This window comes from Suncus etruscus, chromosome 5, assembly GCF_024139225.1.
Source record: "Suncus etruscus isolate mSunEtr1 chromosome 5, mSunEtr1.pri.cur, whole genome shotgun sequence".
In the NCBI taxonomy this organism is placed as follows: Eukaryota; Metazoa; Chordata; class Mammalia; order Eulipotyphla; family Soricidae; genus Suncus; species Suncus etruscus.
Window position 1 is genome coordinate 149457380 of NC_064852.1, and position 70940 is coordinate 149528319.

The 70940-nt window shown below is 46.4% G+C and overlaps 1 protein-coding gene and 3 non-coding genes across 5 annotated transcripts; 2 read left to right on the top strand and 2 right to left on the bottom strand.

Annotated features, from left to right (window-relative positions):
- Positions 1 to 4846: 4846 nt before the first annotated feature.
- Positions 4847 to 44138, top strand: AZIN1 (antizyme inhibitor 1). 2 transcript variants are annotated; one of them, XM_049773901.1, is made up of 12 exons: positions 4847 to 5115; positions 9364 to 9501; positions 23160 to 23356; positions 24412 to 24585; positions 27714 to 27886; positions 29758 to 29892; positions 32558 to 32639; positions 33167 to 33241; positions 35361 to 35523; positions 39623 to 39738; positions 41103 to 41317; positions 41823 to 44138. In XM_049773901.1, the coding sequence occupies exons 3-12, from the start codon at positions 23255 to 23257 to the stop codon at positions 41932 to 41934; spliced, it is 1347 nt and encodes a 448-aa protein (XP_049629858.1). In that variant the 5' UTR covers positions 4847 to 5115; positions 9364 to 9501; positions 23160 to 23254; the 3' UTR covers positions 41935 to 44138. The 2 variants fall into 2 exon arrangements, with proteins under 2 accessions (XP_049629858.1, XP_049629859.1); XM_049773902.1 differs by having other exon boundaries at positions 39626 to 39738.
- LOC126010390 (small nucleolar RNA U3) lies at positions 18375 to 18585 on the bottom strand. Its single transcript, XR_007496431.1, has one exon. It is a non-coding gene; the product is annotated as a small nucleolar RNA U3 (small nucleolar RNA).
- A 21618-nt stretch (positions 44139 to 65756) lies between the features above and the next one.
- Positions 65757 to 65861, top strand: LOC126009858 (U6 spliceosomal RNA). Its single transcript, XR_007496040.1, has one exon. It is a non-coding gene; the product is annotated as a U6 spliceosomal RNA (small nuclear RNA).
- A 4967-nt stretch (positions 65862 to 70828) lies between these two features.
- On the bottom strand, positions 70829 to 70901 carry TRNAR-CCU (transfer RNA arginine (anticodon CCU)). Its single transcript has one exon. It is a non-coding gene; the product is annotated as a tRNA-Arg (tRNA).
- Between the last annotated feature and the right edge of the window lie 39 nt (positions 70902 to 70940).

Consider the following 70940-nt stretch of genomic DNA (forward strand, 5'->3'; position numbering starts at 1 on the left):
GTTCGATCCCCCAGCATCCATATGGTCCCCCAAATCGGGAGCAATTTCTGAACACATAGCCAGAAGTAACCCTGTGCATCACCGGGTGTGGCCCTGTGGTAGCATAGTGGTAGGTTGTTTACCTTGCATGTGGCTGACCCACGATGAACCCCAGTCCGAATCCCAATATCCCATATGGTTCCCTAAGTCTGACAGAGCAATTTCTAACCACAGAGCCAGGAGTAACCCCTGATTGTCACTGGATGTGAGCAAAATCAAAAAAAAAAAAAAAAAAAAAAAAAGGAAGAATGTTGTCCAGCCTTTTAGGAAAATAATATGAACAATTTTCTCAGAAACTAGGAGTCCCATTCCTTAGAATATAATACCAAGAACCCAAAAACACAATGCAGAAAAGCCCTCTGCACTCCTATATTTATTTATTGCAGCCAGTATTCACAATAGTCTCAATCTGCAAACAACCCAAGTGTCCAAGATCAGATGAGTGGATAAAGAAACTATGTACAGGGCTGGAAAGATAGCATGTAGGTAAAGCGTTTGCCTTGCATGCAGAAGGTCAGTGGTTCAAATCCCAGCATTCCATATGGTTCCCCGAGCCTGCCAGGAGTGATTTCTGAGCATAGAGCCAGGAGGAACCCTTGAGCGCTGCCAGGTGTGACCCAAAAACCAAAAAGAAAAAAAAGAAAGAAAGAAACTATGTACATCAACAGAGTAGAATACTACTTGGTCATTAAAAAAATAAAGTTGGGGGCCAGACAGATAGCATCAAGGTAAGGTGTTTGCCTTGCATGCAGAAGGATGGTGGTTCAAATCCCAGCATCCCATATGGTACCCCGACTCATCCAGGAGCAATTTCTGAGCAGAGAGCCAGGAGTAACCCCTGATCACTGCTAGGTGTGACCCAAAAACCAAGAATAATAAAAAAAAAAGATAAAGTTGAATTTATATTAAGTTCCTAACCTGCTGGGAAGTTTCTTTTCCTTTGCCTTTTTTTTTTTTGTTGTTGTTGTTGTTGGCTAAAGTGCCTGCCAGAGAGGCCGGAGGGCAGGAATGAAACAGGGGACATTGGTGAAGCCCAGTGTCACTGGCAAAGTAACTGATGTTAAAACGTTGAACAACTGAAACTTAATTATGAGTAACCTGGCACTTTGTAATTCATGGTGATTCAGCAACAAAAAATAATACTATAAAAATAAAAGAAAGAAAGGGGCCAGAGCGAGGCTAAGCAACCATTCAGCATAGGGTCTCTTGGGCACCATTAAGAGTGATTCTAGGGGACAGAGAGATAGCACAACGGTAGAGGCTTACACGAGGCCAACCCAGGACAAACGGTGATTCAATTCCTGGTATGCAATAGGTCCCCTGAGCCTGCCAGGAGTGATTTCTGAGCACAGAGCCAGGATACTTCTGAGAGATGTCCCTGGGTGTGACTCAAAAACCAAAACAAAAAACAAATAAATAGGGCCGGAGAGGTGGCACTAGTGGTAAGGCGTCTGTGTTGCAAGCGCTAACCTAGGATGGAACTCAGTTAGATGTCCTGGCGTCTCATATGGTCCCCCAAGCCAGGAGCATTTTCTGAGCTTATAGCCAGGAGTAACCCCTGAGCATCACCGGGTGTGGCCCCAAAGAAACAAACAAAACAAAACAAAAAAAGAGTGATTCCTGGGTGCAGAGCCAGAAGTAAGCCTTGAGCACAGCTGGATGTGACCCAAAGCCCCAACATAAATAAAAGAAAGGTCAACATTCACCCACATCCCTTCATCGGCTTCTAGCTCTAAGCTCTGCCACCTGTCTGCCCTCATCCCCACTGGAATTGTTCAGTTAAAGGTCACAGATAACTTCTTCCTGCCCCTTTCCCTCCTCCACCTCCAGGGATCACTGCCATCACTTCCCAGCCCTTCTCTTAGCCACATCTTCAGAATCCTTTCCCTGCAACCTCTACTTTCCTTTCCTTCTTTTGTTTCTGTTTTGTTTGGGGGCAATGCCAGGTATTCTTAGGGTCAATCCTGGTTCAGTGTTCAGAAATCACTTGGACTTGTCTTGGGCACATGCAAGGCAAACATCCTTGTTCTATCAATTAGGCCCCCACTTGCTCCTAGCAGACAATATACCCCTGCCTCCAGATAGGATACTTTAATTCTACCTCTGCTCATTATTCCAGTTTTCTCCTGCGGTTAGTTATCTTCAAATCATTTGATACCTTCTGATGAAACTTTCTGGGTATTACTATCTATATATTCAATATCTCATTACCCTCTCAACCATTTCAGTTCCTTTCTAAGTCTCCTCCATTGTTTCCCTCTTCCTAGACACACATCCCAACAAAGTAAAAGCTTTCATCTCTTCTTATTGACAGTTTTTTTTTTTTGTTTGTTTAGTTTTGGGATCACACCTGGCAGCGTTCAGGGGTTACTCCTGGCTCTATGCCCAGAAATCGCTCCTGACAGGTTCAGGGTACCATATGGGATGCCGGGATTCGAACCACCATCCTTCTGCATGCAAGGCAAACACCCTACCTCCATGCTATCTCTCCAGCCCTTTTGTTGTGGTTGTTGTTGGGCAGTTTTGTTTCATGGGGCCCTAGCAGGTGGTGCTTAAGGACCACTCCTGGATATGCTTGGGTGTGTGTGTGATGTGGTTCTGAGAAATGGAACTCAGGGTTTTTTTCTTTGTGCTCTCTTCCCTGCCCTGTCACCCCCTCTATACCTCACCCAAATTTACATTTCAGGTGGCACAGTGTGTAGAACAGGTCAAGTGCTTGCTCTGCACGTCACTGACCCAGGTTCAATCTGAGCCCACCAAGGAGAGATCCCTGAGTGCAGAGCCAGGAGTAAATGAAAGATGATAGAGAATAGATGAAAGGTATGCAGTGGCCAGTTGGGCAAAGGTCTGTCCTCATGTTCTGTGTCCCACCATCTAGGTGTGCACCTAAAACACAATTACCTTTTCCATCTCATTTGCAACCACTATGCCCCTATCTTTTTTTGTTGTTGTTTTTGGCTCATTTGCTCATTGGGGGGAGAGTGATCGTGCTCAGGGTTACTCCTGGCAGTGATTGGAGACCATGTGGGATTGAACCAGGGAGGGCAGCATGCAAGGCAAGTACCCTAGACCTGTGTTCGAGCTGCAGACCCAGTTTCTGTGCAGTTTCTCTTGCATTGGAATAGCAGCTCTCCAAAGCAAGAAATTCCCTTCCGTCCAATGCAGCCTTTCTGTCAGCCCACCGAGGTTCTTTCTTTCTTCGGCAAGGGTTACAGGCAACATCTTAGATTTAAGTATCAACCGTGCAGCTTACTTTGTGCGACTGTTTCCTTTCCCTGACTAGATGGTAAGCAAGATTACAAAGTAGCGCTCTTCGCTCTTCGTTTCCAGCCTCCTTGCCTCCTTCCCTCCGCCAGGGGCTCTAGTGAAAGTGCTGTGCTTTAGAAATGTTCTGAATCAAAAGGCTGAAAGAGCAGAGTGAACCTGTCCGTGGCAGGCAGAGCGCAGAATAACCCCTGTCAGCAGTAGCCCACAGCCTTCAGATCTCTCCCCCATCTCATCCCTCCCAACTGCTGATTTACTTACTAGTCAGCCACAAAGGCTGTTCACAGAGCAAGCAGAAAGTGGGGACACCCGGTCCCAGGCGCCGGGGGTGTGTGTGTGTGTGTGTGTGTGTGTGTGTCTTCATCTCAAAGATCCCAAATATTGGAGGAGCGAGCCTTAAGGAGGATTTCGTCGTTCCTAGCTCTGAATCTGAGTTATGAAACTGGGTCGGGTTTCTCAAGGGGAATGTTAAGACTCTGGGGGGGGGGGAGTGTTGGGGGGGGGAGAGAGAGAGACAGAGAGAGATGTCAGAGGGACAGAGAGAGACAGAGACAGAGAGACAGAGACAGAGACTAGGAAAGGTATGTAGGTCACCAGTTGAGCGAAGGTCTGTGTCGATGCAGTCAAAATCCAAATGCCTGGGACCAGAGAGATAGCATGGAGGCATGGAGGTGGGCGTTTGCTTTGCATGCAGAAGGACGGTGGAGGTTCGAATCCTGGCATCCCATGGGGTCGCCCGAGCCTGCCAGGAGCAATTTCTGAGCATAAAGCCAGGAGGAACCCCTGAGCGCTGCCGGTGTGACCCCAACCCCCCCCCCAAAAAAATCCAAGTGCCTCCACCAAGGAGAAAGACCTGGAGGCCTCCTACTCCCCGCGCCAGCCCTGCTCCCTCTACCCACCAAGGCTGGGGCACGGGCGCGACGATCTCAATGCCGGCAGCACCTTTTTTACCCCGTACCGTGCATGTCATGCCTTTCCCGGGTCTCCAGAACCCCCACGAGCACCCCGAGAACCCAACCCCGCCACACCCGGCGGCCAATGGCTTCTAGAAAGGAGCGAGTGACGCGTCCCGGGGTGGGGAGGGCCGCGGGAGGGCGGGAAGCAGCCGGCGGGGCAAAGTGGGCGGGGCAAAGACTAAGCCCCGCCCCGGACCCCGCCCGACCCCGCCCCTCGCGCTGGCGGCCCGCCCCGTGACGTCATTAGACCCCGCCCCCAGTATAAATACCGGCCGCGCCGGCGCCGCCTTCCCACACTCGGCAGTCGCCGCTGGGCCACGTCCGTCTTTCTCTTTCTCTCTCTTCTCTGCGGTGCGGCGATCCCCAGGCCACGCCCCTCCAGCGCCAGGCCCCGCCCCGTGGCGTCGGCAAGCCACGCCCCCGCCCATAAATACCGGCCGCGCCGGCGCCGCCTTCCCACACTCGCCAGTCGCCGTCGCGCTGCGTCCGTCTTCCGCCTCCTTCTCCGCCGCTCGCTCTTTTCTCCGTCTCTCGCTCCTTCTCCTGCCTGTGCTGCGGCGAGGCCTCGCTCCTCTCCACTGCCCCGGCACTCGCCTCGCCTCGCCTCGCCTCGCCTCCTCGGCTTCCCCCCCGCACCGTGCCGCCCATCTCGTCCCTCAGGGCCGCCGCCGCTCCCGCTGCTGCTGCTGCACAGCTGGTGTCGGCGCCGCGCTCGGCTCCCCGCGTCGCGGTGCTGCGCGCAGCCTATGGCCCGGGCCGCCTCGGGGCTTTCTGCTCACGGGAACCACCTCCCTCTTTAAACATTCCGCCGAAAAAGAGAAGACGCTTTACCCGACTCTTTGGGCCGTTATCTCACGTGAGTGGCGTGTGCGTGTGTGTGTGTCTGTGTGTGCGTGTGCGGGGCGCGAACATGGCGGCCGGCGGAGCGGCGTGCGGAGGCGCGTCCGCGCCGGGCCGAGTCTGCTCGGCCTCTGAGGGTCGTCGCGCGCCGCGCCGGCTCCCCGTGCCGCGCCTCGCCGCGCCAACTCCCGGCATGCCTTGCTGCTTCCGGGGTGGCCGCGCCGGCCCCGACCGGCCCCGACCGGCCTCAACCGGCCCCGCGCTGGTCGCGGGGGACACACTGCGCCTGCGCCGCCTCTGCTGCTTTGACAGCTGGCTGCCGGGCGGGCGGCGGGTGACGACGGGCCACGGAGGAGGAAGGGGATCCCCGAGAAAGCCTCGCCGGGCTCGGGCCACCGGGCCTTGGGCGGGGATCCCCCCTCGCGGGGCGAGGAAGGAAGCGAGCCGGGCTCGGCTCCGATCCGATCCGCCCCCGCCGCGCTCCTGATTGGGCCCCCGCGCCTTCACTCACTCGCTCGCTCGCTCACTCACTCACTCACTCACCCCGAGCCCAGACGAGCCGAGTTTGGGGTGCCCGGGCCTTCTACCCCACCCCGGGCTCGGCTCGGCTCGGCGTGGCTTGGCTTGGCTGGTGATGCCCCCTCGCAGATCTCAGATCCCCGCCCCTGCCACCTCGAGGTGCGGTGGAAATTTTGCTTTCTGGGCCCCAGGGTGTCTTGGCCCAGGCCAGGCCTTGGCACGCGCACACGCACAGACACACACACACACACACGCACACACACACACACACACGTGTCCCGGGGAGGGGGAGCCCGCGTGGCAGGAATCGGGCTCCCCCACCCCACCCCATGGCCTCGATCGTTCTCGGGGTGGCACGCGTTCCAGGGTTCCAGGGGTGGAGTGGGCAGCTACTGTAAGTGGGGTTCGGGGGCTAGAAATAATAGAGGGTTTTTTCCCCCCTCTAGCGCCTTCCCTTCCAGGCTTTCGGGGATGGTTTCTGGATTTCGAGGCAGTGTAACGCGAGAATTGCAACACACACACACACACACACACACACACACACACACACACACACAGATTCAGGGATGGTTTCTGAATTTCGAGCCGCTACAACGCGAGAATTACATTTCTCTCCCGCTCCCTCTCCCTTTCCCTCTTTCTCTCTCCGTCTCCCTCTCTGTCTCTCTCTCTCCCTCCTTCTCCCTTTCTCCCTCCCTCCTCCCTCCCCCCCCACTCTCTCTCTCTCTCTCTCTCTCTCTTTTCTCTCTCTCTCTCTCTCTCTCTCTCTCTCTCTCTCTCTCTCTCTCTCTCTCTCTCTCTCTCTCTCCCTCTCCCTCTCCCTCTCCCTCCCTCCCTCCCTCCCTCCCTCCCTCCCTCCTCGAAGGCAGCAAGCAGTTACAGCGTTCGATAAGTTGCAGTCCAGTAGATTTGTTAGCAGCGGTCGAGGGGTGCTGGGACACACATACCCGATGGTGTCTTGGCATTACTCCTACCTGGTGGTGTCGAGGGGATCTAACTGGATGGAGGGGGCCCCGAGGAGTAAAAATTGTAGCACATGTGTTCAGCGTGTCATGAGATGAGTTTTGAGGCCAAAGTACAGCAATGTAAATAAATCCACATCTGTCAGAATGTTAGCCGTCACCCGGAAAATTAGTTTGCCCTTCAGCTATTCTGCTATTTCTGGGCATAGTTTTGGGTTTTCCTTAACTCGAGATTGGTTTATCCTATCTAGAACGACTTCTTTAAGTGGGATTATTTCATGAGCGTTCTTTGATGTAAGGATTGCCTTTGAAGCATCTTTTTAATATTAATCCAAGACGCATTTATCCAGATTTTCATTGCTGAGTACATTTTAGGAACACTTTGCCTGGTGTTATTTTCAATACTATATTTTGAATAGTTTTAGATGATAGCAAAGTGGCTATACTCTGCCCGGTTTACTTTATTAATGCCTCGTTTTACAATATATATTACTATATTACGATAGTGTATTTGTTAAAGTAGGAGAATGACTGGCCACTTTGCTAGTAACCTTTTTTCCTTTTATTTCACCAGTGTTTTTCCTTTCATGTACTCTTTGTTCCAGGAACCACCGTCCTAAGGTATATCAGACTGCATTTGACCAGTAGTTTTTGCTAACCAATAGTTCTCTGCACTTAAATAGTTAGAAAGTATTGGCCAGATACCAAGTGTAGAATGACTCCCATTTTGGGTTTGTCATATATCCCAGGGAGCAACGTGGCAGCAGGGTTTGAACTCGATCCTGCAAAGAAATACACCCAGACTTCAGAACAGCAAAGCCCTTGAACAGTTGGATGAGTTGTATCTTTGTTTGCTCTTTGGTTTGTTGTTTGTTATGTTGTTTTGCTTTGGGGCCACAGCCATCACTTTTTTACCTACCCACTGAATTGTCACTCTTACCCCTCCTTAGTATTTTTGAAAGTGAAAAAAGTAAACTTGCATGTAGCCCAACCATGTTAGAGCCCCAGCACCACAGATGGTCCCTCTGAGCACTTCCAGGTGCACCCACACACACATCAGCCATCATCAGTAAAAGCGCGGAGAAGTTAAAGAAATACTAGCGATGCTGAAGTATTAAGTTTGGGGTGGTTGCTGTCAAGTTGATGGGAGGTTTTGTTTGCTGCTTCAACTGTTGTGCGTTAAGACTGGCTCAGTCCAATATAGTTCTCCCTTTGAAAGCAAGAGGGACCTCATTAAAAATTATTAGGGAACTTTATTGCAATGGTGTTCACATCCAACTGAGTTTCCTTATACCTACTTTTTCTTGTTGTCACTTGACCTCTTTGTGCTTTTATTATCTTATATTTTTACTTGCCCTCATGATTTTGACTGAGTAAACCTGACTTTTAGAGATGCCTTATTCTCTGTATCCCTTTTGCTACAGTTAGTGCTACAGTTGAATTTTAGGCTCTTCATTCCTAGCTAAGGGTTGAAAAAAAGAAAGAAAATGTTCTGCTGACAGACCTTTGTGGGCTGTATGCATCTTATAATTTTCTTGAAAGTCTGAAATTTAAACATTCCAACTTTCTTTTTTGTTTTGTTTTCTTTTTGTGCCACTTCTGGCAAGTTGCATATGGGCAGAGACCATAAGGGTGCCAACGATGGAACCCTAGTGGGCCTCATGCAAAAGCAAATGCTCTTCCGCTATACCATCATTTCACATGAACTCTGTATGAGGAAAGGTTAGAGTTAATGGCATCGTCATCCATGATTCCTTAGGATCAATGAGAATAAACCATCTGTGTCCCCAAGTGCGTTGAGTAATTTATCCTGGCTGGAGTGAATGAAAGCCTTTTTTTATGGTTGACAGTAATTGCACTCTTGTAGGGCTTATCACCAGCCTGTTGGTATTAGTAGTCCTGTTGTCAGTTTTTACAAGATGAAAATAACATTGTTTCATCACTTTGTTGCCGGTTCACCACTTTTCTAGGAAACATTGTAGCTTGTATTCATTTAAAATAGTAACTTAAAAAATTAAGAAGTATGGACCCGGAGAGATAGCACAGTGGCGTTTGCCTTGCAAGCAGCCGATCCAGGACCAAAGGTGGTTGGTTCGAATCCCGGTGTCCCATAGGGTCCCCCATGCCTGCCAGGAGCTATTTCTGAGCAGACAGCCAGGAGTAACTCCTGAGCACCGCCGGGTGTGGCCCAAAACTCCAAAAAAAAAAAAAAAAAACAAGAGTATCAGATGTTAGATGTGTCAGTTCATGCAGTCAAATACCAATAAAATGGATAATTTTTAATTCTAGGGCACATAAATTTAGGTTTTAAAGAACAAATAAAATTACATGTAGGTTATTAAGTTACTAATTAGGGAAACAACGTGGTAAAATAACCGTGGCATCGATTTCTTTGGATTATATAGTGTAGCAACTTGGAATTGCTTACAGTTAAAATTATTTGGTTGTTATGATAAACACTTGAACACATTTTTTGCCTGATTTGACTAAGGAAATGCTATTAAAATTCAAATTTAATCCCACCGTTTCTTTTGTTTTTGTTTGGGGGGGGTGTCACACCCAGCAGCGCTCAGGGGTTACTCCTGGCTCTTCGCAGGCTCAGGGGACCATATGAGATGCCAGGAATTGAACCCAGGTCCATCCCAGGTTGTCTGCGTGCAAGGCAAATGCTCAGCGCTGTGCTATCACTCTGCGCCCCTCCCCCATTCTTTTTAAATCAATTGAACGGGCTTGAAGTATGTAACCTTGCATTTTTTAACAGGATTATATGCTATTCCCTTTAGGGCGAACTTTCGGACCAAGTATACAACTACCCAGAGGGCCTAGGAGAAGTGCTGTATAGAGAGCAGTTCGACTTCAACGCGGAGCCACCTTGGGAACCTAGCTGATGATAGGGGGGTTCCATCTCCTAACTTGTCCATGTAAGTATTTCCGCAGCTTCACAGGGCTTCACAGGGCAGCTTGTTGGATTAAGGGAGAGAAGTGTGGAGAGGGTTTTGTTGTTTATTTGGGAACTACGCCTGGGTCAGTCCCGAGGGAACCCCTCCTGGCATGTTACCTCAAGGGTCTTTTTTTTTTTTTTGGTTTTTGGGTCACACCCAGCAGCGCTCAGGGGTTCATCCTGGCTCTACTCTCAGAAGTTGCTACTGGCAGGCTCGGGGAACCATGTGGGATGCCGGGATTCAAACCAACATCCTCCTGCATGCAAGGCAAACTCCTTACCTCCATGCTATCTCTCTGGCCCCATCCAGGGTCCTCCTTAATGGTGTTTTAGATTTGCTTCTGCTCTAGTTCTTTGAGCTTCTCTCTGGCCCTGCTGTTTTCATTTGAGATCACATTGATGTTTTGAAATGCTGAAACTTATTCTGTTCATTATACTTTCAACCTTGGAATGTGAAGGATGAATCTTCATTCTTAGGTGTGTGTTGTGTGTCATCTGTTGAGAGTGTATGCTTGCATGCACTTATACCTGTGCACACACACGGGGGCACATAATATAATCTAAGGATGCCACCCAGGATCTCTCCAACCCCTAAAGTTTGTGGGGTTTTTTTGTTTTTGGGCCACACCCGGCATTGCTCTGGGGTTACTCCTGGCTGTCTGCTCAGAAATAGCTCCTGGCAGGCACGGGGAACCATATGAGACGCTGGGCTGCTTGCAAGGCAAACACCGCTGTGCTATCTCTCTGGCCCCAAGTTTGTGTTTTTACTACTTTTTGACGATTGGTTTTCAACCTTTGTGCACACTTATCAGCACATAGAAGGGGGAAAAATGTTTAGAACAGAGGTTCTCGAATTTTTTTATGAGTCACCTGGAAAGATTTTAAAATTCCTATTGTCTTTCATAATTCTACTGTGGTTGAGGGCCAGACCACAACAGGATAAGTGTGTCAGCTGTGAGGGTGGGATCCTGATTTCTTTAGGTTTAGTCTGTTGTATTGTAGTAATTTCAATAAGAAGTCAGCATTAGACCGCGTTTTTTTTAGAGCAGCATTTCTCAACACACGGGCGGGTGCGTGCACTTGTGTTGAGAGATCCCCTGTGGTCCCTCATGATATTCGAGGTGGAGAGCACACCCTTGTAAATAAGGAACCGACTTGATCGGACATGTTAATAATAAGATCAGAAGTGGGTCACTTAGGAAAAGATTGAGAAACACTTTGAGAGGTCTAACAGCTGATAATGTCACTTAAGGACTGCCTCTGGACAGTATTTCAAGGATTATTTCACCATACTTGCTTTTTTGCTGTTGTTTTTGGGTCACACCTAGCCACTCCTGGGGTTACTCCTGGCTCTAAGCTTAGAAATCGCCCTTGGCAGGCACAGGGGACCATCTGGGATGCCGGGATTTGAACCACCATCCTTCTGCATGCAAGGCAAATGCCTTACCTCCATGTTATCTCTCCGGCCCTCATACTTGCTTTTTTAGTAGGTTTATTTCACTTTCTTTGGGCCATAGCTTGGCAGGCTTACTCAGGAATTAGTGATAATTGAGCCTGGGTTGGCTGCTGTGCCCTCCCTTCTTTTTTTTTTTTTTTTTTTTTTGGTTTTTGGGCCACACCCGGCGGTGCTCAGGGGTTACTCCTGGCTGTCTGCTCAGAAATAGCTCCTGGCAGGCACGGGGGACCCTATGGGACACCGGGATTCGAACCAACCACCTTTGGTCCTGGATCGGCTGCTTGCAAGTGCTATCTCTCCGGGCCCCTATGTGCCCTCCCTTCTGTACTATCTCTTGCTCTAGTTTTTTTTTTTTTTTAGCAACCCCACCCAAAACAGTGTTACACAGAGTACAGGAGCCCCTCCCAACAATTTTTAGCCAACCATGGCAATAGTTTCATGTCAGAGCTAGAAGATACCATGGTATTTGGGTCTTTTACACTGCTGGGAAGTTCCCAGACTACCCCAGCAATGTGGTGGCAGGGAGGGGGTCCTTTATGGTGCTAGGGATCAAATGAGGATCAGTCACACAAAAGGTGTGTGCCTTAGTACTTGTACTGTCTTTCTAGACCCAAAATTTGGATATTGTTTAACTTGATCAGATGCTTTACTTGGAAGTAACGTTAGAAAATCTCTGGAAAGCTGGCAGTTTAGTTTACTTAAGTCTGATTGCCCCTCCTGCTCCCTTTTTTTGGGTGGGGGGGCATTCCAGGCAACACTTGAGCTACTCCTGGCTCTGCAATCAGTAAACACTTCTGGCTGGCACCTTACCACTGTGCTGCTATAGTTCTGGCTTCAAGTCTGATCTTGTTTAATGTAATATTTAGTAAAAAAATTTTTTGATCTATCTCAGAGTATGTTGAAACAAAATTAGGCCCCCAAATTTTTTAACTTTTTTGGGGGGCACCCACACACGATGGTGCTGGGGTCTTTCTTGCTCTTGGCTCTGTGCTCAGGGATCATTCTTAGTGGTCCTATTACTGGGGCCCCTAGAGTGGGTATTCAAAGTATATTCCCTTTGTATGTATAGAAGCCTCCCTCTTAAGAAGTGGCAGCAGGAATTTTGTAGACATACTGCCTAAGTGATTGTTCCTAGATAAGTGTAGGTTTGGAGGACATGGTACTTGGAGGTTTGAGTATGTTTAGAGTTTACTTGGAAGGACCTAAGGGATTTTAATTGTGAAATGTTTGCGATTTTTAAAGAATAGTTACCTGGAGCTAGAGTGATAGCACAGCAGTGAGGGTGTTTGCCTCACATGGTCAACCTAGGCTTGCTCTCCAGCATCCTGTATTGTCCTTAAGCCTGTCAGGAATAACCCTGAGCACACCGTATGTGCCCCCCACCCAAAAACAAAGAATGCTTGACCTGAAGTGATTAATTTAGCTATTTGACTCTATTCTCAAAAAATATTGACACTGAACTTAGCTTGGATTGTAACGGACTGTTGTGTAAAACTGATAAATTGTAAAATCTAGGTAAATAGTAAACTGTTATTCTAAGCTGGCCATTATTGAGACAAGCCTCAGAAGGCTGTTGCAAATGAAGAATTCTCGGGACTGGAAACATGTTTTGTCCTTTCACCTCCCTTCCAGGCTCATGCACGTACATTTGAGCAATTTGTCACAAACTTAGTAAAGAATTTGCCATCCTTTTTTATAATCCAGTGAGTAATATGAAAATAGAAAAAGATTTAGAAGCTTTCAGCTGCATACTGTGCTGCAAGGACATGCTGATAAAGTTTCAGTCTGCTTAAGCCAAAGCTAGCCCTTGAGGTCTTTAAATGCATGTGACTGACTTGCAAAAGAACAAACATGTTGAATGTTGTGCTGCACATTCGCCTTTACTTGGTTAATCTATACTAGATAAGCACATGTTTTAGTTCTCTTTATAGGACTCATTTACTGTGGAGTTTTATTAGCTTGTGTTCCTTTACTGTTCAGCTATGTAAAGTTTAATTTCTCTGAAAAGGAGATGGTAAGCCAAAAGTCTTTGGGAACCTCTGGCCTAGACTATTAGTAATTCAGCCTGCAGTCATCGAGATAACACACCCCCTCCCTTATTTTTATTGCACTAACTAGCAGGATTCCCAGAACTGTTTATTATGCTAACCATATATCCCAACACCACACTCATCACCAGAGTGCCATTTCAATTAGATAGCTTCTAAAGTAATGGAATGGGTAGGAACACATTTTGAAGACCACTGTTGGCGTAATGCTATTGGATATGTATCTATGTAAGTAGTAAAATAAAGGATGGAGTGCATTGGAGAGAGAGTACAAGTAGGGTGCTTGCCTTGCATGTCGAAAACCCAGGTTTAATAACCCAACACTAAGTTCACTCAGGACCTGCCAGGAGTATGATTGGACCCTTGGGTATGGTCCAAAACCTATATATGTATATAATATGCCATAATCCAGTTTAGGTAAGTGTGATATCTAGAGTAGAATATTATGTGGCAGTGACGATTAATAGATCTGTTCACATCTTGTTGCATAGATTGAATTGAAACTGAAATTGAGACTGAAGAAGGGTGCAGGAGGGTAAATCGTATACAGCCTTGTGGGCAGCCCTGGATTGATTCCACATAATAGTCCGTTGAGCAAGTGAGGGGTTACTTCTGAGTCTAGAACTAGGAATAGCCCCAGAATTAGCAGGTATTAGCTGGTCCACCGGGGGTGGGGGTGGGGGGGACGGGACTTGAGCAAAATGAGCAAATCATGATAGAAAAACAATGAATTGTTTCTGCTGTTCTAAAGCCAGTGTTTTAGAGGCACATTGAAGAAGACCACATGAGGGATTGAACCTACGTAGGCTCACACATCCTAGACATGTGCTGAGACACTTGAACGAGTTCCCTTGCATACTGGGCCTTGTTTATGGGCACCTGGAGCTTTTTTCTTAAGCTACTGTTAACTGCAATAATTATATGACCCGCGGGTTTTATAGGAAACACTTTGTTTGAAGGGTTATTTCCTATGCTGCATCAGGAAAACTAGAAAAGCAGTTATGCGCAATATTTCCTGTCCTTGTATTAACAGTAGTTATCTTCATGTCATCATATCTTAATTCCTGAAAATGCTTTTAAAGGATTTTATTACTTGTTTGCATTTTTCTGAATCAAATTTAAGGGACTCTGGTTGTGATTGTTCCTATACAGAAAGAAGTGCATTGCTCTAAAAGTAATGTCGATTTTCTCACTAGGTAGAGTAGATTCACCTATTTAGAATAAAATCACTGATGTTTTTAGATTATTGTGAGGATGTTTCTGTAAAAGTCCTTTATACAGGCATTTCAAATTTAGCTTGGTTTAGGCTTGTTTCCTTTATATCTCCCAATCCTCTGGGTATCTCCTTTGTGCTTATTCTTGTCTAGTTATTCAGTTTTATTTTGAGTCATCTTTTTCTAGAATTACTGAAAAGGAACAAGAATATGTAGGTTTTTTTTTCAACCTCATTGCCTGAAAAATATAGATACATTTAAGGGAGTGAGTTACCATTAACTTTCTCTTTCTGTTGACTGAAGCAAACCCTGGTATCCAATATCGTGTAGGCTGTGCTTCTCAGCCACTTTTTTTTTTTGGTTCAGTATGGCATGCTATATCGACTTGTTTCTGGTTTAATGCCTGGTGATCAAACCAGGGTTTTGCCAATGCTAGCCATATGCTATACCGCTGAGTCGCATCCACAGTTAAGTTTTATGCGATCTTAAGAGACGATTGAAACTTCATACCAATTTAGGCCTTATATCAATAGTAATAGCCATCCTTTAGTGATCAGTAGTTGCCCAAGGGTATTGTGTGTGGTAAGTAACACATTTCCATCGGAGAGCATTGCAACGGTGGATTCAGCTGCATTGTGGCTTTAAAGCTGTGAGCTTTGTCATTTTGTTTGTTTTGGAAACGACTTTAGGTTTCTCCAGAGTAAAACTATGAATCCCAACACCTTAAATTCTTACTTATAATGAGTAACGGTGCTTAAAAGAGAGTGGTTGCTACTGTAAGGCTGGGTTTCCTGCTTAGATGTCTCGGAAACAATCCTCTCAACTTTTCAGCTCTCCCTGTTCTACTTCCAGGGAGGTCTTCACTGCAGAAACCCAAGACTCATATCCATCCAGCTTGGTGTCAAGTGGGCTGTTGCTGCCAGGATAATCTTGTGATTATTTGGGAGATTTATCAGTTTCTTCTGAAGTACAGTCAACTGTAGAAGCCTTTGTAGCAGGTGTGGAACAAGGCAAGTGCCCAGCTGCTCAGCCACTACTCTTGGAGCTGCCTCTTGACGAACATGAGGATGCAACGGGCCTCCTGCACGCCCCAAGGAGCTGTGCAGTTCTTTGCAGCCTTTTGTTTCTTTGGCAGCTCTTCATGAAAATTAGAAAACACCGATATGAAGGTGTAAATTCAAAACATTAAACTCTTTTTCCCCAGCTATGATATACAAGAGGAAATTATTGTCTATAGCATAGTATTATATTTAGATCAATTGTATTAGTATAAAATGAGCTGAGCTTTCTTTCCCTCACCACAAATATTAATAAGGTATTTGTAAAACTTGCTTAAGGCTCTTGAACAGAGAACACTTTTAGTACTTAACTCTAAAGTCTATTAAAAATAAGCTTTAAGAAATAAAAATAAGCATGCTTTTAGATTCGGAAACATTTTGAAAAGGCTCTACAGTTTACTTAGGTTTGAATTTCTGAAGTTTAAATAATTCCAAGTCTAAAAGCAATAGTTGACCACAATGTGTGGACAGTAAAGCCATCTTGTCTCTAATGTATAAGCAAGCCATAAAAAGTAATGCGGTATGATTTGAGAATAGATTCCAGGATTAGAGAACATGGGGTTGGGTTTGGGTCTGTTTTGGTGGACTTCAGGGAGGGGTTTGGGGGCTGTACCTGGTGGTCCTCAGGCCACTTTCATCTCTGCAGAGGACCACCTGTGAGGGATCTAGCTGCCGTATCACCCCTAGCTTACCCCTATGCTATCTCCAGCCTTGAGTCTTTATTCTTTTTTTGTGTGTGTGTTTTTTGGGTCACACCCGGCAGTGCTCAGGGGTTATTTCTGGCTCCAGGCTCAGAAATTGCTCCTGGCAGGCACGGGGGACCATATGGGATGCCGCGATTCGAACCTATGACCTCCTGCATGAAAGGCAAACGCCTTACCTCCATGCTATCTCTCCGGCCCCGAGTCTTTATTCTTATTTATGTTTGTTTGTTTTGGGTCACACTGGGCAATGTTTAGGAGTCACTCCTAGCTCTGTACACAAGAATTACTTTTACTGGGCTCAGGGGACCTTATGGGATGCCAGGGATTGAAACCAGGCTGGCTATGTACAAGGCAAGTGCCTAACCCAATGTGCTCTATCACTCCAACCTCCAACCCTGAATCTCCATTTTCTCCCCCATCTCTCCCTTCCTTCCTTCCTTCCTTCCTTCCTTCCTTCCTTCCTTCCTTCCTTCCTTCCTTCCTTCCTTCCTTCCTTCCTTCCTTCCTTCCTTCCTTCCTTCCTTCTTTCCTTCTTTCTTTCGTTCGTTCTTTCTCTTTTTGGATTATACCTGGCAGGCATGGGGGACCATATGGAGGGCCAGATTCCATCCTTCTTACTCGGCTGTGTACAAGGCAAATGCCCTACTGCTGTGCTATCTCTTCAGCCCCACTCTCTTTTATTAATTTTGTTTTTGTTTTTGGGCTACAGCTGGCGGTGCTCAGGGGTTTTTCCTGGCTCTCTGCTTAGAAATTGCTCCTGGCAGGCATAGGGGGCCATATGGGATGCCAGGATTTGAACCATTGTTGGTCCTGGGTCGGCCACTTGCAAGGGAAACACCCTCCTGTTGTGCTATCTCTCTGGCCCCTCTTTTTGTTAATTTCTTTTAAACACTGTTGTTTATAGAATTGTTCACAATACAGCTATTTCTGGCATTTAGTATCCATTGCCATTGTAGTGTAACTTTGCCTTTACCCTGGTCATCAGTTTTCCAGCATCCCCTAAGCCTGCCCCTTGTCAGGTAGGAATAATTTACTTACTTGTGTATTCCTGCTGGGAAATCAGGGTTAAAACAGCTGGGGAGTCCTCATATTTTAGGATCTGCAGCGTTGGGCTGAAGTGGGTCTCCATTCTTAATGGAGAGGTTTCTGGTCATTCTCAGAAATTTAACAGGAATGTCATTTAAAATAGAGGTGAGAAGATTTCCTTGATGGATCCTGTGCACAACAAAAACTTGACTCTTCAAATGCACGCACAGACACACTCTTTGTCTGGCTACACCAAATGCCATACAAATTTGTTTGGTTTTTCATATTAAGGTCAACCTACCCTGGTCACCTATCAAAGTTTTTGATGAAAATAATGGTCTTATCAGTGACACTTTATTTGTTTGACCATGGGTTTGCTGGCTTAGCATGTGTCAGATAAGTGAGTGACTTCCACTTTTTCCTAAAGCCTGTGTTTTGCAGACTCTTGAAGGAAGAATTAGTTTTTTCCTGGGCATTGCCTTTCATTTTAACAACTGACAGTTGTGCATTTACATATGGGTCACTTGTGTATCTTAACTTTGGACTCATTTAAAAATTTTTATTTATTTATTTATTTGGTTTTGGGGTCACAACCAGCAGCACTTAGGGGTTACTCCTGGTTCTATGCTCAGAAATCGCTCCTGGCAGGCCTAGGGGACCATGTGGGATGCCGGGATTCGAACCACCGTCCTTCTGCGTGCAAGGCAAATGCTATCTCTCCAGCCCCCAACTTTGGACTCATTTTAACGATGAAAGTGATAGAATGGTTTTCAACACATTTGCAGGGAGTATGTTGGTATTACCAATGCATTTAAGCTTGCTTTCTCAGTTGTAGAGTCTTAGTCACCTGTTTCTTAGTACCTGTTCTACTGAGTTACGGGAACCCTAACATCTTCAGGAGCATCAAGATGACAAATTGAAGTTCCCACAGTTGTGTAAGGATTTTATTAGTAGTATTGGTGTTAATCAGTGTTCATTTCATTTCTCAGTATAATTAAGAAATCTATCTCTAGTGGTCTCAGGCACGCTAGGCACCTAATCACTTGGTGGACAGGTGAACTTTATTTTCTTTGAGGGCCAGAGAGATGGTACAGTAGGTAGGGCACATGTCTTGAACATGAGGGACCTGAGTTCCATCATGGCATCATGGAACAAATGGGTTCACAAGCACCTCCAGGAATATTCCTAGTGTCGAGCCAGGAGTACTCCCTGAGCATCATTAATTGTGGGGGCTCCCTCCAAAATTTTTTTTTTCTTTTTTTCAAATTTCATTAGGGTGCTTGAGTGATTCAGCCTCAGGATTGGTAAATTAGTTCTGGAGTGCAAGGTTGTTTTTTGTTTTTGTTTTACACTCAGACTGCATCCTCTCCCTCTAACCTTTCCAGAGGAAAGGGAGAATGGTCATCAATGGCCAAAGGCAGTCCCTGAAGCGACACCTAGAGCCGGCTTCACGCTCAGGAGAGGACGCTCTGGCTCCTCCTCCTCCTCATGGCTTCAGGTGCTCTACACGATCAGAGAAACTTCTCTAGTCATATACTATTCTTTGGAGTGCAAGTTTAGTGATAATAGTAAATCCTCGTCTACAAGCAGTGAATTACATCCTGTAGAGCATGTTTTTCAACCTTTTTGTGCAAAGATACTTTTCATGAAAAAAATCACAAGGCACACATACCACCATTAGAAAATGTTAAAAAAATTTAACTCTGTGCCTATATTGACTATATATAAAGTAATCTGATAGGAATCAAATAAACACAAAGGAATTATTTTATAATTGCTCTATTATGAAATAAGTATTTTGTAAGTGTTCATATTTCTATTTACTTACTCAGTGCAAAACACAAAGCTGATATTTCGGCAGGAATCAAAGAAAGACATACTCTGGCTCTTCATCAATAGCTCTTAGTCTCTCCCTGTCTTTAGTTTTTATAGTCCGTAACATGCGCTTCAGCTCACAGACCAATCATGCTGAAGCCGCATGTTACGGATGAAATAGGAATTTTTCCCATGGCACACCAGACATGGCACAGTGGTTGGCAAACGCTGCTGTAGAGCAGGTCATGCTTTCTCAACTTCTGTCATATTGGTAGTACCACTATTTGCCCACTGTTAGTTTACTAGGCAACCCAGGTAAATACTTCAACTAGAAATGCAGCTCAGGAGCAAAGCTCATGCCTCTCTTGTGTAAAGCTCTGGGTTCAGTCCCCAGCACCATTACAAAAAATCATCCTGCTTTAGTGAGGGGGAAGGAAATCAGCAGTTGCCTTAGGTAGATATAGGTAGTGGTGAGTATGCATGTCTTTGTGCATTTGTCAAAGTGGATGCACCCTACAGCATGCAAGCTTAACTTAGTTTTGTTTCCAACCTTGATGGTGCCAAGGGGCTAATTGCTCAAGCGGTGCTCAGGGTTTGCTCCCAGTACCAAAGTACTACTTAGGGAAATATTTAATCTACTACTAGTAGATTAAGTTGTAAGATTAGTAGGTAAGTTGGAAGTAAAACAAAAAGGTTAGATTTTTGCTTGTTTTTTTGAGGGGGGGGCACCTAGTGATGCTCAGGGGTTACTCCTGGCTCTACACAGGGTTCTGGTGGTGTTAGGGGGGATGTAATGGATGCTGGAGATCGAACACAGGTCAGCCATGTGTAAGGCAAACACCCTCCTACATAGTATGACTCCAACCCAAGTTTGGGCTTTATTTCGAGGATTAGAGAAAAGAGAGGGGATAAGAGGAGAAAAGGTTATGGTTAAGTTTATGAGTAAGGGGACGGGCGGTGGCGCTAGAGGTAAGGTGCCTGCCTTGCCAGCGCTAGCCTTGGACGGACCGCGGTTCGATCCCCCGGTGTCCCATATGGTCCCCCAAGCCAGGAGCGACTTCTGAGCGCATAGCCAGGAGTAACCCCTGAGCATCACTGGGTGTGGCCCAAAAACCAAAAACCAAAAACCAAAAAAAAAAAAAAAAAAAAGTTTATGAGTAAGCAAAAAATATATGTTCTAAAAATAGGGGGCAGTGAGAAAACAGGATTTTTTTTTTTTTTTTTTTTTTTGGGTTTTTGGGCCACACCCAGCGGTGCTCAGGGGTTACTCCTGGCTGTCTGCTCAGAAATAGCTCCTGGCAGGCACAGGGACCCTATGGGACACCGGGATTTGAACCAACCACCTTTGGTTCTGGATCGGCTGCTTGCAAGGCAAACGCCGCTGTGCTATCTCTCCGGGCCGAAAACAGGATTTTTATTTTTGTTTTAAGTATAATATGTCTCTGAGCTCAGTGGGGATAAACACCTAGTTTTGATTGATAGGATTTAGAGAATTAACACAGTAGAAAGTATTGAGAACAGTTCTTGTAAATCTATTAAAAGTAAATTTCCCATTGGTTTTAAGCTGGTTTGGTTATATTTGATTTTTATGGGCCATTGAAAATATTTTGTGGAATACTAAATAAAAAACTACGACATACACTGTAGATATGCATGAGCTTTACTAAACTAAAGTTTTTATTTTATTTTTTGGTTTTTGGGGCCACACCCGGTGATGCTCAGGGGTTACTCCTGGCTATGCGCTCAGAAATCGCTCCTGGCTTGGGGAGCGAGGGATCTAACCGCAGTCTGTCCTAGGTTAGCACACGCAAGGCAAATGCCCTACTACTTGTGCCACCGCTCCAGCCTTCAGTTTATTTTATAAACTAAATTTAAATAACTATATTTTTCATCACTAATAAATGAAGGCAACTTTTTGTCAAAAATATTTGTGATGCTGACCTTATCAGGAAGTTCTTGCCATAGTCTTGCTTATAGTGAAGTTAATTCCTTTGTTTAAATCAAAATGTTCTCAACTCAGTTTCTGCTATTATGAGAGAGATTGAGGAGCTGAACTGGAAGTAATTGGCTTCTTGAAACAAAGCCTGGTATGTTTTGTAATTAAAATCAAATGGTGTTTCCATTTAATGGACTTTGAGTGTTACTGTGGCTCATTGGTGCCTGTTATTAGTGTGCAGCCAAACAGTGTTACCAACTTGTCAGCCTGGAGGACTTACCTGAAGTAGTTTGAGATTAGTGAGTAAATTCCACTAAGAAAATTAACTTTCATGTGCTGCCTCCGGAGAGTAAGTGATCTCAAGGTGGGGGGCTTAGTGTTTAAATTGGAGAAGTGAAGTGGGTCAGTTGCTTGCCTTGCACATGGCCAAAATGAATTAGTACTCATGGACTGGTTTTCTCACAATTTCTTTGAGAAACTAAGCATTAAATGAAGTTTAGAGAAACCAACCTAGGGGCCGGAGAGATAGCATGGAGGTAAGGCATTTGCCTTTCATGCAAAAGGATGGTGATTCGAATCCTGGCATCCCATTTGGTCCCCTGAGCCTTCCAGGATCAATTTATGAGCATAGAGCCAGGAGTAAATCCTGAGCGCTGCCGGGTGTGACCCAAAAACAAAGAGAGAAAGCAACCTAGAGTTATAGTTCAGTGACATCACCAAACCATATGTTGCGACCCTTACTCCCATAATATAGGCAAGAGACTTGGCTTTGTTGCTTTTGTGGGTTTTTTTTAGTTTTTTTGTTTTTTTTCTTTAGTGTGTATTTGTTGTTTTTTTTTTTTTTTTTTTGGTGGGGGGGGGCATACCCGGTGATGCTCAGGGGTTACTCTTGGCTATACACTCAGAAATCGCTCCTGGCTTGGGGGACCATATGGGACACCAGGGCATCGAACTGAGGTCTGTCCTAGGCTAGCAGATCCCTTACTGCTTGTGCTACCTCTCCAGCCCCATTTTGTTGCTTTTATGTGAGGATGTTTTATACTGGGGAGCTATGTGATACCAGGTATCACATCTATCAAACTCATGTTTGCCACATTCAAATCATGCGCTCACCTTATCGAACTATTTCTTTAAGCCCAGCATTGTTTACTTGACATAACTAACACTACCCTGTGGCTTGAGCTGAGTTCAAGCATTACATGGAGATGCTCTACCCCCTCTATTTCTGGTACTTCACTTTTATCTGCTTTTGAATTTAACTCTCTGGAACATTTATCTGTAATCATTTTATAACAAAAATAAAAGGTAGAAATACCATCTACCAGGGACCCTGAAACTTTTTAAACCGGGGGCCAGTTCACTGTCCCTCAGACCATTGGAGGGTCTGACTATAGTAAAAACAAAACTTATGAACGAATTCTTATGCACACTGCATATATCTTATTTTGCAATGAAGACACAAAACAGATACAAATACAGTATGTGGCCCGTGGGCCATAGTTTGAGGACCACTGATACCCCATACAACTGTCAGGAGAATCAAATTGAACAGTCCACACAAATCATTCATCCATAGTACTGTAGTAAATATTCCATATTGATTATTATTATTATCATCATATTATTATAAAAAAAAGAAGAAGAAGAAATCACTCCTGGCAGCCTCAGAGATTATATGAGATGCTGGGAACTAAACCTTGGGTCCATCCTGGACCAGCCCCTTGCAAGGCAAACAACCTACTGCTGTGCTATTACTCCGGCCCCATATAATAGAATTTAACAAGGTATATTTACAAATCAATGTAGGAAATTTTGTTTCAATTTTTTTTTGGGGGGGGGGGGTCAGACCTGGCAGTGCTCAGGGGTTACTCTGGTTTTGCACTCAGAAATCACTCCTAGAAGGCAAAGGGGAGATCATATGGGATGCCAAGGATTGAACCTGGGTCTGCTGCATGCAAGGCAATGCCCTACTCACTGTGCTATCTCTGGCCCTGAGTAGTTGTTGTTGTTTGTACAAATGCATATGCCCCTTTACTTTGGCTTTGACCTAAACTGATATGAGGGCCTTCTGGTGTGCTTGGGGTATGAAAGAGCCCAGCACAAGCACGTCTTCCAACCCATTGATTGATCTATCTCCTCAACTCCCCACATGAACTTTTTAAGAAGTAAACGAGGGACCTGGAGCAATAGCACAGTGTGTAGGGCATTTGCCTTGCACTTGGCCTACCTGGGTTTGATCCCCAGCATCCCATTTGGTCCCCCAAGTACTGCTGGGTGTGGCCAACTCCCCCCCACCAAAAAAGAATGTAAAAGAACCTGAAAGTGTTAGCCTCACATTAGTTAATGAAAGTAACACAGTGATATAACTTCTCTTTCAACAGTTTGTTGCATATTCTAAGGACCCAGACGTAAGGCTTGGTGGCCGGTCTCTTGTTTTCCTGGTTTATGACTTTCGGCTTTGTGGAATACGGCTGAGATGAAAGGATTTATTGACGATGCAAACTACTCCATTGGCCTCTTGGATGAAGGAACAAACCTTGGAAATGTTATTGATAACTATGTTTATGAACATACCCTGGTAAGTGTGTCATTTTAGTGAGTTTATGAATGCCTGGATTCTAAGTACTTGGTTCTGAGGTTTTTAGTCTGATTACATATATTTTGTTCAGATGTTGACATTTTTGGTTATCTTGAATACCCTCCAATCCCTATGAATTGTAATGTTTCATTTTTAGCACATACCTTGCATCTTTTCTTTTTTCCCTTAAGTGTCTCAGTGTCCGTGCTCTTTGCTTGACCATCTTACCATCAGGTACAATTCATAATGGAGATGATTAGTTTGATTAGTTTTTGTTGTTGTTGTTTTTTGTTTGTTTGTTTTGGGTCACATCTGGCAGTGCTCTGGGGTTACTCTATGCACAGGGGACTGTATGGGATACTGGGATTCGAACCACTAACAGTCCTGGATCAGCTGCATGCAAGGCAAATGTCCTATCACTGTGCTATCTCTCCAGCCCTTGGTTCGCATTTTTTTATTCTAAGATATAGGGAGGAAATTTAGGTCCTGAGCTGCTAAAGTAGATAAGCCAGTTTTAAACAGTGAAGAGAAAGCATGATAGGGAATGAAAGTCTAGTTAGTTGAATTTTAAAAATTTATTGCCAGAGCAATGATTTGATGTGTAAAGTGCTTGCTTTGCATATGGCAGGCTTGGTCTCTGACATCTCCTGTGGTATCTTAGGCCCCACTAGTAGTGATTCCTGAATACAGAGCTAGGGGTTAGCATTAGCCCCTCACACAACCTTGTGTGCCCCCACGCAAAACAAAATATTTAGATCTCCATTGTTTGCTTAGACCAACCTTAAAAGTATGATGTAGGCCCGGAGAGATAGCACAGCGTCGTTTGCCTTGCAAGCAGCTGATCCAGGACCAAAGGTGGTTGGTTCGAATCCCGGTGTCCCATATGGTCCCCCGTGCCTGCCAGGAGCGATTTCTGAGCAGACAGCCAGGAGTAACCCCTGAGCACCGCCGGGTCTGGCCAAAAACAAAAAAAGAAAAAAAGTATGGATGTATGCATGTCTGGACTTATGTGTAGTACTCTATTGTAATAGTTGTCTTCATTTTCCTACCTATAGACAGGAAAGAATGCATTTTTCGTGGGAGATCTTGGGAAGATTGTGAAAAAGCACAGTCAGTGGCAGAATGTAGTGGCTCAGATAAAACCATTCTACACAGTGAAGTGCAATGCTACTCCAGCTGTGCTTGAGATTTTGGCAGCTCTGGGCACTGGGTTTGCTTGTTCCAGTAAAGTAAGTACATTCCAGAATTCTGTCTGTACCTTTTTCTTTTTAATTTGAATTATTTAAAGAAAATATATCACATTGTTGACATAACTGATCATAATACATTTGTTTCAGGATGACAGAAAGCAGTTATTAAGAAATAGAAAGAGAACAGAGAATTAAAAAAAATGGAAGAAGGGGAGAATTCATTAGCAATTACATTTGTGAAACTTCTTTTTTTTTTCTTAATTATTTTTATTTAAACACCGTGATTACAAATATAATTGTAGTTGTGTGATTACAGTCATGTAAAGAACACCCCTCTTCACCAGTGCAGGATTCCCACCACCAATTTCCTAGATCTACCTACCCCACCCACACCTGTACTCGAGACAGGCTTTCTTTTTTCCTCATTCATTCACATTGTTATGATAGTTCTCAGTGTAGTTATTTCTCTAACTGCACTTATCACTCTATGTGATGAGCTTCATGTCATTAGCTGCACCTACATGGGAAGATGGGGGGAAGTAAGGGTTGGGACTGAGGCAGTAAAATATTAGAAATGAGGTTTGTAGGGCAGTATCAAGGTCACAATACAAGATGGATATTATGGATATATAAAATATATGCATACAATACTATCAATATGAAAACAAGGAGAAAAAATTTTCAGTGACTGTCCCAACAATAACCAGTGCTAGAACGGCCCACCCTCCTCCCAGAGCGCATTCCCATTAGTGTAGGCAAAGGTAGGGGGAAAGCCTGTTGACCCCTATAGAGTCCACCTAGACCGACGCCCAGGGAAGGCCTGAAGTCCAGGGGAGAAAATCCCTATACCTGACAAGAGCTGGTCTCCAGAATCGAGGAGGAGACCCGAAGCCAGATGTCTGCCCACCCTCATCCCCATGCACCTCCCCTCTGGAGTATGGAGGGAAGGGGGAAGCCTGAGGACCACTAAGAGTCCACCTGAACCCACTTCTGGCCATCTGAGCTGGCACCCAGGGAAGGCCTGGAGTCAGGGGAAAAAGACAAGGATGGCTGGGGGCCTGCCAAGCCTCCCAGCACTCCCCAGGCTAGGGAGAAAGGCTCTGGTATGGGGCCTCCCCAGACCCTATACCTGGCAAGAGCTGGTCTCTTGTGAAACTTCTTGTATCAGCTATAAAGCCATTAATGCCGTAGCTGAAGGTTTAGTGTGCTCCCATTTTTTTCTCCAGAGATAAAAAAGAAAAAGAAGAGAAGGGTGTGTGCACCAATTGTTGTTTGCATAGTCACAGCACAATATGGAAGAAGCTGGAAATAAACAACTTTGGCCTAGACACAGGGAGATCTTACCCCCGAAGCACATTGGCATAACACCAGCCAAGGCTCCAAGCATACTTGGTTGCCCGACCCCCTAGTCATTCTCAGTGGTCAGCTCTTCAGTCTCATAGTTGTTGCTGTCAGGTGTCTATAATTATAGATCCTGGTTTCTGTACAGGTGCGTCTTCTGGTTTCGTCTCACCATTAGGTAGCATTGCAGAAAATCCTGTCCTAAAAGCAGACTGTTGCTGTTACCAAGTCATCGGGGTGTCATAAGAACCCTCTTTGGAGTAAATCGGTGCCATGGCTGTAGTAGGGCCTTCCTTGGTAGAATTTATGTTCCTGGTGCTGGTGTGGGAAACCTTGTTTGTTTCAGTTCAGGGGGTGAATAGTCAGTGTCGAATCAACTGGAGTCTAAACCAAATCATTATTAATGCCAAGTGTCCAGGTTGTAAGGTCCCTCTGCAGTATAAAAGATTTTGTGTTCCCACCTCTATTAGATAAGAACATGTTTGCAACTGTTAACTTTTCCCATTTTGATGTGCCTATGCATAGAGAGATAGTGTCAGGGTAGTTACTAGTGCGTATGGGGAGCCGAGGTGTCAAGACCTACGACCCTAGAGTGTTTTGTTTACATGAACTCTGAACAGAGATTTGTCTATTAGTATACTGGAGTATACTAGTATATTGAATGGAACCTGAGGATAGAGTACATTGCTGCTATATGAAAAGATGTACGATAGCGGCTATGCCTATTAAAGGGATGTATCTCAATGAAATATTCAAAGGAAGTTTATATGTCCTCTTGAACTCTTTTGAAATAGACAGGGAAGGGGTAAGATCTGGTGGGTGGCTTCAAGCTGTGCAATCTAAGGTTTTGTGCAGTCTAGGTAGGATGGCTCCCAACAGTACCATACCAGGAAATGTCCTCAAGTGGGGGATTTCTCAGGAACCAACTTTGTAGCAAGCAAAAGTCCACGGTGCTGGAAGGTGAAGGCAGAAGGGTCACCAAGAGCAAATCAATAGCAGCAGACTGTCGGTTTCTTCTCAGACAGAAAAGAGTCTGTCTTTTCACTTTGAGGCTAGTTGGCATCTGGCTGGGCTGGAGAGAATGTTTTGCTTTGTGAGGAGTTAAAGAATGAGTAAAAATAATAGGTTAAATATGAGGGATTGACATGAAGGGCTTGAAGAGAGTCTGTAAGAAAGAAAAAAGAGGGGGTTAAGGTTTATATATAATGGAAGGGACAACACCATACAAGGCAGATATTGTATCTATTTCGGACTGAAATTAGACTGATAATAATATGATGTGCACAGACACTCATGGGGCCTACATTGGCAAGCAGATAGGTTCACGGATGATTACACTTGAAAAGCTTTTCTAGATGATATGGGACAGAATACTTGAAGAGAAGAAGGGGAAGGAAAAAAAAGTATAGCTGGCAAATATGCTGTAAAAGATTCCCCCCCCCTTTTTTTTTTTACTATTTAGACCGGTCATGCTTGGTAAAGGTAAACTAGTTGGTGAAAGGAATAGTGTAGGTTGTGTGTGTAGCATTCTTAAGAGCAATCATGGATTTCAAGTCAAAATAACCAAGTGACATGGTAATGAGCACTGTTTGGGGAGACTATACCGTGAAATTGATATTTTATCTATTATATTGTCTGCAAATATACTAGTGAAAAGACATTTGAGTTAGATGAGACTTTGCGCCTCATTCTATAATTGTGAAGGTTTTACTGTGGTGTATAATTCTAATCTCTTTTAAGATAGAAGATAAACTGTGTAAGGTAGCAATTGGATAAAACATAGAAATTAAGCTTTTTACGTGAGTGTTTACTATCTATTTTTACAGACTGAAATGGCTTTAGTGCAAGAATTGGGCGTATCTCCAGAAAACATTATTTATATAAGCCCCTGCAAACAAGTATCTCAGATTAAATACGCAGCAAAAGTTGGAGTGAATGTCATGACATGCGACAATGAAATTGAACTGAAGAAAATTTCACGAAACCATCCAAATGCCAAGTAAGTGTAAAGCTAAGTGCTTGAAAACAGTATCTGTTTAGGGTGTGCGTTTATCATTACCCCATGGGAAAGAGGTGGAGCAGTAATAATATTTAATTGATTCCTTCTAATTTTGTGTAATTCAGATGAGACAATGGCATTTGGGATGTAAACTTACCTAACTCTTTAAATCGAGAAAGGAAATTTTGTTTGGTAAACAAATTCTAGATCACAATACTTTCATAATTATATTAACCTTTCTGTTTAATACTTGGGGGCTTGAATGTATTTTGGTCAGCACTTTCCTCTGAGAGTTCAGTTTGCCCCGATGCAATTCTCGAACAAGTCTGTCTTGTCATTGGAATTCCTTTTTAAGGTACCAACACTTCTCTTTGAACTGGGAGCTTAAGTGGGGGTTGGGGAGTGAGACTAACACACAGCTGCAGAGTATTCAGGGGTTACTCCTGGTGGGCCTGAGAGAGTATGTGGGGTACCAAAGATTCAGCCTGAGCTGACTACTTGCAAGGCAAACGCCCTACCCACTGCACTCTCTCCAGTCTTTATGTTTACACTTTAAAAGTTTTGATTCAGAATTTATGTTGAGAACTTGTATGCTAGAGAAGATTTCAGGATATTCTAAAGATTTGTTAATACAAGGTAGTTCACTTTTAAGAAACTAGTGTGTCTGTTACATAATCGTGAGGTGCCATCCATATTTTCTTTGTATATGATTTCTTTAATGACTAATAGTATTAAAATAGAAATAATGACCAGATTAATTAAAAATAAGGACCAAGATGATAGCATAAGGGGTTAGGTTCCTATCTTGCACATGGGTGACTGGGATTCGATCCCCACACCCCATATGATCCGCTTTGTCCACCTGCAGTGATCTCTGAATGCACAACCAGGAGTAAGCACTAAGTACAGCTGAATGTGACCCAAAACCCAAAAATCAGTGAATAAATAAAATATAATTCTGTTTGTGATCTTCTTAAATGGACCTTGATTTTAGATGTGTGCTGTGCTAGATTATATATTAAATGACGTTTTCTTGAATTGTTTTCTTGTGTTGTTTTATGAGGCAAAAAGATGGCTTTTATTGAACCCAATTTACTTAGATGTGAGGAGAAAGGATTAGGTGTTGTTCAAGGGAATACACAGCTTGAAAAGTCAAGCCGAATAATATTTTTATTAGTATTTTTTCTAGTAATATTTTCTAGTTATTTTTGAGTTTCAGAGATTAGTGTTCTCTGAGGTTTATCACGACTTCCTTAAGATGGGTATATATACATTTTTAGTTTTTAATAGAGATTTCTCAGCAGTCTTGGTTTGTCATGATTTGGATGAAAATGTCAAATACATTTGAAACAGTGCTTTTGAAAGACCAGTAGTCAGACAATAAGTAACTCAGTCTTCCCAGAATTGAGACAGAAGAGATTGATAGGAATGGTCAGATTATGTGGTGAACGATAGGCTAGAATCTCCTAATTTGGGGAAATTCAGAATACTTAAAACCCTGATACTTTTTGCTGAAAGAAAATGATGGCATTGCTATTCAATTTAGTCTTTCTAGGTTTTTTAAACTGATGGACTTCATTTGAAAGTAATGTCTTTCATTTCAGAACCCAATCGACTCTTGCTCTCTTAACTTCCTGCATTTTCCAAATTCCCATCCTTTTCAGCTCCATGCTTTAGGCCCTAATTGCTAGTTTTCTCTCTATACAGGATTGTTTTTCATTAGGTTCACTTGATTCTTCCGTCGCTGGATTTGGGAGCTCTGACAACATAATCAACACAATCCCTACAATCTTCAGGCTTCACATGTGCTGATGATGGTGTATGATGATGGTGTAAACCAACTCTGCCTCAATCATCTTCCCTTCTCTTAGGGTCTTACTACATATTGCAACAGAAGATCATATTGGAGGTGAAGAGGGTAACATGAAGTTTGGCACTACCCTGAAGAACTGTAGGCATCTCTTGGAATGTGCTAAAGAATTTGATGTCCAAATTATTGGAGTTAAGTGAGTATTGGTTTTAACTTCATTTGATGGTGCCAATCTTTGACTTAAGACGATTTTTATGACACATCAATTAACTGGGTTTCTAATAAATATTTCTTGGCCAAAATATTCTGCCTTTTATGCCCCCAATGAAGAAATAAAATGAGTACACAGAAATTCAGTTAAGCTAGTAATTTAGCTCTAGCTCACATTTTAAAATTGTTGAAAATAATTGTGGGGGTTTTTTTTGGGGGGGGGGGATTGAGGTCACATCTGGCTTTAGGGTTTTCTCCTAACTATAATCAAGGATTATTCCTGGTGGTGCCCAAGGGACCATATGTGTAGCCAAGGAGAGAGCCATTTGCTGTAGTGTCCTGCCTGTTGTGATGTATCTTGTGCATATCTGGCCCCAGAATCTTGTTCTTGAACCCTTTATTTGTTTTTTTGTTGTTTGTTTGTTTGTTTTTGTTTTTTGAGTCACACCCAGCAGTGCTCAGGGGTTACTCCTGGCTCTCTGCTCAGAAATTGCTCCTGGCAGGCTCCGGGGACCATATGGAATGCTGGGATTTGAACCACTGTCCTTCTGCATGCAAGGCAAATGCCTTATCTCCATACTATCTCTCCAGCCCCCTTGAATCCTTTAAAGGCAGTTAACCGCATCACTAGTCTTAGTAATTTTTTTGTATTTGTTTTTTGGACTGCACCCAGTGGTGCTCAGGTGTTACTCCTGGCTCTACGGTCAAAAATCGCTCCTGGCAGGCTCTGGGGACTATAAGGGATGTCAGGGATCAAATCCGGGCCTGTCCTGGGTCGGCTGTCTGCAAGGCAAATGCCCTACCACTTTGCTATCACTCCAGCCCCATCACCTTCATGATTTTATATAGTTTAAGGTTTATGTTTTATAGCTAAATTAGGTCTGAGTTTGATTTAGAGCCATTGTGCATAAAGCTTCAAATTTTGAGCTGATCACACCTTTCCAGTTTCACTGATTTTCTGTTATGTTATTCATAAACTTGTGTAAAGAATTGGCACTGCTGAATTAAATTCTCCTAGAATATTTGAAGACTTTTTGTCTTTGGTTTTTGGGCTACACTTGAAGATGCTCAGGGGTTACCCCTGGCTTTGCTCTCAAAAATTACTCAAAGAGGCCAGAGAGATATCATGGAGGTAGGGCGTTTGCCTTGCATGCAGGACAGTGGTTCAAATCTCGGCATCCCATATGGTCCCCTCAGCCTACGAGCATAGAGCCAGGAGTAACCTGAGTGCTGACAGGTGTGACCCAAAAACAAACAAACAAACAAACAAAAAATTACTCAAAGGAGGGAGGACGGCCAGACCAATAGCACAGCTGGTAGGGAGTTTGTCTTGCATACAGGTGACCTGGGTTCAATCCCCAGCATCCCATATAGTCCCCCAAGCCTGCCAGGAGTGATTTCTGAGCACAGGGCCAGGAGCGATTTCTGAGCGTTGCTAGGTGTGGGCCCCCCCCCCCCAAAAAAAAAGAAATTACTCCTGGCAGACTCAGACCATATAGGATACTAGAGATCAAACCTGAGTCAGCTACAGCCCAAGGCAAATGCCCTACCCACTTTGCTGTATCATTCTGACCCCTATATTTGAAGACTTTTTTTGTTTGTTTGTTTTTGTTTTTGGGCCACACCCAGCAGTGCTCAGGGGTTACTCCTGGCTGTCTGCTCAGAAATAGCTCCTGGCAGGCACGGGGGACCATATGGGACACCGGGGTTCGAACCAACCACCTTTGGTCCTGGATCGGCTGCTTGCAAGGCAAACGCCGCTGTGCTGTCTCTCCGGGCCCTATATTTGAAGACTTTTTTCATATTGAGAATTTAACTTTATTTTTTTTTGAGAATTTGACTCTTTATGGCATGTTTTAGTATGAATTTTATCTTGTTCATGTAACAAGCACACAGCTGCAATCAGGGCACAGAACCATATTTAATTCAAAACATCCTGAATCTTTGACACCAAACTAATATTAGTAATTTCCATCTGAATTATATGTTTAAGCGGAAAGTTGTGTGGCTTGTTTGGTGCTTGTCATATACCATATACACAAGAAAGTGTGCCCTATCTGATTCACATGAAGTATAACTAATTTATTGTTAAAATTTGCTCATAAGGGGCCAGAGAGATAGCATAGTGTCAGGTCATTTGGCTTGCATGCTGAAGGACGGTGGTTCAAATCCCGGCATCCCATATGGTCCCTCGAGGCTGCTGGGGGGGCGATTTCTGAGCATAGAGCTAGGAGTAGCCCCTGAGCGCTGCCGGGTGTGGCCCAAAAATCAAACAAAAAAAAATTTTTTTTTTTTTTGCTCATAAAATCATAATTCTTAGGGCCAGAGCGGTGGCGCAAGCAGTAAGGCATCTGCCTTGCCCACACTAGCCTAGGATGAACTGTGGTTCAATCCCCCGGCATTCCATATGGTTCCACCTTCCCCCAAGCCAGGAGCGATTTCTGACAGGAGTAACCCCTGAATGTCACCAGGTGTGGCCGAAAAAAAAAATAGTAATTCTCCAAATGTTTCCTTTTCTAAGGCTTTTATTTTAGCCTCGACAACTTGAAACCGGTACTTCCCATATATACTTCACATGTCAATTGGAAGAATGTTCGAAGGGAATTATAGGAAGGGCCTCTAAAACTTAACTCTGCTTTTCTTTCTTTTAGATTTCATGTTTCAAGTTCTTGCAAAGAATCTCAAGTATACGTACATGCACTATCTGATGCCCGATGTGTATTTGACATGGCTGTAAGTTCTTTCATAAAAGTTTTGTGAGGAAAGAGGGTGTGGAGTGTTAGCGTACTCTAGTCACTCTGTGACATATAGCACACCTGGCTATAGTTATTCCTGGTAGTCAGGGGAATCGTGTTGTGAGAATTGGACCTGGGTTGGCTACATGCAAGGCAAGCGCCTTAGCCCCATGCCGACCTCTCATTCCCGTATTAGCTCTCTGACCAGTTATTCATTTTTTTGTTCTAACTGTAATGTACTCCTTAGAGCGTACCTCAGTTTTTATAATACAAGTTTCATATCTAGTTTTATTAATTGGGTGAATAAATAGTAATTTACTTGCATATGTTTGTAAGACAGTACAGATAAACTAGGAAGATGTGTATGTAATGAAGCATTAATTCTGTTAGTATAATCCAAGCAGTGTAATATCCTAAACATTAGAACAGATTTCTGCCTTTCTTAAGAGAGGAGGTTTTCAGAATGTATTTACATATGTTCTGTTTCTATCTGGAAATTCATAAAGTGTTCGTTTCTGTTTCTAGGGAGAATTTGGTTTTACAATGAACATGTTAGACATTGGAGGAGGTTTCACGGGAACTGAATTTCAATTGGAAGAGGTAAGCTTTGTCAGTTAAGACTTTCTTCATATTTTTTTTCACTGTTTGCTTTTTGGCCAAGAAATGTGCTGCCAGATGTTTCTTTGAATTAAATTTTGGTGATTGTAATCCCAAATCCTTTAACTGCCTTTTTTTTTGCAACATACCTTCCCTGCATTTCAATTCTACTTTTAGAACCCCATATGTTTTATTGGAATTTGTGAGGGTTTTTTTTTGTTTGTCTGTTTGCTTGTAATGGATTCATTACACTTCATTTTCTCCAACCCTAAAACCAAAGTTTTAGAGAAGCTAGTATTTAGTAAGTGGTTATAATGGAGTGACTTTTCTGCGTAAAGAGGGTATGGTTTATACACCTCCCTTTTTCGTTCAAAAGTGACAAAGACTAAAAGTCCTAACATTTCAATTCTAACACTAAAAATGAACAGGCAGTGAGAAGATAAAGTAGCTTCTAATTTATTTTGGGGCTAATCCTATCTGGATGCTTTTGGTGGGGGTTGGGTATTTATGTGTCACCAAGGATGGAACCTACATGCAAAATATGTACTATAGCCCATAGCCCATCGGGGACTCGATTCACTCCCAGCCTTGGTGTGGTTTGTATTGGGGGGAGGGCACATCCTGCAATGCTTAGGAGTAACTCTGGGGGCCAGGAAGGTGGCGCTAGAGGTAAGGTGTCTGCCTTACAAGCGCTAGCCAAGGAACGGACCGCGGTTCGATCCCCCGGAGTCCCATATGGTCCCCCCAAGCCAGGGGCGATTTCTGAGCACATAGCCAGGAGTAACCCCTGAGTGTCAAACGAGTGTGGCCCAAAAACCAAAAAAAAAAAAAAAAAAAAAAGGAGTAACTCTGACTTTGTACTCAGGAATTAATCCTGGAGGTGCTCAAATTGAATTCCATGGCAGACCGTACATCAAACCTCAGTCAGCCATTTTAAAGGCATACACACTACTGTGACTCTGGTCTCACAGCACTAATGTTTTTTGTGTTTTGGTTGTTCGTTTGTTGTTTGGTTTGGTCTTTTGGGCCACACCTAGTTGACACTCAGGGGTTACTCCTGGCTATGAAATCGCTCCTAGCTTGGGGGAACCATACGGGACGCCGGGAGATCAAACTTTGGTCTGTCCTAGGCTAGCACTGGCAAGGCAGACACCTTACTGCTTCGCACCACCACTTCAGCCCCACAAGCACTAGTTTTTATGGGAACTTATATTTAAAGATATGAGGGAAGAAACGGAGACTAGTGTTCAGGAGAGACAGACTTCTCCGAAGTGGATACAAAGAAACAGAAAATCAAGATATGAAGAGCAAGCCTTATTCATTTGTTTTTACTTTTAATCCATGTCACAAAGGAATAAATTGAGGCAGATTAAGCAATTTTACTCACATGAACAAAACTCTTCACACTCCTACTATGTCCTCCTTAGCTCATATTTATGAACTATTTTGAAATTTTGATTCTAGTAAAGAACCACATAAAGTGACCAGGTATGAAAAATACAACTTTAGTCACCAGAAGGTATTGCCATTGGAGTTAGTACTTTTTGTTTGTTTTCGTTTTGTTTTGGAGCCATACCCAGTGACACTCAGGGGTTATCCCTGGTTGTGCTTGCCCCTGGCTTGGGGACCATATGGGGGATCGAACCAGTCGTCCTAGTTAGCTGCATGCAAGGCAAAAATGCCCTACCACTTTGCGCCACTGCTCTGGCCCCTGGAGTTAGGACTTTTTAAATCCAGGTCATATTTTGATAGTTAAAAGATATTAACATTGGGGCCGGAGAGTTAGCATGGAGGTGTAGGGCATTTGCCTTGCATGCAAAAGGACAGTGGTTTGAATCCCAACATCCCATATGGTCCCCGTGCCTGCCAGGGGAAATTTCTGAGTGCAGAGCCAGGAGTAACCCCTGAGCACTCCCGGGTGTGACCCAAAAACCAAAAGCCTCCCCTCCCCCCCCAAAAAAAAAGATGTAAACATTGATGGTTTGGAAGACTTCAATTAACTGTTTAATAACTATATATATAACAAAGTTTCGTGGTCTGGAATTTGAACTATATATAGACTCAATAATACTGTGAATTATCTATTCTGGCATTAAAACCGTAATGTGTTTTAAATCCATAGCTTAATCATGTTATCAGCCCTTTGTTGGATATCTACTTTCCTAAAGGATCTGGCATTAAGATCATTTCAGAACCTGGAAGCTACTATGTGTCTTCTGCATTTACACTTGCAGTTAATATTATTGCAAAGAAAGTTGTTGAAAATGATAAAGTTTCCTCTGGAGGTAAGACACAAAGACATTTTTTTCTTTAACTTTATTTGTAGCACCAGGATCAAACCCGGGCCTCACACATGCAAAACAAGTGCTCTGTTCCTGAGCTACAACCCACAGTTTCCAAAGTTTGCAATTTTGTTTCTCTGAATTCCAGTTAATTTGGAAATTACTTTCTAAGATAGTAATGCAAGTATAAATATGTTTAATGACATTTGTGGATTAAAGTTGCAGGTGTGGGACTTAACAGTAGCCAAGAAGCTTCTCAGAGTCGCACTGAGCGTGCATGCCTCACACTGGCCCATCCTGCTTTTTGGATAGATGTGCAACAGTAGGGAAGACATTGGCCTTTGCATACTATCAACCCAAATTTGATTCCTGGTACCCCAAATGGTCCCCTGAGCCCACCCAGGAGTGATTCCTGAGTTCAAAGCCAGAAGTAACCCTGAGCATCATCTGGTGTCCCAGAACAAAACAGAAACTAGAAATGCAAATGACCTCTTTCATCCTGATAATTTCACCTTTAGTAGTGATGAATTTGATACCGAATTAACCTGAAAAGTAGTTTTTTTTTTTCTCTTGCATCATTTTAGGATATGTGAGCATTGTAATAACTCCTGGGCAGTCTTTTCATTTACTGCACCAAATTTACATTCTCTTGTTATTCTCCCATTATTCTCTGAATGCTTCTTTTGCCAAGATTATTTGTATAGTCTATCCTTTCCATGTATCGGTCCTGGAGTGAGCATTTCTTTAAGGTGTTTTAGTTTATTCTAATACAGAATGGAATTTTAAGAGGGCCCAAGTGATGGCATAGCAATAGGGTGTTTGCCTTGCATGTGGCCAACCCAGGACAGACCCGGGTTCTATCCCCTGCATCCCATGTAGTCTCCCGAGCCTGCCAGGAGTAACCCCTGAGCACTGCCACATGTGGCCCAAAAACCAAACACAGAAAGGATGGAATTCTAAAAACCAGTGTTGGTTGTGCTCACTATTAAAATCATTGTTCCCAGGCATTCTCAATTAACAAAGAATGTCTGAGGAAATTCATGTATATTTCTTGCTTGGTATACTATTCTCCCTTTCTATTACATCTTTGCCAACCCTAGAATATCAGAAGATAGTACCGGAACAGCATACCACTTCCTCCACCACCACCACCCAATAAAGCAAAAGCCAAGAGCAGAATTTGTTTAGGTCAGGGTTTATTGTTAATTAGGGTTTCTTTTTGCTTTGGGACTTCACTTGATTGCACGTAAGGGTCCTTGCTGACTCTAGTAGTGTCCTGGGATTAACCCCAGACCTTATGCACAAAGTCTTAGTCTAAGTGCTAGGACTAGTGCGTATCCTGTGTAGGCATGTGGATATTTCTATGGAGGCATGTTTAATATGACAGTAAGGCACACACAGCCTACTTTCAGCAGTAATGGGATCAGGTTCAGAGGACTTGGGTGCTAGCCCTGTCCTCCAAGATAGCTGTGTATAGCTCAGAAAGGAATAAGTACATCTTTCACATCTTTGCATTTGGGGGGTATTGATTTATGTTCTCTAAAAAGTCAGACATATTAAACATTTTTTATTAAACCACTGTAAGATGCAGAGCTAAAAAGTTGTTGATGGTTGAGTTTCAGCCATACCATGATGTCCCAACACCCATCTCTTCACCCGTGTTCATTTTCCATCACTAGTGTCCTCGTTTCTTCTTGTGTCACACCCTGCCCACACTCTCAGTTTCAGACAGTTTTGTTCTCTTTCCTTTCTAAGCCCCATGGTTTGTGATACTGTTACTGAAGGGGTGTCGCGCCTATCACTTTACTTCCTTCCAATTTCTAGTTTTTGTCCAGAATGATCATTTCCATCGATTGTCATGTAGGAGTCCCTTCACTGTCTTAACTACACTTCCCTTTTCGTTACCCTATTCTGTAGTCTTTGGGTATTCTCATAGTACGGATTTGAGTTTTTTTTAATGCCCTGTGTGTGTGTATGATTATTCTAAGTTTCTTTCCCTTTGACTTATTTCATTCAGCATATTTCTCTCCATGTCTATTTATGTATGTATAAGAAATTTCATTACTTTCTTTTTCCCAATAGCTTCATAGTATTCCATTGTGTAGATGTACCATAGTTTGTCTACTCATCTGTTCTTGGCACTTGGATTGTTTCCAAATTCTGAATATTGTGAATAGTGCTACAATTTTTTTTTTTTCTTTTTGGTTTTTCGGGCCACACCCGTTAGATGCTCAGGGGTTACTCCTGGCTACTCGCTCAGAAATTGCCCCTGGCTTGGGGGGACCATATGGGACACCGGGGGATCGAACCGTGGTCCTTTCCTTGGCTAGCGCTTGTAAGGCAGACACCTTACCTCTAGCGCCACCTCGCCGGCCCCAGAATAGTGCTACAATTAACATAAAGGGGAGATGCCATCTCTGCCTTGTTTTGGGGCCTCGAGGGTATATTCCTAGGAGCAATTTTGCTAAGTCATGTTGGAAGCTCAATTTCTTTTTTGGGCCACACCCAGCGGTGCTCAGAGGTTACTCCTGGCTGTCTGCTCATAAATAGCTCCTGGCAGGCACGGGCGACCATATGGGACACCGGGATTCGAACCAACCACCTTTGGTCCTGGATCGGCTGCTTGCAAGGCAAACGCCGCTGTGCTATCTCTCTGGGCCCGGAGCTCAATTTCTACATGGGTTTTTTGGTTTGATTTTTGGGGGAAAGTTTGTATCTTTTCCACAAAGGTTGGACCAGTCAATATTTTCTTCAGCAGTGGATGAAGTTTCCTTTCAAGATACAGTGTGCTTAAGATCCAGTATAATATTGGAACCATGTTTTATGTTTTTTAAATCAGTATTCCACCTTGCGAGTATCTGCTCTAATGCTGATAAACACTAGTGTTTTTTTCCAAGTTATGTCAGGTCCCAGAGGAATAGTAAAGGTGCTGAGAATTCCTGCCTTATTAGTTGTGGTGTTGAGTTCAGAACCCAGTGACCCACATTCATTAGCACAGTCCTGGATTTTGGCAACCACAGCAGGTTTTGGTTGTCCTCCAAGTGTGCAAATTCCTCAGCTAGGAAGTGGGACTCCTAGGAAGTACCAGCAAGTCAGCCAGCAAAGCGTAGATGTACCTCAGTCTTCCCAGGGGTGGCAGGGGAAGCTGGTGGGAGAGGAGACACTGGGGAAATACAGTGCTTGGGACTGGAGAGAGCAGATAGGACACTGGCCTTACATGAAGCAGACTCAGGTTCCAGCCCTGGCACCCCATATGGTCCCCAAGCCCTACCAGGAATGATCCCTGGGAACCACTGGGTATGACCTCAAAACAACAAAATACCCCCAACCCCATTTGGTCCCTGCTCAGGTGGTGCTCCTAGCACCGCCAAGTAGCTTGGCCTGTCCGTGGCATCACAGGCGCTGTGATGTGTCTGTCTGAGTGGCACCGAACCCCCAACCCACGTGGCAAGAATTTCTGGATGGGTCCCTGAGCCTTCGGAGCACTTCTTGAGACCCCAGTGCTACAAACATTCCTAAAGAAATCACATGGGCGTGTCTTTGCTTTGAGGGTGTGGCTGATTTATAAAAGTTGAATCTTTTCAAAGATTTCTTTGTATATACACATGCAAGTTTGGGTTGTTATCCCCACTTTTGCTGGGTTTTGTGGGGGGAGTTTTGAGGTTTTGTTTTTTTGTTTTTGATCGTGTTCTCTATTTATTGATTTCACCCACTGGTACCTTCAGGGCTTACTCCTGGTTGTGCTTACAAAGGGACTATGTGGTGCCTGGAATTGAGCCCATCTCGGCCAATATTCAAAGCAAGCACCTTAACCTGTGTAGTCTCTCCAGCCTCTCCTGTAGGGTAAGCTCATTGTAGCTTTAATTTACTTTTACTCGTGACCAATGCAGTAGAGCACTTTATTCATGTGTTCCTTGGTTAGCTTCCTTTCTGAAAAGCTATGTTTAGCTAAAGGCATCTCGTTATATATCATTGTGTTTCCTGTCAGGCAAATATTTTGAAAATCTGAACTGCATGAGTCAGTCAACATTGATTTAATATTTTATGTTATGTATAGTAACTGTATTTGCTATGAATTAATATTTATCTGTTTCTATTTCAGTAGAAAAAACCGGAAGTGATGAACCAGCCTTCATGTACTATATGAATGATGGTGTTTATGGTTCTTTCGCAAGTAAACTGTCTGAGGACTTAAATACCATTCCAGAGGTTCACAAGGCAAGTTCTATTAAAATATCAAATTTTTGTTTTTGGGCCACACCTGGTGGCTCTCAGGGGTTACTTCTGGCTCTATGCTCAGGGGACCATATGAAATGCCAGGATCAAACCTGGGCCCGTCTCAGGTTGGCTGCATGCAAGGCAAACGCCCTACCACTGTGCTATCACTCTGGTCCTAAAACACCAAAACTTATTTGGCAGTTTATAAACTGATCTGTTACTTGATGTATATACCAACGTAAAAAGTGATTTTTTTAAAATTACTTTACTGTGGTTATAAGATTGTTCAATGTAAGTTGGGTTTATTTTTCCACAGACACAAAGTTGTTCATAATTAAGTTTCAGTACAAGACCCTTCACTGGTTTATATTCCGGCCACCAATATCCCCAACTTTCTTTCTGCCCTTCTCTCTCTCTCTCTGTCTCTCTCCCTCCCTCTCCTCTCTCTCTCCCCTTTCTCTCTCTCTTTCTCTCTCTTTCTCTGTCTCTCTCTCTCTCTTTCTCTGTCTCTCTCTCTCTCCCCCTCCTCTCTCTCTCTCTCTCTCTCTCTCTCTCTCTCTCTCTCTCTCTCTCTCTCTCTCTCCCCCTCCCTCTCATTGAAGGAGTATCATGCATATCACTTTATCTCGCTTCTCAGCACCCAGTTCTTGTCCAGAGTTATCATTTCCGACTCTATTTTTATAGTGCTTTCTTCTTTGTCCTAACTGTACTCCTGCTCTTTGTGGCAAGCTTCCTACAATAGACTGGTTCTCCTGGCCCTCATCTCTATTTGTCTTTGGGTATTATTACCATTTATGTACATTAAAAATGTATATACATATATGAATATATTTTATATATGTACCATTTCTATAAATGCTATATATAGGTATATGTATATCCCACAAGTGAGTGTGATTTGTTCATCTTTCTTTCTCTGACTCATTTTGCTCAGCATAATACTTTTCATATCCATCCATGTATAAGCTAATTTCATGACTTCATTTTCCCTAACAGCTGCATAGTATTCCCTTGTGTAGATGTGCCATAGTTTCTTTATTCACTCATCTGTTCTTGGCATTCTGGGTTGTTTCCAGATTCTGGCTGGAATATTGTGACTATAATACTGCAATGAACATAGGAATACAGAGGGCTTTTCTGCATTGTATCTAAAAAAGACTTCATACTGCAGTGAGGCAGGGGATGGATTATTGTCCTTTTAGAGGACTTAGATCCTCTGACTTGAGTGTTCATGCTCTGCTTCCAGGAGAACGACTTGTATGACCATGTTGAGAGTCCAAGACAGTGAAAGGTGCTTCTGTCTACCAGCACATTCAAGGCCTTCTTGAGCACAAACTGAATTTCAAATAACTTCTTTCTTGCAGAAATACAAGGACGATGAGCCTCTGTTTACAAGCAGTCTTTGGGGTCCATCCTGTGATGAGCTTGATCAAATTGTGGAAAACTGTCTTCTTCCTGAGCTGAATGTAGGAGATTGGCTTATCTTTGATAACATGGGAGCAGATTCTTTCCATGAGCCATCTGCTTTCAATGATTTTCAGAGGCCAGCAATTTATTACATGATGTCATTCAGCGATTGGTAAGGTGTCCAAAGCTTCGTTTGTTTGAGGTCTTATAAGGAGATGCCTAATAGTACGAAAGTATAGTAGAGGGTAGGACGCTCCTTGCTCATAGCTGATTTAGGTTCCACCCTCAGCACCATATGGAGTCCCCTGAGCCTGCCAAGAGTGATTCCTGAGAGTCCAGGGCCCAGGGCCTTGTGCTGCATGCAACTGCTAGGACTGGTCCCTGACACAGAGCGCTAAGTTCCGTCAGGTATAGCTTGATCCTCTCCCTCCACTTCCCCAACCCCCAATTATAAACATACAGCAGAATGTACATGCATATGTATGCATACATGCCAATCAGTTGCCTATTCCAGATGTATTCTGCCACTCAGCTGTGTACCTGGCCCTTCTCCCAAATAGTCATCTTTTATTTTAGGGGTTAAGGGAAGACATTTTATAGACTCATTTCATTGCACGTGTGTCTATGCGGGTTTGTGTTTCGATTTGGGGCTGACGCTATATTTTCTTCCTGTGTAGGTATGAGATGCAAGATGCTGGAATTACTTCCGACGCGATGATGAAGAATTTCTTCTTTGTGCCTTCTTGCATTCAGCTGAGCCAAGAAGACAGCTTTTCCACTGAAGCTTAAACAGGCATTAACACTTCTTTAAATCTGAAGTTGGCAGGTTAAGCTTGTCTGGTCTACATTCCAGAGTTGGGGACAAATTTTAATCTAATTCTGTTTATTCTCTTGAAAACAAAAACGATCAGTAATAGCTATTTGGGACCAGACAAAACCAACTTTATCATAATTCATAGGGAGAATAATAATTGGGAGATTTAGATAATGTACCGAGATTAAAACTTACCAGTTTGTCCTACCCCTTAAGCGTAAAATTAAAATATGCAACAAAATGGATGACTTAGTGGAGATGGAAGCCCATTAATTGGGTTCCCCATTAAACCGTTTACATACAAGTACACAGTTTTTATACTAAGGATTCGTGTTTAAAAGTCTTGTAAAGTTAATGTCTTTCACCCAGATAGAGCAAAACATCAGTGGAAGACCAGTGTGATTTCATTAGATATGTTTAGTGTATTTAGAATGTGTGAATTTGTGCTTTGAACTGTAGTTTAATAAATGTAAAATTGCATCATAGTATTTGTTGTATTTGACCTAATGTAACCCTTGTATGATTGCAATAAATATTTGTGTAGATTTTACTGTTTTTTCAGGCTAAAACTTGGGAAAGGGGCTAGCTAGCAAAGGGAGTTTTGAAATAGATGTGTATATGGACTGTTCTGAAGGTTCTTTCCTTTATAGCCCATTTCAGTTTAGTTTGGCTCAGTACATTTTTCATTTATTTAATTAGTAATTTAAGTAAAATGTTTGATAAATCATTGTGAAGTTCATATTCCTTATGGAAAGTTGATGTGCAGTAAGCATGATGTTTAACCATTTTAACACCAAAAAATGTTAATCCTGCATAAAGCAATTGTAATAATAGGTGTTTCTGTATAGATAGAATGCAATCGCGTACCTTAGTAAATCTTTGAATCGTAATCTTTTTTGGCTGAAATGGAAGATTCTATTAAATACTTTGAATATGCTTGGGAAGGGAAGTAAAATTGCAGAAAACTCTGCGGCACACTAAATTCTAAAGGGCTGCATCTATATCCAGAAACCTGTTGCTCTTTTGCACGGCATATTTAAATTCAGAGTTGTTTGGGGTTGGGGTGACGCACACCTGTTTTTTTCTCAGTTATAATAATTTTAAACTTTAGGGGGTTCTTTTCATTTTTTTTTAAAGCTACTCATGTTCTTATTTCCCACTTGTTCGGCTTAGTGACTACTTTTCATACTAAAATTTCATGGTGATTGGGGGCGGGGAATTAGTGTCAGCAAACTGAGTTGTTTGTTGCAAGGAATTTACATTGTTCACTGCTAGTGTATTAGGAATCCTAGAACTCAGAATCACAAGAGTAATAAGCAACAGGAGTCACTTTTTCCTAACTTCTTCCATGTTTAGATGTGGAATTTCTGTCTCCCAAGAGGAAACGTGACTTCACTTTGGTGCCAATGGACAGAAAATTCTACCTGTGCTACATAGGAGAAGTTTGGAATGCAGTCAGTAGCTGGCTTTTCCACCTTGATTTCAAGGTAGAATGAAATCGATCAGGAATCTAATAAATTTCAATCTCTTTAGAACCAGTAGGTGCTTAATATTTTTTGATTTGATTAGTGCCCATTTGAATGTCATGGGTTCTATTAAAAAAAAAAAATTAGGGCCCCAGTTCATTTTCATCTAATTTCCCTTGGACTTTACCAAGGTACAAATGGGGTTTTATGCAAAATTCCAAGCTACCATGCAACTTTTTTTAAACCGTAAATAAGGAGGAATTGTTCCCGCCTTTCTTTACATGTTGTGCTTTGTGGTCCAAGAAATGCCAAACCTTTAAAAAAAAAAAAAGGCACAACTTTGAGTCTTGGCTTGACCAGACAGCCTTGAGCTTTGTGGTTCATCAGTTTTGACTTATCCATAGAACTGTTCTATGTGTACGAACTCAAAGTTGTAGCTATCACTTGTGACGAAGTAACTTGAAGCAATGTCTGTATTGTATTTGAAGATTGTTTGCCATAAATCTGAAGTTTGACCTTATGTATTGAAATTTGGTATGCTAGAAAACTAATTAATGTAACAATTCTTTTCTAAAAAACAATATTGTAATCTCAGTTCAGGATTTAACTGAAAACATAAAACCCAGATGATTTCTATATAGTAAATTGAACTGTAAAGGTAACTTGTGTGTGATTCTGAATACACAGATAAAATGCTTTTTATTCCTCCTGGTTTACTTTGGCTTCTGTTGTGGCAGTTGAAATTTTACATACCTGCTTTATATGTATATAAATTTGCGAGCATTATTTAAGAATCTTATTTGCTTCATTATAAAATAACATTGAATCAGACTACGTTGGGCATTACATATGGAACAGTGGTTTTGATAAAGTCCAAATATATAAGCGAAGATTTCTGGGGCTGTACTTTCTAGTATTTGCCAGTCCGTGGCTTTTTTTATTTTATTTTACTTTTTAGACAGTAGGAAAGTTTATTGAACAGAGAAAAGAAAAGAAAAGGAACTCGTCATGTGGGGAAGAATTTTAGTATAGAACTAAGTTTTCAGCCTTCATATTGTGTTTTGTTTCATATTGGGCCACATCCAGTGGTACTCAGGGGTTACTCCTTGCTCTACACTCAGAAATTACTCCTGTAGGCGGGCTGGAGTGGTGGCACAAGGGGTAAGGCAACTAACTGCCTTGCACATGCTAGCCTAGGACAAACTGCGGTTCGATCCCCCGGCATCCCATATGGTCCCCCAAGCCAGGAGCAATTTCTGAGTGTATAGCCAGGAGTAACCCCTGAGCATCACCAGGGGTGGCCCAAAATCCAAAATAAAAAAACGAGAGAGAAATTACTCCTGTAGACTTGGAACCATATCAGATGCTGGGGATTGAAACCTGGTCAGCTACATGCAAGGTAAACACCCGACCTACCATAGTATCATACACTCTAGCCTTGATTTTTTTGTTGTTGTTTATTTTGTTTTTGGGCCACACCCGGCGGTGCTCATGGGTTACTCCTGGTTCTGCACTCAGAAATCGCTCTTGGCAGGCACAGGGTATCATATGGGATGCCGGGATTCGAACTGCCGTCAGTCCTGGATTGGCTGCGTGCAAGGCAAATGCCCTACAGTTGTGCTATCTCTCCAGCCCCTATCCTTGATAATTTTTAACTTAGATTAATGATATATGGGGCCAGAGCAATAGCACAGTGGGGAGGTTACCTTACATGCTGCCCTAGATTTGATCCCCAGCATCCCATATAGTCCCCCAAACATTCCTAGGTGTGGTCCAAATAATAAACTTTAAATAAACCAAATCTATATAACAGCATATCTCAAATAAATTTGGGTCCATTTATATCTATACAAATGAGTGGAATAAAAAGTTATGTCCCAGCCTTAATGAAATTTACTCTCATGGTAACAGTTACAGTGGTCCTCAAACTATGGCCCACAGGCCACATATTGTATTTGTATCTGTTTTGTTTCTTCATTGCAAAGTAAGATATATGCAGTGTGCATAAGAATTCGTTCATAGGGGGCCGGGCGGTGGCGCTAAAGGTAAAGTGCCTGCCTTGCCTGCGCTAGCCTTGGACGGACCGCGGTTCGATCCCCCGGTGTCCCATATGGTCCCCCAAGCCAGGAGCAACTTCTGAGCACATAGCCAGGAGTAACCCCTGAGCGTTACCGGGTGTGGCCCAAAAAAAACAAAACAAAAAAAAAGAATTCGTTCATAAGTTTTGTTTTTACTGTATAGTCAGACCCTCCAATGGTCTGAGGGACAGTGAACTGGCCCCCTGTTTAAAAACTTTGAGGACCCCTGGTTTAGAACTTCATCAGTAGTAAAGCAACTTATTGCTTCATTGGTTGACACTATGTGGGGTGGGGAAAGGGACAGCTACTGACTCTGCTCAGGGTCACTCCTGGTAGTTCTTGGGGCCATATGAACTGGGTCACCTGTGCAGGGCCAGCACCCGAACCCCCTTTAACTCTTCGTTCTCTTGTGTACTATTTTCACTGCATTGTGCCAATTAAAACATTAACAGTAACCAGGTAGATAGGATTTGCATGGAAGCCTCTCAGTTTGGGATTTTAGAGCATGCTTAGTTGCTGTTGCTTTTGTCTTTAAGAAATCTGAGGGGCCAGAGATGGAGGACAGCAGGTAGGGTGCTTGCCTCGCAAACAGCTGGCGTTGGTTTGATCACTTGCACTGAATCAGCTAATCCAGGTTCAGTCCCTAACATCTCAGATGGCTCCCCTGTCCCTGCAATTTGTGATCCCTGGGCAAGCCAGGCGATGTCCAAAACCCCTGCCCCTCCAAAAAGTGTGATCTGTTGTCAGGGGGCTCAGTACAGAGCTCTTATTCTATTCTTCCCAGTCCTAAGCCCCGGTATGATGTGAGGTTGGACTGTCTATACAGGGTATGGGACTGACCCACTGGCAATTGCGAAAATCAAGTGCTTTCCCTGCTGTCCTGTTTCTCCCACCCCAGGGGTGATCCTGATCCCCAGAGGAGCCCCCCCCCCCCCCATTTTAGAGAATCTCTGCTCATTGTAGCATCCACACCCTTTCACCAAGGCAAGCCTCTGTTCTTACTGTGGGCACCCTGGGAGAGGAGGGGAGGCTTCTGTCCCTGCATCTGCATTGGTGGGAAGCCCTGGGGCAGGTACATACTTAGTATTTCCTCTCAGCATCTTCCAGCTGACTTAGAGGGTGAACCCAGGCTTCAGGCTTCTGGCCCAGACCTGAGCACAGCCGATGGTGTGGGGACAGGTCTGAGTCATTCCATCAGACAAGATCCTCTTGATTCTCAACCTTTTTTGTTTGGGGGTCACACCTGGCAGTGCTTGGGTTATTCCTGGCACTGCACTCAGAAATCACTCCTGGCAGGCGAGGGGGACCATATGGGATGTCAGGGATTAAACCCGGGTTGGCCGGTTTATCTTGCATGCGGCCGACTTGGGTTCGATCTCTGACACCATATATATATATATATATATATATATATATATATATATATATATATATATATATATATATATATATATGTTGTCCATTAAACCCACCAAGAATGATTCCTGAATGCAGAACCAGGAGAAACCCTTAAGCATTGCCCCAAAACACAACTAGCAAAAGCCAGAAAGGGGTGTGATTCCTGACCAGCACCACCATCATCCATTAAGAGTGCCCCCTGGTGAGCATGCAGGAAAGCACCACAACTAAAGGCTCATGAATGAGCCCTGCCGCTGAGTGGAAGCACACCAGCTCGATGTACAACAATCCCACTGCAGTGTTGCTATGCCATGGCCAGGAAAGAAATTGAACCTGCAGCAGCAACAAGAGGGGACGAAAAGAATTGAAAATACACGTGTCTATAAAGTGCACTGTTACACTGGATATGCTCAGAGCACCGGTGCGTGCTAGACTGGATTCTCCTGTTTGGGACTCCACTCTGGAGTTTTTTCTCTCCTCAGGACTCCTAAGAAGAGAGGAGAGGAGAGGAGATCAAAATAAGTAACAATCAGGGCTGGAGAGATAACATGGAGCTAAGGTGTTTGTTTGCCTTGCATGCAGGACGGTGGTTCAAATCCCGGCATCCCATATGGTCCCCCACGCCTGCCAGGAGCGATTTCTGAGTGTAGAGCCAGGAGGAACCTCTGAGTGCTGCCGGGTGTGACCCATAAACCAAAAAAAAAAAAAAAAATACTACAATTTTTTCAAACATCCTTATGGCACTTACAGGCAGGTTCAACCCCAAGCATCCCAAATAGTCCCTGGAGCCCATCAGGAGTGATTTCTGTGTGCAGAGCCAGGAGGAACCCCTGACTGATCACCACCAGGTGTGACCCTGAAACAACACAAAACACAACAAAAATTTTTTGGCCTCTTGCTGGAGCATTAGTACAGTGGGTGGGGCATTTGCTTTGCACACGACAACCCAGGCATCCCATATGATTCCCCCAAGCCCACCAGGAATGATTCCTGAGCACTGCTGGATGTGGCTCAAAAACAAAAAATTCTTTGACCTCATTTCCAGGTCACAGAAACTAGAGGAATAAGAGCAATAGAACAGTGGGTATAGCATTTGCCTTGCACACAGCAAATCCTGGTTTCATATCCAGAACCCCTTATGGACTCCTGTATCCACCAGGACTGATTCTCACATACAAGGCCACGATTCAGGCCTGAGCACTGCTGGGTGTGGCTCCAAGACAGAAAAAGAAAAATAACTTATGGCCATGTGGACTGGTCCACGCAGGCTGGTGTTTCATGATAGGAACCATGCTAGCAGACAGTGTCAATTGAATGAGAACATTTTACAGTGAAAGAATGGAAGAAAATTGATAGCAATCTTGAAAGATGAGATGAGGGAGTCCGGGAGATGTAACAGTCAGGGCACATGCCTAGAACCCAACTGACGCAGGTTCCATGGCTCAACCATGGCCTGGGTATACTCAGGCACTCTAAGCAGCAGCACTGCATCTTTGGAACTTAGTCTTCAGTAGCTGACTTAGATGACCACCAGTGAGGTGGCCCAGAATTCATGAGCAGCCCCTCTCCCCTCAAAATGAGATGTGGGCTGCAGAGATAGTACGGGAAGGAGGAAGGTACTTGCAGGCAGCTGGTTTGATCTCCAGAACCACATCTGTCTGGTCCCTGGGGTCATTTCTGAGCATAGAACAAGGCTGGATGTGGCTCTAAAATCCAAATAAACACCAAGTGTTTGGTTTTTGGGGGGGAGAAGTCGGGGGAGGGAACCATACAACAATACTCAGGATAAAACTTTGCCAGAAAAATGGGTATATGGGGCCCGGAGAGATAGCACAGTGGCGTTTGCTTTGCAAGCAGCTGATACAGGACCAAGGGTAGTTGGTTCGAATCCCGGTGTCCCATCTGGTCCCCCGTGCCTGCCAGGAGCTATTTCTGAGCAGTCAGGAGTAACCTCTGAGCATCGCTGGGTCTGGCCCAAACCCCCCCCCCCCCAAAAAAAAAATGGGTATTTGGCAAAAGGCATGCCTGGTGGGGCAGGAGAGATAGCATAGAGGTAGAGCCTTTCATACAGAAGGATGGTGGTTCGAATCCCAACATTCCATATGGTCCCCTGAGCCTGCCAGGAGCGATTTCTGAGCGAAGCTGGGTGTGACCCCCAAAACTAAAACAAAAACAAAAAGGCATTCCTGGACTATAGAAGGAACCTTCTACAGCACACACACAACATGACAGAGCACATTACTTGAGACAAGATGCAAGCAGGGCTGTGAACAGGCTTTGCCTGAGGGAGCCCCACATCCCCCCCTCCTCCTGTCTCCTGCACCACGTGATCTCCCAAACATCTGAGAGAGACCCCTGAGCAGCACTGGGAGTGGCCCCAAACCCCAGATCAAGAAATCAAAAGAACCAGAAAATAGATACATTCCACTGTGCCATCAATCAACCCATCTCCCAACTTGGGAGTCATTCTCTCCTTTTGCTTTATGGATTTTCTTCGTGTCATATTTCCTAAATGAAACTATGAGACTGTGGAAAATATTTAAAAATGAATAAAGAAGTTAGTCCAAAAGTCATGATTAGGTTTCCGGCATCCTGTTTGACTCGGAAGTTCTTAGCAGAAGCTACAACGGAAATATTAAATCTTAGTTCCATATCCCCACCAGATGGCGCTCATGGATCACTTTTGTGCCTACCATTTTCCCTACCAGGAGTTGCTCAAGTTTCGGGGTGTTTAGCTGCTTCGGGTAGGATTAAATCATATCTTCTTTCTGGTTTCATTTGATTTGTCGATTGAACCACATGTGAGAGTCCTCCGGATTACTCCTGTTTCTGTGTTCAGGGTTTTCAGTGGGAGGTGCTTGGGGGGACCATGTGGTACCAGGGCTTGAATCCCAGCCTCCCCCTCGTGAAGCACACACCTTTGCTCTGTCTTTCCTGCCCTCACTCTCACCCAGTTACTGAAGGTCCTAAATGCCCCCCCACACCTCAGAGCAAGAGGGGAATTCCTCCCTTCCTTTCCCTCTTCTCACCCACTCAGCCCTCTAGGCAACAGCTTTGCCAACTGCAAATCATGACTGACATCCAGGTTTGCGATCACCCTATCATTCTTGCTGCTGGAGCCCAGGGTGAGCCAGGGACCCATCCCGGGGACTCTGCAACAGAAGGCTGGAAGAGGGGCCTGAGAGATAGCATGGAGGCAAGGCGTTTGCCTTGTGTGCAGAAGGTCGGTGGTTTGAATCCCGGCATCCCATATGGTCCCCCAAGCCTGCCAGGAGCAATTTCTGAGCGTGGAGCCAGGAGTAACCCCTGAGTGCTACCAGATGTGACCCAAAAACCAATAAATAAATAAATAAATAAATAAATAAATAAATAAATAAATAAATAAAAAGAAGGCTAGAAGAACCCGAAAGTCAAGGGCCGTGGAGTTACCCTTGGAACATTACTTTATTCTGGGGAGTTGTAATCACCCTGGAATTAGGATGTATTGGAGGACACACAAAGCCACTAGCTTAGCTTCCTGCACCCAGCACATCACCCTTCCCTGCAGATCAGGCTAGAGTGGGGTACTGGCAGGGGAAAGTGTCCGTCTTGGCTGGTTAGAAGAAGAAGGAGGTCATAGTAATCAAGGTTTCAGGCCCAAAGACGGGATCTTTTGGGAGCTGGAGTGATCCACAGCAGATAAAATACTTGCCGTGCATTGGCCGACCTGGATTCAATCTCCAGCTTCCCATATGGTTCCCGAGCCTGCCAGGAGTAACTTCTGAGTGCAGAGTCAGTAACCCCTGAGTGCTGGAAGCTGTAGCCCAAAAACCAAAAAATATATATCTTCTGTTTTTAATTTTTGGGCCATACCGGGCAATGCTCTGGGATTACTCCTGGCTCTGTGGTCAGGAATCACTCCTGGCAGGCTTGTGGGATCATATGGGATGCCAGGGATTGAATCCAGGTTGGCTGCATGCAAAGTAACTACCCTTTCTGCTGTGCTATCACTAACCCCAGAGGAGATGGTGATTTTATTATGGGATTTTCTGAATTGCATCCATTGCTGCTCAGGGGACCCTGTGAGGTACCAGGGATGAAACAACCAGCCGGCCTGTACTTTACCCTCATTCCATTTGCACTCTTCAGGACGCATGAGCTTGTTCCTGTGGCTTTGCTGGAAGTGGGAGGATGGGTGGGTCTGTAAAATGGTTTCCAGGTCAGGAGGGCAAGGCAGTTCGGGAAGCAGGCCCTGGCTGGTTTGGGTTAGCTGGCAGTTCTTCCTGCACAGCCCGAGGTTGGAAGCCCCAGGGAGTCACTGCTGCCTCTGCCTTGCTGCTCCTTTGTGGAGGCCCACACCAGCACCATAGTTACTCAGGTATTTTCTTAGTATCCTAATTTGGGGGTGGAGTCTCACCTCCTTTCCTTTGCTCTAACCTACCTGAGTTTGACAGTGGTGTAGTTGTCATTTGGGCATTCTCTGTCTCTCTCTGTCTCTCTGTCTCTGTCTCTGTCTCTCTCTCTCTCTCTTTCTCTCTGTCTCTCTCTATCCTCTTCTCTCTCCTCTCTCCTCCTCCCTCCCTCTCTCACACACGTACATAACACACATTTGTCACACTTCTGCATACTCACATATATGCAAAGCATGGTCCACAGTATGGGAAGGGATTAAACACACATGTACACATTCTAAAGAATTCTTTTTTTTTTTTTTTTTTGGTTTTTGGGCCACACCCAGCGGTGCTCAGGAGTTACTCCTGGCTGTCTGCTCAGAAATAGCTCCTGGCAGGCACGGGGGACCCTATGGGACACCGGGATTCGAACCAACCACCTTTGGTCCTGGGACGGCTGCTTGCAAGGCAAACGCCGCTGTGCTATCTCTCCAGCCCCAACATTCTAAAGAATTCTATGAGAAATTATTTCAGAGCGATAGCACAGCAGGTAGGTTTGTTTACCTTGCAAGGTAGTTTACTTGCACATGGCCCACCAGTGTTCAATCCCTGGCATCCCCCATATGGTCTCCAGAGCCTGCCAGGAGCGATTTCTGAACGCAGAGCCAGGAGTAACCCCTGAGCACCACCAGGTGTGCCCCTCCAAAAAAGAGAGAATAATAATTTCACCCACAAAAGAATGATACTGAATCCACTGCCAAACCCAGACCAACCCGTGTCATTTAGGATATATATAGCCTTGCTTTTTTATGCTTCTGCCCTGTCTTGCACTTGCTCTGTATGAACACTGACCCTCCCATCCCTTCCCCTGCCTTGCATGGACACTGAGTCCCCTCCCCTGCATAAACGCTGACCCTTTTTTCCCCTGCCCTGCATGGAAATTGAGCCTCCCCTCCCCACTCTGTCTGGAGAGTGACCTGACACTCTTCCTTGTCCACCGACCTCCTCCTTTGGGGACCCCATCCCTGCCTTAGCCTGCCAGCACAAGGCAGTGGAGAAACCTGGGGGTAGAAGTGAAGGGAAGGCCTCACTCCCTTTCTTCAGGCCCTGTCACCCAGCAGGCTGACTCAGCAAGGCCGGCAGCCCTGGATCTCCTTATTTGCCCTCCTCCTGTCTGGTCTCAGCCTCCAGATCTCCGCCTCGCTCGCCGCCCCTTTAGGAGACTCCCCTGGAGTGAGTGACCCCGGGTGCGCGCTGGCTGTCCGGCGTGCCTGGCATGCACCCACGGGCCCGGGGAGGACACCACGATGGGCCCGACGGGGACCTGGCCGTGGTGTCGTCCCCAGAGAAGGAAGGCAGCTTGGCGCGATTGCAAATCCGCTTTGAAAGACGAAGCTACTGCAGGGCAGCTCCGGCGCAGCAGCGGCTTCGTCCGCTGGCAGATGGATGGGCTGGTAAAATGCTCGCTGCGCTGAGATCCGACTGGGGAGCGGGGGAAACTGGGACCGCTCCAAACAGGGGGCAAGGCAGGGCAGGGCAGGGCAGGACGCGGGTGTGCGCCCCGGTGCAGGAATTCCGGGGCCGGAGGAAGGCGAGTGCGTGCCCGCCGCGGAGACACTCACAGCCCTGGCATGGAGCAGGCTGAGGCTGGACCAGGCTGAGCCGAGCCAGCGCCCCGTTTCCTCCCCGGGCAGGGCCAGGGGTGGGTGGGGCTGCTTTTACAGCCGGGGCGGAACCCTGAAAAGGAAAAAATAAATTGTATGCTGGGGGACGGGGTCGAAGAGATAACACATCACATTGGGCTCTGGCCTTGCGCACAGCAGACTTGGGTTCAATCCACTCCACCCAACTCCACCCACTTAGGGCTTGGGTGGGCTTAGGGCCCACTTGGAATTTAGGATCCCAGAGCCCACTTAGAGATTAGGGTCCCCCAGCTCTGCCAGGAGTGCTCCCTGAACGCAGAGCCAGGAATAAATTCCTGAGCACCGATGGGTATGTACCCCCTTCTCTCCCCAAAATAGGGGAGACTCAATGAATGGTGCTGAGATGCACAGCGCCTTAGTGCTGGGTTCTGGGGTCTGGGATGGAACCCAGACCTCCTTGCGTCCTGGGCATGTGTTCAGCCCTTTGAGAACCCGCTCCCAGCCCCCCCCAAAAAACGGATCCGGTCCCCGAAAGAGTTCTGGGGCGGGCAGGAAGGCCTGGGCGGGGGCGGGCTGTGACATCAGCCCGTCTGCCTGTCTGTCCCTTGGTGGGAGGCGAGGCTCTCGGGCGCTGGCACCAGATGGCGGCGGTGGCGAGCTGGAGCTGGAGTTGGGGAGGGCGAAGCTGGCCACCTGCCCCCGCTGAGTCAGGCCCGGCGGGCCCGGAGGAGGCGGGCGGGGGCGTCTGGCCTGGAAGCCGCACCCCGAGAGCTGGGCGCGGGCTGGGGGGCTCGAGGGCCTGGGCACGCCCGTCCCCAGCCTCGCCCGCCTCTGCCCCCCCTGCCCCTTGGCACACTCAGAAGGCCCCGGGCAGGAGGGGCCGTGCAGGGGGGAGCCGCTGCCCTTCCAAATCCCCAGCTGGGAGCCCTGGCCAAGAGCCCGGAGCTGGCTGGCTCGAGGTTAGCTGGAGGCGTCGGCGGCGGGGGCGCAGCCAAGTCCCAGGCCAACCGCAGTCTCCCCCTGCACCCCACCCCTACAGCCAGTCCCCGCCGCCCACCCCCTGTCCCCAGCCAGCCACTTCCCCTCGGGTGAGCCCCAAAGTCACAACTGGTGGTGCGCAAAGGCGGCCCCGAATTCAAAATGTGGAGAGGGTGGTCAGAACTCTCGGACCCGGTGTGTGCAGTCGGGGGTGTGAAGGGCTGGACTTTCCACGGTGGTGTTTGATTAGCTGGACACTATTAGGGCTACCTTCTGTGTGTAGGGGGGGGGGTGTCCTAATTGGTGAATGAATGGATTGTTTTATCCTCAGTCTCTTACATAGGGGGGGAAGGAAGCAACGACTGAAAACCACGACTCTTTTTTTTTTTTATTATTTAAACACCATGGTTACAGGGTTGTTCGTTCATATTTACAGTTTTATTTTTTCACAGATAAAGGTGTTCATGGTTGAGGTACAGCCATACAATGTACAGCAAACTTCACCAGTGCACATTTCCTGCCAATAATACCCAGTTTTCCCCTGACCCTCCCTGCTACTCTTTTCCCTCCCACCTCCCACCACCCCCCACCTTCTTCTGGAGCAGGGATTTTACTTCTCTGTTTCTGTGTGTGTGTGTGTGTGTGTGTGTGTGTGTGTGTGTGTGTGTGTGTGTGCGTGTGTGTGTCTGTGTGTCTGTGTGTCTGTCTGTGTGTCTGTCTGTCTCCTCTTTCTCTATTTCTCTGTCTGTGTGTGTGTGTGTGTCTGTCTGTCTGTCTGTCTCCTCTTTCTCTGTTCCTCTGTCTCTCTCCCCTTTGACATGGTTGAAAACTCTTAAGCGAGGACGGCAGGAGCCCACGTGGGGAAGGAAGAGCAATGGCTTTTGAGCACCTGGAACTCTGCCAGAGCTTTCCAGACACCCAAGAAGGACCTGAAGGAAGGAGGACAGCTGCACTCACAGAGCAAGCAAACGCATCTGGCCAAGTGTGATACGAGAGGATCTTTTTTCTCCACATCTTCAAACTTCCTTGCAAGGCTCAGGAATCCCTCCTTTGGTTGGTTGGGTTGGTTTCTGAGCCTCATCTTTCCATGGTCGGGCTGACTCTTAACTCAGGAATCATTCCTAGGCGATATTCTGGGGACCATATGGGATGCCTAGCATTGAACCCGGGTGGGGGGGGAGTGTCCACCACTTGCAAAGCAAATGCCCTACCCACTGTACATTCTCACTGACCCCTGTTGGGGCAGGGCTTATCTCTGGCCCTATGTGCGGACATCACACTGTAGGCCTTACCTCTGGGGGAGACAGAAGTCTGTAGCGCTGGAGATCGAACCCGGTGAAATAAAAACCAGTTGACCCGCTGGACTATATCCCAAGCCCTTAGAATTCGGTTTGTAAAGAGCCTGATGATTTGGGGTGGGGGGGGGGGGGAAGTGTCATACCCGGCGACGCTCAGGGGCTACTCCTGGCTCTGTGCTCAGAAATCGCTCCTAGCCTTTCAGGGCATGCCGGGATTCGAACCACCGTCCACCCTGGGTCTCGGCTGCGTGCAAAGCAAACGCCCTACCGCCGTGCCCTCTCTCGGGCCCTGATGACCCGTTTTTCCTTGGCACTTCCAGCAGTCCTTCTCCCTGCGAGCCCTTCGGCAGGTGGCGACGGCGGCGCTTCTCCCCGGCAACTGGGCCGGGCGGGCGTCCGGGGCGGAGGCGAGGCTTGGCGGCTTCCCCGGCCGGGCCTCCCCGCGCGCAGCTCCCGCCCCGGAGGAGGGCGGCGGCCGAAGGTGGGTGCGGCAGCCTCGCCCGGGGGGGAAGAGCCGGGGGCGGCCTCGGGCCCGCCTCCAGACGCCCGGTCTCCCCGGGGCGGGCCGGGGCGGACTTTGGAGTCGGGTGGGGAGACGTGACCGGCGGGCGCGGGGTCCGGGCAGGGGTGCGGGTGGAGGCTGGGTTCCCTGGGGGGTAAGTGGGGGAGATCGGAGGCGGGAAACGCGCTCCTCCTCCTCCAGCCCTGGAGGCTGTGCCATTGCAGCCCGGCTTGCAAGAGGGAGGGAAGGAGAAAGGAAAGGAGGACGGGGTTGCGGCGTCCCCCCGCAGCCCGCCTGGGCTTCAGCAGGCGAAGCTGATCCCGCCGATCCAGCCTCTGTCACACCCGGGCCAGCCTAGACTCTTCCCGCTTAGGAAGTGGGGTGCGCGCGGGGCCTGCAGGAAAGAGCTGGCCTGGCTGGCTGGCCCTTGGGGGGCCCGAAGAAGGCTCAGGAGGGGCCAAGAAAAAGCTCAGTCGGGCTGGAGCACGTGCTGCTTTGTCTGCCAGCTTTGTCTGTCCCCCCGGGGACCCCCTCTTGTTCCGCAGCCCCCACTCCCAGGGTTTTAAAAGGGGGGGGAAACATCATGCAGATTCGCCTCTGAGAGCGTGTTTTGCGACCCGGAGTGGGGGGACAGGGATTGGGGTGATTTCCTCGGTAGATTCATTCCCCCACCTCTTCAAGATCCAAGGGCATCTTGCGGCCACTGTCTGGCCAAAGGCGCTCCTTGCCTTGTTTTCTTCTTCTCTTCCCGGCAGGAGTCAAAGAGAGGCGCATTCCCAGCATACATACCCTCCTAAACAAACCCCCTTACACGTTAGAGCCCCAACTCTCTCCGAGTCCAAGATCAACTTATGTCTGCGCCTCTGTTGGAAAGGCTTGAGCTGGTGAAGAGGAGAAGGAAGGATGGAGGCGAATCCCCCCCCCAGGAGTTTGGGGGTTCAAAAGCTAGAAGGACCCACCTTGGCAGCCCCCCACCGACCCCCCACACTTCCTTTGCCGCTTCCCACCCTGCTCCACTCCACCCCGACCACCGACCGGAGGTTCCTGAGAGTGAAGTAATAAGGCTGTTTTCATAAGCGCGGCCCACTAAACTCCATAGCATGGCAGGCATAGCATGGCATGGTCCGGGGTTGGGAAATTCGACCGAGGAGGTACAGTCAGCCTTGTGAGACAGATCCAAGGACGGGCTAGGAAAAGGAGTTGCAATCAGAGCAAAATAGGGTTTGCAGGAGATTCGTCTTGAACTTTCCCGCTGCCTGCCAGGCTGGGCTGTGGAATTCCTGGAAAGAATCCATGTGCAAGGGAACTTGGCAGGGCTGGCTGCCTGGGGGCAGGGACTGGACACCCCACCCCACCCGAGGCTGCAGGGCCAAGCTGGGAGGCTCCTTGTTATGGGCCTAGAGTCAGACTGTGCCATCCCTTCTCACTACCATGCCCAGAACATCCCCTCCTCTCCTGCTGTGATAATCCTTGAATATCCAGAAACCCTTTCTTTTTTTTGGGGGGAGGGGCACATCCCATGACGCTCAGGGGTTACTCCCTGCTATGCGTTCAGAAATCGCTCCTGGCTTGGGGGATGCCGGGGGATCAAACTGCTGTCCATCCTAGGTTAGCGCGTGCAAGGCAAACACCCTACTACTTGCACCATAGCTCCAGCCCCAGAAACCCATTCTTGCCACCTATTTCACGAGGGGCCAGGTGCTAATGGCAATGCCAACTCTACCAGGACTCCTGAAACCAGATGTGGTTGTACCACTCCACCCCATCTGCAGTGGCAGATAACCTGCCTGGTCAGACCTTAGATGCAGAAAGGCACACACGGGTGTTGGTGTGGGGGTTGGAGGCTTCCTGGTCTAGAATCCCATTTCTCCAGTCTCATATTTCTGTAGATTGTGAATAGGTTCCAGGGCAGGGTGCAATCTTAGTGAAGGCCTGTGTGCTCATCATGTCCTTCTGGAAGGTTCTTTAGCTCCCTCTGCTCCCGCCTTTCCTTGTGTGCTACGAAGCCTGGCAGTCAGCTTTCTGGAAAAGGAAAGATCTAGCCAGGGGCTGAGCAGATTCTGCAGGCAGGCAGGATCTCCATGCATGGTCTGGGGAGGCACCCCAGCACTGAGTTGGGGGTGAGTGGGTGGAGAAATTCCTCCACTGGGATGAGACACCAAAGTAAGGAACCTGGACAGGCCAGCAGCAACATGGTTTCTTCCCCCAAACAGCAGTTTTGGGGGCTGGTGCAACCTCGCTGGCCGGCAAGAAGAGTGCCCCCAAGTCTAACTGGAAGGAAAAGTAAGACCTCAGGGACCCCTGGGCTTATGAGCTGCTCTTTGCCGCCCCCAGCCCCCCATGTCCCTGCTGGAGACCGTGGAAATCTCAGGGGATCCTGCGTCTAGCCAGAGGCTGCAGCTGAGCGTTTCTTTCCGGCTCACCAGCTTCAGGGGACCCCACGCCATGCATCCCGCCCCCCCTTTCTCATGACTCAGCAGGAGCTGGAGCCTGCACCACGGGGCAGCAGATACAGCATGACTCACACTCCCGCGGGCAGCCCCACACCCCCTCAATCCCCGTGGGGCTCTCCCACCTGCCCTCTCCCCCCCAGCCCTGCTCCCCGCTGACATCAGAGCTGGCCTCCGCCTGCCCTCTGAGTCAACACTTTCCGCTGCTGCAGCTGCGAGGAGGTGGGTGGGGATCAGAGGAGCCTTTTTACAGGAAGTCACAGAAAGAGGGGACTTGGGTGGAGGGGCCCCCAAAAAACGCCCTCCGGAGGAGCTGACGGGCCTGGAGGAAGCCTGGAGCCATCAGCCACATGCTGGACCCCCGCCCCCCAAGTGTGGTGGCAGTTTCACTCCCACACAGGCAGGGGGTGTGGAAGGGGAGGCCCTGCTGGAATAGCCCCAAGGCTAATGGGTGGGGGTGGAAGGGAAATAAAGACACACACACACACACACACACACACACACACACACACACACACACACACACACGCCACTTGTGTTGTTTGCCAGTTTTATCTTGGCACTGGAGAAAGGGGTTTTCTGGACGAAGAGTCATTCCCCATCTCCCACTGGAGGCTGAGGGTAACTCTGAAGCCCCCCCCCCCCCCAAAGAATGCATATGTAGAGATATAGGGCTCCTGCACCTCCGAGAGTTAAGAAGGTAGTTGGGGCCAGCACAAGATAGGAAGGAGCCCTCCCACCCCCTGCCTTGGCTGCCCTGATCTGTTTGGAGCTTGAGTTTAGACCCCAAAGCTCAGAGAAAAGGAAGGAAGGGTGGGCCAGAGAGATAGCATGGCGGTAGGTAGGGTGTTTGCACATGGCTGACCCGGGATAGGCCTGGTTCGTTAGATACTTGGCATCCCCTATGGTCCCCGGAGCCTGCCTGGAAGGATTCCTGAGCACAGAACCAGGAGGAACCCCTGGGCAGGGCTTGGGTGTGCCCCCTTCAAAAAAAAAAGGAAGGAAGGAAGGGATCCTGTGAAGAGTTCTTTACACTGAATCAGGCCTTACTCTGCCCCCCACCCCAAGTGGCATTCATTGGGGGCTTATTTTATCAAGGTATCTCCAACAAAGCCTTTGCTGGGATCTTATTGAATCAGCACAGGGGAGAGCAGCGAGGAAACCAGGCAGAGTTTCCCCCTCCCCTAAGTCCGCAGGTGCTTGGTTTTCCTCCATCTCCATCCCAGCACACCCCCCCCCAGCTGCCCCCAGGAGGCACCCCCAGCTGTCCCGCTGCCCTCCCTTGGAATGATTCCAGGCTTCTCTTTCCGGGATTTGCCTCGCTCAGCCTGCCAAAGCCACAGCTCAGCAAGGGATGCCAGCCCAGGCTGGTGGGCGGGCAGGGTGGGGAGGTGCAAGCGGGGGAAGGGGGGCGGCCAGTGTCTGGGTCTCATCTTGCTGGCAGAGGCTCTGCTGAGCGAGACCTACCCCTGACAGTCTGCCCAGAAAGTCTGGAGTGATTCCCCCATACAGCTTGGCTTCTTGCTCCATTGACCTCGGTACAAACTCATGTAGCCCCAAGCGCCCTTCCCTGCACAGGGGTGCGTGGCCCCTTTCTCTACCCCCTCAACCAACCCCAAATAGCAGGCAGGCTGCCTTCTGGGAAGCCCTGAGTGGCAGGTCTCTGTGGAAGAGTAAAATAACAGCTCCAGGAAAGTCAGGGGTCTAATTTTGTGGCTCTGGGACGCGGTGTAAAGTCACAGCCTTTGACTCCACGGGCAGACACGTGGCCAAGCTTTGGCACGGAAAGTGTGAGTGAGAAGGCAGAACATCCGGGGTGTAGGGCCCCTTCGGGGAAGTGTGTGGACTGCTGGGGGTTACCCAGAGAAGGGAGGCCAGGTGCAGGAGGGCTGTGGCCGGATATCTAAGCCACAAACGGGTCCATTCTCCACCCCCACTCCCTCAACCTGAACACAACTTCCACTTCAAACTCTCCAGGTTTGGAGAACTGAATTCCCATAGCTGGTCGATCGGCCCCTCTGCCACCTTCTTTTGGAAAGTTCTTCTCATTCCTCTTTCTTTGTCTTTTGAAGGTTATTTATTTTGTTTTGTTTTATTTTATTTATTTTGGTTTTGGGGCCACATCCAGCGGAGCGTAGGGGTTGCTCCTGGCAGGCTCAGGAGACCATATGGGATGCCCGGAATCAAACCCGGGTCTGTCCCGGATCGGCCGTGTGCAAGGCAAACGCCTTACTTACTGTGCTATTGCTCTGGCCCAGTTTTGAATGTTTTTATGTATGTGTTTTGCTGTTTGGGTTTGGTTTTGGTCCACACCTGGCAATACACATGGATTAATCTGGCTCTATGTACTCAGGAATCTATCACTCCTGGCAGTGCTTCAAGGACCATATGGTATTAGGGATTGAATCTTGGTCAGCTGCCCTATAGGCCTATATTTTTATTTATTTTTCCATCTTTTTATTTTTAATCTTGTTTTGGGGGGTTACCCCTAGCAGGCCTCCTCATCCACTCCCACTGCTGCAGGAAGAGAGAACCTTTGCTCCTTTCTTAGCTGGTGGAAGCAAAGCAGAGAGTGAGTGGTTAATACACGAAACTCCCCCAAAGTGGCCTGTGATGTGTCTGTCCAGCCCCCAGAACTCAGACATCTGTGCCCATGTGGAAATCTGTGTTTATACCAAAATAAAAAAAAAAAAGGAATTCTGGGCTGTGCTCTGTTACAAAACTTTTTCTTCAAGAATCCCAGTGGAGGACCTGAGCAATAGCACAATATGTAGGGTGTTTCGATCCCGAGCATCCAGAATGGTCCCCCAAGCCTTCCAGGAGTGAATTCTGAGCACAGATCCAGGAAGTAAACCCTGAACACTGCCAGTTATGCCCTTCCCCTTCCCCCCAAAAAAGTATCCCAGTGGCTGTGAGATTCCTCCTGGCTCTGTGCTTGGGGATCTCTCCTGGTGGTGCCCAGGAGACTCTATGTGATGCCAAGGATGGAACCTCTGGCTGACGTATGCAAGGCAAGTCTGTCCCTGGCTCTCCCACCTTCCAAAAGCATGCAGCCTCATATGCTGCCACCTTCATGGCTTTGTGTGGGTCAGTTTTCTCTGCTCCCAGAGGCCCCTGGTTTCATCACTTGTAGGTGTACCTATCTGAGACCCGCCCATTTCTGGGAGGGGTCTTGGGAACTGAATATTAGGTGTGACCTTACCTGCAAGACCCCGCCCATTCCTGGGAGGGGTCTTGGAATAGGTAGATAGCCTTTGAGCGAGAAGATTAGGGGTTTTGCCCTGCTGGGCTCTCGGGCTTTAGGGTCTTTACCTCTTTTGGTCTTTGACCAGGATGGAGGTCAAAGGAAGATGGCTGAAAGGAGTTAAAACGCAGGGCTAGCTAAGAATGGCTGAATGCTTGAAAGGTTAGGATAGAGGCCACACATGTGGTGGATAGGGTATGAATAAAGCTGATGCTTCCTGATGCCTGTCTCTGGATGAGTGATTCCGCCGTTCACCTGGGCCTGGGACCCGCCGGCTGGATGGGGGTTGCGGAGCCACATGGCCTGGGATGGCATCCACCTCCATCCATTGCCATCCAGAACCATCCTTAATTATTTGATTCTACATCACGGCTGGATGGGGGTTGCGGAGCCACGTGGCCTGGGGTGGCAGAGAGAAATCCTTCACCATCCATCTCCATCCAGCTCAATTATTAATTATTTGATTCAACATCACCTGGGCCTGGGACCCGCCGGCTGGATGGGGGTTGCAGAGCCACGTGGCCTGGGATGCCATCCACCTCCATCCAGCCCCATCGTTAATTATTTGATTCTTGAATCACTGCTACTTGATTTTGGTGGAGCTCAGGGGAAGCAAATTCACTGTGACTTCTGCCCTCTCTGCCCCCACTTGGCCTGCCCATTTCATTTGGGGTCTTTCCTTTCCTGTTTTGTGTTTGCTATATCCCAGAGCCTCATGGTGTAGAGAGAAGGGGGGAAGGGGGCAGTTCCTGAGCCTGATTTTAGCTTGAAGTCTCAATCCAGCCTGCACCCACCCAGTTTGTCCTTTATGTCCACTCTCAGGGTATGAGGAAAAGCCTTTGCCCCTTCTCTGGTGGAAGCTGAGTAGAGAGGGGACGCGATGCATGTGCCTGTGGTGTGTCTGCCCAGCCCTTGGAACTCAGACACCTGTGCCCTTGTGAAATCTACATTCATATCCAAAAAGTTAGAAATTCTGGGTTGTGCCTGACAAAGTCTTTCTCCCTAACAAACCCAGTAGCTGTGAAATTCTTCCCATGATGCTTTTATTTATTATTTTATTTTTAGGATTACCGTACTCCTGGCTCTGGGCTCAGGAATTACTCCTGGCAGGCTCATGGGACTATATGTGATGCTGGGGATTAAATCCAGGTCAGCCATGTGCAAAGCAAACACTCTATCTACTGTGCTATTGTGCTGGCTCTATCATGATACCTTTAGGGCAAGGGTCTCAAACTCGCGGCCCGCGGGCCATTTGCAGCCGTCCGTACAACATTTTGTGGCCTGCAGCCGGCCTTCAAATATCGCAGTATTTGCAAATATTCACTTACCGAATAATTGCAATAAAAATCGCATTAGTAAGAAAAAATCACATGAAACATTCACATACCCCGAGTAGTTCCGTTGGGGGTATGCAAATGTTTAATGCCATATTTTGCGATTTTTTCCTTACTAATGCGATTTTTTATTGCGAATATTCGGTAAGCGAATAATCGCGAGTACTGTGCACCTAGCGCAGGCGTCATTTCCGCTGCTCCTGCCCACTGTCCCTTGCATTATCGGAGGCCTAAGGGAGAAAAGTTTATTACAGAATTAGATTTTGTCATACCTTCATCATGACTTCATCAAAGCCTGCAGTGAAGAGAAAGATTGATGACGAGCACAGTTTCAGGAAAAGTGGGAGATGCAGTATTTCTTTGTTGAGCATGGGGCATCCCCACATGTCTTATTTGCTCAGAGAAAATTGCAGTGCATAAGGAATACAACTTGAAATGCCATTATTCAACTAAACATGCTGAGGAATGTGCAAAATATCAAGGAAATGAGAGAGCCAAGCGGGTTGCCAGTCTTGAAAGCATGTCTAATGAGGCAACAAGATTTCTTCAAGAAAGCAACCAAAGAGAATGTTGCATCAGTCGAAGCTAGTTACATGGTTAGTGAGATGATTGCTAAGGCAGGGAAACCATTCACAGAAGGGGAGTTTGTTTAAAAATGCATGTTACAGGCTGCAAGTATTATCTGTCTGAAAAAGGTCAGTTTAGCAAAATCAGCCTTTCTGCCAACACTGTGGCAGAGCACATTTCTGACATGTCAAGTGACATTTATCATCAACTGTGTGAGAAAGCCAAATGTTTTGATGCATACTCAGTTGCTGTTAACCAGGGCACAGATATAAGACTCTGCACAGCTCACAATTTATGTCCGTGGTGTTGATTGCAATTTTGAATTGACAGAGGAGCTGCTCGCAACAATTCCAATGCATGGCCAGACCACCGCTAATGAGATATTTCTGCACCTGTGTGATGCCATTGAGAATGCAGGTTTGCCATGGAAGAGGTTTGTTGGAATAATAACCGATGGAGCGCCATAGATGACAGGGAGGAAAAATGAGCTGGTGGCACTTGTTCAAAAAAAAACTTGAAAAGGAGGGTATAGAGGTCATTGCTCTTCACTGCATTATCCATCAGCAGGCCCTTTGCATTAAATGCCTGCCGTGTGACAATGTGATGTCTGTTGTTGTGAAATGCATCAACCAAATCAGATCCAGGGGCTTAAAGCACAGGAGTTTCCGTGCTTTTTTAGAGGAAATGGAGTCAGAATATGGAGATGTGCTCTATTTCACCGAGGTACCTTGGCTCAGCAGGAGAAATGTCCTGAAAAGATTTTTTGAGTTGAGAGAAGTGAAATCCTTCATGGAGAAGGATGGGAATGCTGTTTCTGAGTTGAGTGATCACAAATGGCTCATGGACTTAGCTTTTCTTGTTGACATCACACATAAGCTGAATGCACTAAACAAGATGTTATAAGGCCCGGGGCAGCTTGTCAGTGCTGCCTATGACAACGTGAGAGCATTCTCCACAAAACTTGTGTTATGGAAATCCCAGCTCTCTCAGACAAACCTTTGCCATTTCCCAGCATGCAAGGAACTTGTGGATGCAGACATGCCATTCAGTGGTGAGAAATATGTTGATGCTATTTTTTTTTTTTTTTTGTTTTTGTTTTTGTTTTTGGGCCACACCCGGCGGTGCTCAGGGGTTACTCCTGGCTGTCTGCTCAGAAATAGCTCCTGGCAGGCACGGGGGACCATATGGGACACCGGGATTCGAACCAACCACCTTTGGTTCTGGATCGGCTGCTTGCAAGGCAAACACCGCTGTGCTATCTCTCCGGGCCCTGTTGATGCTATTTTTAAGCTAGAGAAGGAATTTGATCACAGATTTGCAAGCTTCAAAAAGCACAGAGAGGGACCAACGAGATAGCATGAAGGTAAGGCGTTTGCCTTTCATGCAGAAGGATGGTGGTTCGAATCCCAGCATCCCATATGGTCCCCTGAGCCTGCCAGGAGCGAATTCTGAGCTTAGAGCCAGGAGTAACCCCTGAGCGCTGCCGGGTGTGACCCAAAAACCAAAAATAAATAAATAAATAATCCTATGGGGCCGGGCGGTGGCGCTGGAGGTAAGGTGCCTGCCTTGCCTGCGCTAGCCTAGGACGGACCACGGTTCGATCCCCCTGCGTCCCATATGGTCCCCCAAGAAGCCAGGAGCAACTTCTGAGCACATATCCAGGAGTAACCCCTGAGCGTCACAGGGTGTGGCCCAAAAACCAAAAAAAAAAAAAAAAAAAAAAAAGCACAGAGCCACTTTCCAAATTTTTGTGGACCCCTTTTCCTTTGATGTGCAAGATGCCCCTCCTGTGCTTCAAATGGAGCTCATTGACCTGCAATGCAACTCTGATCTCAAAGCCAAGTTCAGGGAGATTAGTGGAAAAGCAGACATGAGTGGGCAATTTTTGAGAGAATTGCCCCCAGCTTCCCTGAGCTTTCCCGAATGTTCAAGCGCACCATGTGCCTTTTTGGGAGCACATATTTGTGTGAAAAGTTATTCTCCACATTGAACTTCAATAAGTCAAAGGTCTAGACTTAATGATGATCAGTTTCAAGCCATACTGAGGGTCTCAACTGCTTCCTTTCTAAAGCCAAATGTGGTTCAGATTTGTGAGAAGAAGTGCTGTCAAGTCTCTGGCAAGGAATAGTAAAAGATTTCATGTTCAGAAGAACTGTTCATGATCTTCACTCAATGTTCTATTCATGTTCAGAAGAAATAATTAAAACTGTTAATAATGACGTTTGAGGACCTTTTTTTGTGTGTGAAATCCCTTATGCGGCCCTGCCTCACCCTGACTTTACCTCCTGCGGCCCCCAGGTAAATTGAGTTTGAGACCCCTGCTTTAGGGGAACCAGGTCTCTTGGGAGTGAGTTATCCTATTAGGAGATGAACTTGTTGGGATTAAGCTAAATTCTAGCACTTTCTAGGGCCAGAGAGATAGCATGGAGATAGGGTGTTTGCCTTGCATGTATAAGGATGGTGGTTCGAGTGCTCGCTTCAGCAGCACATATACTAAAATTGAAACGATACAGACAAGATTAGCATGGCCCCTGAGCAAGGACGGTGGTTCAAATCCCAGCATCCCATATGGTCCCCCAAGCCTGCCAGGAGCAATTTCTGAGCATAGAGCCAGGAATAACCCCTGGGCACTGCCGGGTGTGACCCAAAAACCAAAATAAAATAAAATAAATAAATTCTAGCACTTTCTGAGGCATCAAGGACTGGAGATGAAACTGACCTGAGCTAGACACACCTGTCCCTCTGTCCTTTGTCCAGTCTCTATCCCAGACACCAGGCTCTGCTGGCACATCTGGTTGTTCTCGAAAGCTCTGATCTTCTCACTGGGCATGGGTTGGATTACACCCGGGGGTGCTCAGGGCTTACTTCTGGCTTTGTGCTCAGGGATCATTCCTGACAGGACTCAGGGGACCCTACGTGGTGCTGAGGAACCCTTGTCGCCTGCATGCATGGCAGATGACTTACCCACTATATGAGCTCCACCTCCCAGCACTAAACTTAAGCCCATCACCACACACCATAGGGAAGGAGAGTGTCTGTGTGTGGAAATGTGGCTTTGCCTCTGGGTCAACTCTCTCTGGGTCCTCTTCGAGCCTCTGTTACCTGCCTCCTTGAAGAACTGGGCAGTGAGGGCTCAGCAGCTGGGAACATTATTAGCTTTGGAACTCTTGGGGGAACGATGTTCTTTACATTATTGAATTCATCTTGACTTTTGTGTTGGTATGGGTGCTGAGGATGTGACCAAGTTTTCCTGCCTGTCACCATGGCATCACATCCTGTCTTCTCTGAGTGTCTCCAAATCCAGGTAAAACCAGGATCAAGGAAATTAATCCTTGGGCCAGAGAGAATAGAGTGAAGAGGGTGCTTATCTTGCTTTTAGCAAGTCCAGGTTCATTCTCAGGCATCCTATAAGTGGAAGGAAGGAAGGAAGGAAGGAAGGAAGGAAGGAAGGAAGGAAGGAAGGAAGGAAGGAAGGAAGGAAGGAAGGAAGGAAGGAAGGAAGGGAGGGAGGGAGGGAGGGAGGGAGGGAGGGAGGGAGGAAGGAAAGAAGGAAGGAAGGAAGGAAAAAGGGAGGGAGGGAGGGAGGAAGGAAGGAAGGAAGGAAGGAAGGAAGGAAGGAAGGAAGGAAGGAAGGAAGGAAGGAAGGAAGGAAGGAAGGAAGGAAGGAGGAAGGAAGGGAGGGAGGGAGGAAGGATGGAAGGAAGGAAGTGAGGGAGGGAGGGAGGAAGGAAGATCAATCCAACTCTGGGACCAGAAAGCTTGCACAGGGGTTAAGGTTGCACCTGCCAACCCAGTTTTAATCCCTAGCATCACAAATGCTGAACACTGCCAGAAGTCATCCCCAAGCATGGAGCCAGGAGTCAACTCTGAGCACAGCCAGTTCTGGTTCACTGCCTACACACCCCCCCCCCCAAGATCAACCTAAAAGAACAAAGAGCTTCCCCCCACCCATCCCCCAAGCTCTGAAGTAAAGCTGACCTATCTAAAAGGGAGAAATTGAATAGCAGTACTATTAGGCTCCTCCGCAGTGGTGGGGTTCAGGCTGCGAGGGCACCAGGGCACCGATAAAGAGTCCATCTGAGACCTAATCAGTGGCAGCCACGGCCTTCGCCCAGATACCAGATATGTTTGAGCCGCCAACTGCTTTTATCCGGGCGGTGTTGCAAGACATTTATAGGGACTCCTTCCTGTGAGTCAAATGGAGGAGTTGGGGGGAAAATGCAAAGTTTATGTTTGGAGTGCCCCACCTTCATCCCCCACATGAACTGTGACCCCAAGACTCCACTCAAACCAGACCCTGCCCTCCTGCCCCTGGGGTGGGGTAAGGTGGGTGGGACCCAGGTCCTGGACAATGCTGCCTAGTTCAGGCTGGTTCCCAGGAGCCCTTAGACACTCTCTGAGCAGGAGCAAGGACTGTCCTTTGCACCTGAGCAACTTGTAGCCCAGTGGACACTAAGCCAGCAAAGATGGAAAAAAGAGCCGCGGGAGGGAGGTTACAGACTGAGAAGCCAGCCAATGGGCGAGAGAGAGAGAGAGAGAGAGAGAGAGAGAGAGAGAGAGAGAGAGAGAGAGAGAGAGAGAGAGAGAGAGAGAGCATGCTTACTGCAATTGGCCAATCTTGGTTTGATCCCAGCCACCCATATGGTCTTCCAAGCACTGCCAGGAGTGATTCCTGAGTGCAGAGCCAGGACTAAGCCCTGAGCACCATTAGGAGTGACCAAAACACATGCCCCACCCCAACTCAAAGATCCCCAAAACTCCAATTCAGGTTTCAGCAGTTCTCCTGGGCTTCTGGGGGTTGGATCCTTGGTTTCCTCTACTGCTAGCTGTAGCCTCCACATCTCTGTTGGCCCGTGCTGTGTGCCCATGTGTTCCCACGGACCACAGAGCCCTGTCTCCAGTCCTCACGGTCAGAACCCGGCCTCACTTCCTCCAACAGCTTTATCTGTACTTGTTCTTGTTGGTTTGGGGGCCACACTTGGTGGTACTGGGGCAGGTGACATGTCTCTACGTTCAGGGATCAGTCCCAGCAGTGCTCAGGGGACCTTGGAGAGTTGTTGAGCAAACCTGAGCTTCCTGCAACCAAGCCCCTTGTGCCAGCACATTTGAACCCTCTCCCCAAGATCACATTCCCCAATGGGGAGGAGTGGCCAGGCTCTGCCTTAAACAGAGGATTCTAGGGGTTGGGAGAAGTCATACACACCCATTTTGTTTGTTTTTGGGCCACACCTAGCAGCACTCAGGGGTTACTCTTGGCTTTGTGCTCAGAAATCACTCCTGGCAGGCTCAGAGGACCATATAGATTGCCAAGGATTAAATCTAGGTCAGCAGCGTGCAAACTCACTCCCCACTGTGCTATCACTCTCCTGTTTTTGTTTTTATTTCGGGCTATATTCTGAGGGGCTATTTGCATGCAAACAGGTACCTATCCTCTCTAGATCATCACTTTCTGGTCCTGGGAAGTTGTTTTATTTTGTTTAATTACTCAAAATTTATTTTATTTTATTTTATTTTATTTTATTTTATTTTATTTTATTTTATTTTATTTTATTGGTTTTTGGGTCACACCCGACAGCGCTCAGAGGTTATTCCTGGCTCTAATCTCAGAAATCGCTCCTGGCAGGCTCGGGGGACCATATGGGATTCTGGGATTCAAACCACCGACCAACCTTCTGCATGAAAGGCAAACGCCTTACCTCCATGCTATCTCTCTGCCCCCCCCCCAAATTTTATTTTTTAATAAAATTAAATCTTTTATTGAATCATCATGCTACAACCAACAATCCCATTGTCTCATGGGATATGCATTCCAGGGATGTTGTAGCTGCATCAGGCCAGCAGTTAGCAGGGTTGGGCGCTCTTGCTTCTGAGCTACAATCATGGTTCCCCTTGGAGTTTCTCAACATGTTGCTGGCTACTTGCGTCATAATATTGCTTCTGTCAAAATGCCAGGAACCATCCCAGAAATACTCATCATGATCTTGGGGGCCCAGGGATTGTACATCTCCCTAGCCTGAAACATTAGTGAGTAAACTCATCTGGAACCCAGGTTGGGGGCCAGAGAGATAGCTTAGTGAGCTGAGCACCTGTTTTGCTTGCTGGTTTGAGCCCTGGTCCCCAAGCTGGAAGTAAACCTCCAATCCCAAGCCCACCCCATATTCTCCACACTGCAGCATGTGGCCCAAACACAAACAGAAATCCAGTGTAGTCTCAGCAGCTTCACCAACACTTGTGCCCTCTTCTTTTTCTTTCTTTCATTTTTGTTGTTGTCTTTCTTTTTGTTTGTTTGTTTTGGTGCCACACTTGAATTGCATAGGGGTTATTTCTGGCTCTGTGCTCAGTGGTTGTACCTTGTAGGGCTCAGGGAACCATATGGGATGCTGAGGACTAAATCCGGGTCAGCTGCATGCAATGCAAATGCCTTTGCTATATTGCTCTGGCCCCAACATGATTATTTTTTTGTTTTGTTTAATTTTGTTTTGGGGCCACACCTGGTAATGCTCAGGGGTTGCTCCTGGCTCTGTATTCAGAAATCACTCCTGGCTTGAGGGACCATATGGGACACTGGGGATCGAACCAAGGTCCATCTTGGGTCAGCTGTGTTCAAGGCAAACACCCTACCGCTGTGCTATCGCTCCAGCTCCAACAACATGATTACTCACAACCTCATTGCTTCCCATTTTATTTATTTATTTATTTTGTTTGTTTTTTTGTTTTGTTTTTGGCCATGCTAGGGCTCAAACCCAGGTCTCCTGCATGCCCCCATGCCCTATACTACTGAGCTAAATCTCTGGTATAGAGGACATACTGGAGAAGATTCTCCATGTGAAGTGGTGGTCTGGCTACCAGCAGGGATTGGCCAAGAAGGCCCTTCCAGCTGTGTAACAACAACAGGTAAGGTGACAATTGACTGGAAAGCCTCTGGGAAGTGGATGACTTTCCAAGCTAGTCCCGCTGCCACACAAAGGGCAAAAGAGCCAGAAATCAAGGTCTCCATCCACACTCATCCCTCCGAAGTTGGTCATGGCCTCTTTGCAGTAAAGGTGAGACATTGCCTGATGCCTGTGGAGTAGAGACAAGAACACCCCAACATCCAAAAACAGTAACTGTGAATTCCCTGCACACACACATACACTTTGGGGGAGGGGGAGGTTTAGTTCATACCTCGCTTACTCAAAGACTACTCACACATCTTATTTCTTGTAGTGCTGGGAATAGAACTCAGGAACCCAACCTCTCATATGCAAAGCCTTCTTGACAGCCCTTTGTACTCTCTCTAGCCCCATAGTAACCCTTTTTTTGGGGGGGTCACACCCAGCTGCTCTTAGGGGTTACTCCTAGCTCTACACTCAGAAATCGCTCCTGGCAGGCTCAGGGGACCATATGGGATGCCAGGATTCGAACCACCGTCCTTCTGCATGCAAGGCAAATGCCCTACCTCCACGCTATCTCTCTGGCCCCAATATAATAATAATGTATTTCCCACTTTCTTTTGGAGGCAGATTCAAATCTACTCAAAAAGGCAAGCCCTAGGTAGACCTTACCCCAGATGGGACTCGAACCCACAGTCCCTGACTTAGGAGGCCAGTGCCTTATCCATTAGGCCATTGGGGCAGCCAGTAGTAGTAACCTTTTATATGGCGGGGACAAGGG

Bases quoted from the DNA above. Each gene is read 5' to 3' on its own strand.
- AZIN1 (XM_049773901.1), top strand. From the start codon at position 23,255: ATGAAAGGATTTATTGACGATGCAAACTACTCCATTGGCCTCTTGGAT. The intron at 29,893-32,557 runs GTGAGTATTGGT...TCTTTCTTTTAG, and splicing joins GTCCAAATTATTGGAGTTAA to ATTTCATGTTTCAAGTTCTT. The intron at 39,739-41,102 runs GCAAGTTCTATT...TCTTTCTTGCAG, and splicing joins CCATTCCAGAGGTTCACAAG to AAATACAAGGACGATGAGCC.